Source organism: Melanotaenia boesemani, chromosome 18 (assembly GCF_017639745.1).
Source record: "Melanotaenia boesemani isolate fMelBoe1 chromosome 18, fMelBoe1.pri, whole genome shotgun sequence".
Taxonomy (NCBI): domain Eukaryota; kingdom Metazoa; phylum Chordata; class Actinopteri; order Atheriniformes; family Melanotaeniidae; genus Melanotaenia; species Melanotaenia boesemani.
In genome coordinates, this window is record NC_055699.1 from 32,845,085 (window position 1) to 32,917,173 (window position 72,089).

The 72,089-nt window shown below is 42.7% G+C and overlaps 1 protein-coding gene and 2 long non-coding RNA genes across 3 annotated transcripts; all 3 read left to right on the forward strand.

Annotated features, from left to right (window-relative positions):
* The first annotated feature begins 2,539 nt into the window (after positions 1-2,539).
* Positions 2,540-6,761, forward strand: LOC121629126. Its single transcript, XR_006008337.1, has 3 exons — positions 2,540-2,568; positions 6,264-6,391; positions 6,673-6,761. It is a non-coding gene; the product is annotated as an uncharacterized LOC121629126 (long non-coding RNA).
* Positions 6,762-24,350: 17,589 nt separating this feature from the next.
* LOC121628521 lies at positions 24,351-24,742 on the forward strand. Its single transcript, XR_006008190.1, has 3 exons — positions 24,351-24,385; positions 24,471-24,518; positions 24,604-24,742. It is a non-coding gene; the product is annotated as an uncharacterized LOC121628521 (long non-coding RNA).
* Positions 24,743-27,193: 2,451 nt separating this feature from the next.
* LOC121628437 lies at positions 27,194-32,317 on the forward strand. Its single transcript, XM_041967456.1, has 5 exons — positions 27,194-27,316; positions 27,404-27,514; positions 27,987-28,006; positions 31,416-31,672; positions 31,836-32,317. The coding sequence occupies exons 1-5, from the start codon at positions 27,282-27,284 to the stop codon at positions 32,025-32,027; spliced, it is 615 nt and encodes a 204-aa protein (XP_041823390.1). The 5' UTR covers positions 27,194-27,281; the 3' UTR covers positions 32,028-32,317.
* Positions 32,318-72,089: the final 39,772 nt, after the last annotated feature.

The window sequence follows — 72,089 nt, forward strand, 5'->3', positions numbered from 1 at the left end:
TTGTGAATGAGTTGTGTCGTGGATCAGGTGTGCTGTGGACCAGGTGTGATGTGGATCAGGTGTGATGTAAATCAGGTGGGATGTGGATCAGATGTGATGTGGACCAGCTGTGATGTGAATCAGGTGTGATGTGGCTCAGGTGTGATATGAATCAGGTGTTATCTGGCTCAGGTGTGACGTGGATCAAGTATGATTTGGATCAGGTGTGATGTGAATCAGTTATGATGTGAATCAGGTGTAATGTGAATCAGTTGTGATGTGAATCAGTCATGATGTGAATCAGGTGTGATGTGTATCAGGTGTGATGTGAATACGGAGTGATGTGAATCAGGTATGATGTGGATCAGGTGTATTGTCGCTGAGGTGTGTCGTGGATCATGTGTGATGTGGATCAGGTGTGATATGGATCAGGTGTGATGTGGATCAGGTGTGTTGTGGATCAGGTGTGATGTGGATCAGGTGTGACGTGGATCACATGTGATGTGGATCAGTTGGAGAATCAGGTGTGTCATGGATCAGGTGTGATGTGGATCAGGTGTGTCGTGTATCAGGTGTGATGTGGATCAGGTGTGTTGTGAATGAGTTGTGTCATGGATCATGTGTGATGTGGATCAGGTGTGATATGAAGCAGGTGTGATGTGGATCAGGTGTGTCGTGTATCAGGTGTGATGTGGATCAGGTGTGTTGTGGATGAGGTGTGTCGTGGATCAGGTGTGATGTGGATCAGGTGTGATGTGGTTCAGGTGTGTTGTGGATCAGGTGTGATGTGGATCAGGTGTGTTGTGGATCAGGTGTGATGTGGATCAGGTGTGATGTGCATCAGGTGTGTTGTGGATCAGGTGTGATGTGGATCAGGTGGCATGTGGCTGAGGTCTGATGTGTATCAGGTGTGATGTGAATCAGGTGTGTCATGGATCAGTTATGTCGTGTATCAGGTGTGATGTGGATCAGGTGTGTTGTGGATGAGGTGTGTCGTGGATCATGTGTGATGTGGATCAGGTGTAATATGGATCATATGTGATGTGGATCAGGTGTGTCGTGTGTCAGATGTGATGTGGATGAGGTGTGTTGTGGATGAGGTGTGTCGTGGATCATGTATGATGTGGATCAGGTGTGATGTGGATCAGGTGTGTTGTGGATCAGTTGTCATGTGGATCAGGTGTGATGTGGATCAGATGTGATGTGGATCAGCTGTGTTGTGAATGAGTTGTGTCGTGGATCAGGTGTGTTGTGGACCAGGTGTGATGTGGATCATGTGTGATGTGGACCAGGTGCAATGTAAATCAGGTGTGATGTGGTTCAGATGTGATGTGGACCATGTGTGATGTGATTCAGGCATGATGTGGCTCAGGTGTGATGTGGATCAGGTGTGAAGTAAATAAGGTGTGATGTGGCTCAGGTGTGATGTGAATCACGTGTGTCGTGAATCAGGTGTGATGTGAATCAAGTGTTATGTGAATCAGTTATGATGTGGATCAGGTGTGATGTGAATCAGGTGTGATGTGGCTGAGGTGTGATGTGAAACAGGTGTGATGTGGATCAGGTGTGATCTGAATCAGATGTGATGTGGACCAGGTGTGATGTGAATCAGTCATGATGTGAATCAGGTGTGATGTGTATCAGGTGTGATGTGAATCAGGAGTGATGTGAATCAGTTGTGATGTGGCTCAGGTGTGATGTGAATCAGGTGTATCGTGGATCAGGTGTGATGTGAATCAGATGTGATGTGGACCAGGTGTGATGTGAATCAGTCATCATGTGGCTCAGGTGTGATGTGGATCAGGTGTGATGTGATCAGATATGGTGTGGATCAGGTGGATCAGGTGTGTCGTGGATCAGGTGGATCAGGTGTGATTTGGATCAGGTGTAATATGAATCAGGTGTTATGTGACTCAGGTGTGACGTGGATCAGGTGTGATGTGAATCAGTTATAATGTGGATGAAGGGTGATGTGAATCAGGTGTGATGTGAATCAGGTGTGATGTGAATCAGGTGTGATGTGGATCACGTGTGATGTGGATCAGGTCTGATGTGAATCAGGTGTGATGTGGCTGAGGTGTGATGTGAATCAGGTGTGATGTGAATCAGGTGTGATGTGAATCGGTTATGATGTGGATCAGGTGTGATGTGAATTAGGTGTGATGTGGCTGAGATCTGATGTGACTCAGGTCTGATGTGAAACAGGTGTGATGTGGATCAGGTGTGAAGAGAATCACGTGTGTTGTGGACCAGGTGTGTCGTGGATCAGGTGTGTCGTGGATCAGGTGGATCAGGTGTGATTTGGATCAGGTGTAATATGAATCAGGTGTTATGTGACTCAGGTGTGACGTGGATCAGGTGTGATGTGAATCAGTTATAATGTGGATGAAGGGTGATGTGAATCAGGTGTGATGTGAATCATGTCTGATGTGAATCAGGTGTGATGTGACTCAGGTGTGATGTGAATCAGGTGTGTCGTGGATCAAATGTGATCTGAATGAAGTGTGATGTAAATCAGGCGTGATTTGGATCAAGTGTTATGTGAATCAGTTATGATGTGGATCAGGTGTGATGTGAATCAGGTGTGATGTGGCTGAGGTGTGATGTGAAACAGGTGTGATGTGGATCAGGTGTGATCTGAATCAGATGTGATGTGGACCAGGTGTGATGTGAATCAGTCATGATGTGAATCAGGTGTGATGTGTATCAGGTGTGATGTGAATCAGGAGTGATGTGAATCAGTTGTGATGTGGCTCAGGTGTGATGTGAATCAGGTGTATCGTGGATCAGGTGTGATGTGAATCAGATGTGATGTGGACCAGGTGTGATGTGAATCAGTCATCATGTGGCTCAGGTGTGATGTGGATCAGGTGTGATGTGAATCAGGAGTGATCTGAATCAGGTGATATGTGGCTCAGGTGTGACGTGGCTCAGGTGTGATATGGCTGAGGTGTGATGTGAATCAGGTGTGATATGGCTGAGGTGTGATGTGAATCAGGTGTGATGTGAATAAGGTGTGATGTGGTCAGATCTGGTGTGGATCAGGTGGATCAGGTGTGTCGTGGATCAGGTGGATCAGGTGTGATTTGATTCAGCTATAATGTGGATCAGGGGTGATGTGAATTACATGTGATGCGGCTGAGGTGTGATATGAATCAGGTGTTATGTGAATCAGGTGTGATGTGGATAAGGTGTGATGTGGATCAGGTTTGATGTGAATCAGGAGTGATGTTAATCAGGTGTGATGTGGCTCAGGTGTGATGTGGATCAGGTGTGATGTGGCTGAGGTGGGATGTGAATCAGGTGTGATGTGGATCAGGTGTGATGTGTATCAGGTGTGTCGTGTATTAGGTGTGATGTGGATCAGGTGTGTTTTGAATCAGCAGTGATGTGAATCAGGTGTGATGTGACTCAGGTGTGATGTAAATCAGGTGTGTCGTGCATCACGTGTGATGTGAATCAATTGTGATGTAAATCAAGTGTGATTTGGATCAGGTGAGATGTGAATCAGTTATGATGTAGATCAGGTGTGATATGAATCAGGTGTGATGTGGCTGAGGTGTGATATGGATCTTGTGTGATCTGAATCAGGAGTTATGTGAATCAGGTGTGATGTGACTCAGGTGTGATGTAAATCAGGTGTGTCGTGGATCACGTGTGATGTGAATCAATTGTGATGTAAATCAAGTGTGATTTGGATCAGGTGAGATGTGAATCAGTTATGATGTGGATCAGGTGTGATGTGAATCAGAATCAGAATCAGAAATCAGAAAGACTTCATTGTCATTGTAAACCAGAGCATACAATGAGATTAGGGGGTGCTACTCTTTATGGTGTTTGCATCAAATAAAAGAATATTCAAAATGTTAAAAATGAAGGCAAGTGAGGAAATAAATAGAAATAAAATACTTAAACTAAATATAAATATGGTAAGTACTGAAAAGCAGATATATACATATATTTACAATTGAATGTATTGCACTTAGAGTACTCATATTGCACAACGCAGAGCTACGAGCCGCCGCACTACTGCTCGCCGCCATCTTTAGTTTCAGGTGTGATGTGGCTGAGGTGTGATGTGAATCAGGTGTGATGTGAATCAGGTGTGATGTGAATCAGATGTGATGTGGATCATGTGTGATGTGAAACAGGTGTGATGTGGATCAGGTGTGAAGTGAATCATGTGTGATGTAAATCAGATGTGATGTGGATCAGGTGTTGTGGATGAGGTGTGTCGTGGATCATATGTGATGTAGATCAGGTGTAATATGGATCAGGTGTGATGTGGATCAGGTGTGTCGTGTATCAGGTGTGATGTGGATCAGGTGTGTTGTGGATGAGGTGTGTCGTGGATCATGTGTGATGTGGATCAGGTGTGATATGGATCAGGTGTGATGTGGATCAGGTGTGATGTGGATCAGGTTTGTCGTGTATCAGGTGTTATGTGGATCAGGTGTGTTGTGGATGAGGTGTGTCGTGGATGAGGTGTGATGGGCTCAAGTGTGATGTGAATCAGGTGTAATGTGGATCAGGTGTGTTGTGGATCAGGTGTGATGTGGATCACGTGTGGTTTTGTGATGTGGATCAGATGTGATGTGGATCATGTGTGATGTGAAACAGGTGTGATGTGGATCAGATGTGAAGTGAATCATGTGTGTAGTGGACCAGGTGTGGTGTGGATCAGGTGTGATGGGGCTCAGTTGTGATGTGGATCAGTTGTGATGTGACTCAGGTGTGATGTGAATCAGGTGTGATGTGGCTCAGGTGTGATGTGAATCAGGTGTAAAGTAGTTCAGATGTAATGTTGTCAGATATGGTGTGGATCAGGTGGATCAGGTGTGTCGTGGATCAGCTTTGTCGTGTATCAGGTGTTATGTGGATGAGGTGTGTTGTGGATGAGGTGTGTCGTGGATCAGGTGTGATGTGGCTCAAGTGTGATGTGAATCAGGTGTAATGTGGATCAGGTGTGTTGTGGATCAGGTGTGATGTGGATCAGGTGTATTTTGAATCAGGAGTGATGTGAATCAGGTGTGATGTGACTCAGGTGTGATGTGAATCAGGTGTGTTGTGGATCACGTGTGATGTGAATCAAGTGTGATGTAAATCAGGTGTGATTTCGATCAGGTGAGATGTGAATCAGTTATGATGTGGATCAGGTGTGATGTGAATCAGGTGTGTTGTGGCTGTGGTGTGATATGGATCTTGTGTGATGTGAATCATGTTTGATGTGGATCAGGTTTGATGTGAATCAGGAGTGATGTTAATCAGGTCTGTTGTGGCTCAGGTGTGATTTGGATCATGTCTGATGTGAATCAGTTATGATGTCGATCAGGTGTGATGTGAATCAGGTGTGATGTGGATCAGGTGTGATATGAATCAGCTGTGATGTGAATCAGGTGTGATGTGGCTGAGGTCTGATGTGAATCATGTGTGGTGTGAATCAGATGTGATGTGCATCATGTGTGATGTGAAACAGGTGTGATGTCGCTCAGGTGTGAAGTGAATCAGGTGTGTAGTGGACCAGGTGTGGTGTGTATCAGGTGTGATGTGGCTCAGGTGTGATGTGGATTGGATGTCATGTGAATCAGGAGTGATGTAAATCAGGTGTGATGTTGCTCAGGTGTGCTGTTAATCAGGTGTAAAGTAGACCAGATGTAATATGATCAGATGTGGTGTGGATCACGTGGATCAGGCGTGTCGTGGATCAGGTGTGATGTGGATCAGGTGTGATGTGGATCAGGTGTGATGTGGATCAGTTGTGTTGTGAATCAGGTGTGCCGTGGATCAGGTGTGATGTGGATCAGATGTAATGTGTTCAGATGTGGTGTGGATCAGGTGGATCAGATGTAATGTAGATAAGATGTGATGTGGACCAGGTGTGATGTGGATCAGTTGTGATGTGGATCAGGTGCGATTTCAATCAGGTGTGTTGTGGTTCAGGTGTGATGTGAATCAGGTAGGATGTAAATAAGGTGTGATGTGGCTCAGGTGTGATGTGTATCAGGCGTGATGTGAATCATGAGTGATGCGAATCCGGTGTGATTTGAATCAGGTGTGTCATGGATCACGTGTGATGTGAATCAAGTGTGATGTAAATCAGGTGTGATTTGGATCAGGTGAGATGTGATTCAGTTATGATGTGGATCAGGTGTGATGTGAATCAGGTGTGATGTGGCTGAGGTTTGATGTAGATCATGTTTGATGTGAATCATTTGTGATGTGAATCAGGTGTGATGTGATCAGATATGGTGTGGATCAGGTGGATCAGGTGTGTCGTGGATCAGGTGGATCAGGTGTGATTTGGATCAGGTGTAATATGAATCAGGTGTTATGTGACTCAGGTGTGACGTGGATCAGGTGTGATGTGAATCAGTTATAATGTGGATGAAGGGTGATGTGAATCAGGTGTGATGTGAATCAGGTGTGATGTGGATCACGTGTGATGTGGATCAGGTCTGATGTGAATCAGGTGTGATGTGGCTGAGGTGTGATGTGAATCAGGTGTGATGTGAATCAGGTGTGATGTGAATCGGTTATGATGTGGATCAGGTGTGATGTGAATTAGGTGTGATGTGGCTGAGATCTGATGTGACTCAGGTCTGATGTGAAACAGGTGTGATGTGGATCAGGTGTGAAGAGAATCACGTGTGTTGTGGACCAGGTGTGTCGTGGATCAGGTGTGTCGTGGATCAGGTGGATCAGGTGTGATTTGGATCAGGTGTAATATGAATCAGGTGTTATGTGACTCAGGTGTGACGTGGATCAGGTGTGATGTGAATCAGTTATAACGTGGATGAAGGGTGATGTGAATCAGGTGTGATGTGGCTGAGGTGTGATGTGAATCAGGTGTGATGTGAATCAGGTGTGATGTGAATCGGTTATGATGTGGATCAGGTGTGATGTGAATTAGGTGTGATGTGGCTGAGATCTGATGTGACTCAGGTCTGATGTGAAACAGGTGTGATGTGGATCAGGTGTGAAGAGAATCACGTGTGTTGTGGACCAGGTGTGTCGTGGATCAGGTGTGTCGTGGATCAGGTGGATCAGGTGTGATTTGGATCAGGTGTAATATGAATCAGGTGTTATGTGACTCAGGTGTGACGTGGATCAGGTGTGATGTGAATCAGTTATAATGTGGATGAAGGTTGATGTGAATCAGGTGTGATGTGAATCATGTCTGATGTGAATCAGGTGTGATGTGACTCAGGTGTGATGTGAATCAGGTGTGTCGTGGATCAAATGTGATCTGAATGAAGTGTGATGTAAATCAGGCGTGATTTGGATCAGGTGAGATGTGAATCAGTTATGACGTGGATCAGGTGTGATGTGAATGAGGTGTGATGTGGCTGAGGTGTGATTTGAGACAGGTGTGATGTGGGTCAGGTGTGAAGTGAATCATGTGTGATGTGGATCAGGAGTGTTGTGGACCAGGTGTGATGTGAATCAGGCATGATGTGGCTCAGGTGTGAAGTAAATCAGGTGTGATGTGTTTCAGGTGTGATGTGGCTCAGGTGTGATGTGAATCAGGTGTGACGTGGATGGGGTGTGACGTGAACCAGTTATAATGTGGATCAGGTGTGATGTGAATCAGGTGTAATGTGGCTGAGGTGTGATTTGGATCAGGTGTGATGTGGATAAGGTGTGATGTGAATCAGATGTGATGTGGACCAGGTGTGATGTGAATCAGTCATGATGTGGCTCAGGTGTGATGTGAATCAGGTGTGATGTGGCTCAGGTGTGATTTGGATCAGGTGAGATGTGATTCAGTTATGATGCGCACATCACACCTGATCCATATCTCACCTGATCCACATCACACATGATCCATGACACACCTGATTCACCACCTGATCCACATCACATCTGATCCACATCACACCTGATCCACATCACTCCTGATCCACAACCAACCTGATCCACATCACAACTGATTCACATCACACCTGAGCCACATCACACCTGATCCACGACACACATCATCCACAACACACCTGAGCCATGACACACCTGATTTTCCACCTGTTTCACATCACACCTGATCCACATCACACCTGATTCACATCACACCTGATCCACATTATAACTGATTCACGTCACACCCGATCCAAGTCACACCTGATTCACATCACATCAGCGTGGAGCTGGCACAAGGGAAAAGAGGTTAAAATTTTTAATCGTTTGTAAGAAATGAAAGCAGATATAATATTACTCCAAGAGACTCATTTATCAAACTCAACAATAGATCTTCTCTCAACAACCCAGTTTCCACACGTGTATTCAGCTTGTTATAATTCTAGGCAGAGAGGAGTAGCAACTCTTATTAATAGAAGGTTAAATTTTGATATAGATAATACAATCATAGATCCAGAAGGCAGATTTATAATAGTTACATTATCTATTAAAAATGTTAAGTTATGTATCGCAAATATATCTGGTCCAAATGTAGATGATCCTCCTTCTTTCACTCCCTCTTCGCCTCTATGGTCACTCAGATAACACATTAATTATAGGAGGTGATTTTAACATTATACTGGACAAACAAAGTACCACAGGAGCTCATTGAGTCTGGAAATCCTCAGAAACTGTAAAACATGAAGGATTTTGGTCTCTGTGATGCTTGGCGCTCTCACCATCCCACACTAAGAGAATACACCTTCTTCTCTTCAGTTCACCATTCCTATTCTAGATTAGATTATTTCTTAACTAGCAGCTCGCTGATGAATGACATGTCAGAAATCAGAATCCATCCATTAGCATTAGTGATCACGCACCAGTATCATTCACTCTGAGAAGTAAGAGCAATAAACCAGCAACTAGAAACTGGAGATTTAATACGTCATTACTCAAAGATCCTGAGTTTATCAGCTACTTTAAAAGAGAATGGTCCTTATATCTAGAAAATAACGACTTGCCAGAAACTTCAGCGTGTGTTCTTTGGGAAGCAGGAAAAGCAGTAATGAGAGGAAAATAATTTCCTTTTCTTCTCATAAGAAAAAGAAGGAAACTTTGAGAATTTCAGAGTTAGAACTCAGAATTAAATCCTTAGAGGAGCTTACCATGTCTCCCCAGAAGAACACACACTAAATGCTATAAGGAAAGCTAAACTTGAACTTAATGAAATAATAGATAAAAAGACGCAATTCTTGGTCTGCTTCTCGACCCTGACAAGATAAATAACACTTTAGTCGGCGAACTCCAAGAAGCTCTCCAGCATATGCCCAACAATAAAGCTCCAGGTCCAGATGGTTACCCAGCAGAATTCTACAAAGAATTCTGGACAATGCTGGCACCCACTTTCTACAATATGATATTAGAAATAAGGGAAAAACAAAAAATACCTTCAAATATGAACCTAGCCAATATTACTCTACTATTAAAACCAGGTAAAGACCCGACATTTCCATCCAGTTACCGTCCAATTTCATTAATAAATGTAGATCTCAAAATAATTAGCAAAGCTTTGGCCAGAAGAATAGAAAAAATAACCCCTCTAATAATACATCCTGACCAAACAGGCTTTATTAAAGGTAGATATTCCTCTACTAACATGCGTAGATTAATTAACATCATAGATTATTCTACTCTACATAATCTGGAATCTACAGTCATTTCTTTAGATGCAGAAAAAGCAAAGCATCTAAATTTTTATGGAAAAACAAGCCATCACGTATCAGTCTAAAAACTTTACAACAGACTAAAGATAGAGGCGGATTGGAGCTGCCCAACTTTAATCATGTTTTCTTAGCTAACAAGCTGCAGTATATCTCCAAATGGCTTAAACCTAGCGGTCTGGATGAATCATGGTTAGATGTAGAGCAAGCATTGTGTGAGGATCTGGTTATCTCTGACCTGCCATTCATCAGCTCAACCATCAGTGTGGTCTATGATTAACTGATAGGCTGTTGTTGCTTCATATGTGCAAAATGGAAGCTATGTCGTTTCTGGGACTTGCATGAACTATGGGCAAAGTTTTTTTTTCTCTCTCTCTCTCTCTGTAATAAAAACACCTGTGCGGTATCTTTACCTGGAAACAGGTGGTTCTCAGTAGGATTGGACTCCAATTACTGGTTAGTGACAGCCAGGTGGGAGCAATCGGAACACGAGGGGTGGCATTGCATGGATCCTATAAGAAAAAAGGCAGCAGGGCTGAGCCAGGAGATTTCCAGACGGGGAAAAGGCTGATGGCGGCGGGCTCCAGGACTGGATAATCCGGCGCGCTCTAAGTATATCTTGAAGGAATGTATGTTCGCCTAGCGGCGTCGATGTGTGGATGTTATCTCGCTTTGCTGTGCCTTATGCACACTGTACCTGTTTTTGTCTGACAGCTGCTGTGGGCCACTTGGAATCTACGGGAGATGTTTTGGGGAGGACATTGATCAACGTGGGAGATCCGTGGGTTCTTTGCTTCACTGACAGTGGGGCAGAACCGGTTACTGTGCGCCGTGTGGAAGCTTCTGTAGGCTCCGACGTTACGGTTGGTCTGAAGCCTGAGCACCGCAGGTCGCGGGGAATCCCCTGTGGGGTCTGACTTCACGCCGGGATCCCCCTTCTGGAATAAAGAAGGAACTAAGGAAGGGCCAAGTCACAAAAGCCCATCCTAAAAACTGAGTCCAGAACCGTGGTCTGACTGGGCTAGCTCCCGCCTACCGTTCAGAGCTTCGCTCTGTTCATGTTCCAAGCGAGGCAACGAGGTCAGCATATCAAATGTTAGACGTCCCGAGATCACGGCTGAAAACTGGAGGTGACCAAACTTTTGTAAGTTGCTGTTCTTGGGGTCAAGAGCTCTCAGTATCGTTAAGAAAACTGCACGAATCCCTTCAGGCAAGCGCTGGAAACGGTGGTAAGACCACCATGTGTTCTAACTGGCTGTGCTAAGGACACATTGGTTGGTTCTATCAGCAATGACAGATCAGTAGGGGAAATTTCTGACAAATGTCCTAGAATCTATAGAAACATTCATATTTCCATGGAAACATGGCTGAAGCGTTGTGGCATCAGCCTCATATCGCTGGGTTTCTTTGGGCTTCCACTCACTTCGTTGAAATACTCATCTCTGATAAGAGCAATCTGAATCTTTCTCCTTGTTTTTTAACTGAAGTGCTTTGTCTTTTAGTCACGAAACAACCGTTCTGTTTTAATTACAGCAGTGTTGTGTGCTTTTATTCCGGCGTGTGGTGCAGCATACTAATAATCTGCTGCAGTCCTGCTGTTACAGCAGTTAGCAGAGTGTACAGCAGCTAATGTGAGGAAAGGATTCAAAGACAAACACAAACAGGTGTCCACATATTACATTAATGTCATGTATGTACACATATACTGAAAGGCCTTCACACACCTCCTTCCTGTCCTCACACCATCAGCCTTTCTCACTTCGACCGTTTTCTTTTTTGTTTCAATTTGAACAAAATTGGTTTTAATAAATTCTGCAATGAATAACCAAGCAAGAAATTATTTTCCAATATCCTCTCATGATATTCCATTCTCCCTCTGCATTAGTGGGATTAATTCTTGGAGCGTGCTGGAGGTGCTGCATCAGGTGATGCAGGATTTGATTAGAGTTTAGAGTTCCCAGCAAATCAGGTGTTGTGGCACAATCATGCTTTCTTTTCATTTTTTAATCCAGGAAAAAAATCCCTCCAGCAGCGAACAGGAATACTAAATCACCAGAATCTGGTTTGCTGTCTTCTCTCCTGTCTCGCAGCTCTGAGGGCAACAGTCCATCGATGAGGGGAGGGGGGACGTCTAACAATTCTAATGAAAGTAGTTCCATTTTATAAGAAATAATATTTGGTGAATTTTGCTAACTGATTTTTCATTACTCTGGATGTGTTTTCCTCAGAAGACCAACTGCAGAAAAAGAACCTCGAGCCTCAGATATTTGAGCTTTTTTACCCTTAACAAAAGGACAAAATATAATCTTTATGTCATGGTTCTTGGTTTCTGTTCTTGGTTGAGTTTTATTTTTTTCTTTTTAGTTTAATCTTAGTTTCTTGTATTTAGGGTCATGTTCTGTGTTTTTTGAGTTCTGCTAATTAGTCCTGGTCTGATTCTCGCCTGGGTCTCGTTAGTTCCTCAGGGTATTTAGGTTTCTTGGTTTCAGTGTCTCCTTTGCCAGTTCATCGCTTTCTGTTTGTCACTTCCGTTGCCACAGATGCGTTTCATGTCATGCCAGAGTTTTTGCCACCGGAGTCTTTTTGTAAGTTTAGTTTTGATTATTAAAACCCTTTAACTGCACCGGTCTGCTTGCACTTGGGTCCTCACACCCACGGTTCTCCTGACAGAACGAACTGGCCACACATGGACCCAGCAGGCCACCCCTACATCACCTCTGCAGAGTTGCGTGCCTTTCTTACAGATGATTCACCTGAGACGTCACCATTCTGGGGATCCAGACTAGCGATCTGGACACCTCCTGGCAGACCCACGGATCTGCACAGCAGGGGCCAGAAGGATGGAAAAATCCAGACAACCTTGCCTCACACTGTCGCCACCTGCTCCACGCCTCATGTCTCAGTTGTCACCACCAGCTCTTCAGCGCCCCATGCACACCCAGGTCTTTTCCAGTGCTTCATCCCGGGATGGGACGCTCCTCATCCTGTTCAAGTCCAGGTTCCAGAGGAGGTCTCAGGATGAGTCTCTCATTATCCTGCTCGAGTTTATGTTCTTAAGGTGGTCCCAAGTCAGGATGTTCCTCTTTCGCTTCTGGTTCCTGTTCCTGAGGGGGTCCCAAGTCTGTCTCCTGTGGTTCCTGCCTCCGAGGAGGTTGCACTTCTGCCACCTTTAACACCAGGACCTGTCTTGGAACAGATTCTGATGGATTCACCAGAGGTTCATGTGCTGTCTGCACGGCCAGCTCTTGTCTGCGTGGCCTCCTGGCCACCCTCCAGGACAAGTCTGCTGTCATCTCTTTTCACCTGTCCATTGATAACTAGCTGGATGCTCCCTCTCCTCTTTAGTCTGCAGGACACGCCGTCCATGCTTTCCACAAACTAGTTCACATCTTCATCCAGGTTTCCACTTTGCCTCAGAACATTTTAAATGAGCTTTGGTCCAGAGAAGACTGTGGAAGAAATTTAACTTATTATGCCTTATTACTTCATATATTCACTTCATTAAGGGTTCATTTATCCCATTATCTTTTTCATTTATTCATTGTTACCATATTACACTTCTTACATTGTACATTTTACTCATCATGCTTTTATTTTTCACTTTTCTTCTCTTCATATACATGCTCTGTTAAAAGTTCACTACGAGGGTAAGATGACCTTTATCTGGTCCTTCTTCAGACCCTTAGACTGGTTCTGGTGGAGAAGCAACTATGTGAGGTTGTTTTAACGCCAGCTCTTGGAGTTGTGTGTCCACCCAACGTCTTCAGGAAGGAGGATTCTTTCTACAGAAATGTAGAACTATTGTTTTTCCTCTTGCCTCCCCAGAGTCTCTCTCGAGCGAGTCGGGACGACCACTCTCAATACTTGCAAGAAGAGAAAACAGAGCAAAACTACAAAATAATCCAATATTTTTTTAAAGTAAATTAACCAGGTTCAGTCATTTATTTGAATTCATGGCATTGATAAGTCTGCTCTACACAAGAGGCGTGTGCAGAGAACTGACTTTGAGAAGATTTTCTTTTCTTCCATTTCTCATCCTTCATTAGAAAATGTAAAATAATCTGATCCGTCTGAGGAAATGTTTTGCTCTGCTTCACACTGCTCAGTACATGCACAAGGACACACTTCTAGCAAAGAACAAAACTTTTGCATACACACACACACACACACACATCTGAAGATTTATTTTTAGCACTCTCAAATCTCTGGGAGAAAGCACTTGCAACTTCCCTCAGACACATACACACTCTGTAGGATAAATATTAACCCTGTTTTCCTTTTTCTCCTCCTCGCTCCCTCTCTCCTCTTCCCCTCCCTTCACATTCTCTGCTTTGCATGCTGACGGCTCTCTACCTCCTCCTGACCTGCATGAGGATGTGTAACCAGACAAGGTTGAACCTCAGTCCATTTCAGGTTCTCTCTCTAGCAGGCCTCCTGGTCTTGGAATTGAGCCGGCACCTTGGCCTTCAGATAACTATGGGAGTATGAATGCAGATGTTGTGGAGCAATACTGCCTCATTCTTTTCTTCTTCACATGGAGGCTGACAGCCACAGGAGCTCAATCCCCCCCCCAGCTGCGACCCGAATCCCCCCCGCTGCAATTCGACCAAGAGAAACTCATCCATGTATTCATCTCCAGTAGGCTGGATTACAGTAATGGTCTTTTAGCAGGACTTCCTAAAAAGAGCATTAAACATCTGCAGCTCATCCAGATGCTGCTAGAGTTTTAACCAGGACTAAGAGATCTGAACACATCACACCAGTTTTGAAATCTTTACACTGGCTTCCAGTCAGTCACAGAATAGATTTTAAAACCCTTCTGATCATTTACAAATCCCAGAATGTGTCATGCTCCGTGGTACAGAGCCCGGTTTTCCCAGCTACCCTGAAGTCATCTTCCCTGCACTCTGGCTTGATTGCTGATGCGCTCCACCTGCGCTGAGTGCTTTATATACCTGCCGGTTTCATCTCTTAGTCGCCAGATCGTCTCGGTTTATCCCTGCACGTATCCAGCCTCTGTATTCTGCCTGTTTACCAGTTTACCCGTCTGCCTGCCTGCCTACCTGCCATTGACCCTGTGTTCCGAACCTGGACTTCTGCCTCCGCCCGCTCTCTGTCTGGTAACTCTGTTTTGTCTTTTATTTGGATTCTGCCGGTACCCTGACCCTTGGACTGTTTGTCGGACTGGTTGTTGGATTTGGATATTGGATCTTGATATTGAATTGGATTTTGAATTCGGACTCTGATATTGGATAACGGATTTAACCCATTTGCCTTTAAGGAGAATTACGAAAGCTCTGCCCGCAGTCCCCCATACACGACTCCTCAGTTCTCTGTTTGTGGCTTCCTCACTTACGGTTCTCTGTTCAGTAGTTCTCTCCCTTCTGCCAGTGGTCATCCTTCAGACCGGTTCCGGAGCTCTCATAGAGTCAGACACGGACTACTACAGTTGGTACATGATCTGCATTCGTTCTGTAACACCACCTCATTCATCCTGCCTCCTAACTCTTGTTCTCGTGTGTCCGCAGACTACTGACCGAGTGAGAGACCAGATCGCACATCTCATATATCCGCATTGTACAATAAAGATCCTTGTACCTATCCCTGGGATTCTGATTATTTTATGAGTCCACATTCCTGGTACTTGACAGAATGGTTTAGGCCCAGAAGACATCTGTGATATGTTCAGAGAATATAAACCTAGCAGAGCTCTTAGATCCAAAGACTCTGGTCAACTAGTCCAGACCAGAGTCCAGACCAGAGTCCAAACCAGAGTCCAGACTAAACATGGAGAAGCAGCATTTAGCTGTTATGCTGCAAACAAGTGGAACAAACTGCCAGTGGAGATAAAACTTTCACCAAATGTAGACATTTTTAAATCCAGGTTAAAACATTTCTTTTCTCATGTCTATGCATGAAATCTGCACGGTAACTTTTTAACTTATCTTGCTTTAATCATTTTAATGTAATTTATTATTTTATTGTCTTTCCCCACACTGAAATTGTATTTCTTGCATTTTATCTGTTTTATTTCATTAATTGCATTTCTTTTAATCTTTTTTTTTTCTTTCTTTATTATTGCTTTCTGCACCCTGCTGAAATGTTTTATGTAAAGCACTTTGAATTGTCTTGTACATGAAATGTGCTATACAAATAAATTTGCCTTGCCTTGCCTTGCCTTCCAACCTGAATCCCTCCCGCTGTGACCTGAGTTTCCCCCCCCGGCTGCGACCTGAATCCCTCCCGCTGCGATTTTAACGTTTGTGGACTCTGACCGCTGCTTGTTGGGCCTTTGCAGGACGACAAAATGTTGCTCCATTCTCATCTCTCCTGGACTGATTGAGCCCAGTAATCCTGCAAACTGCTTTCACAGCGATTTGCCGTCACAAACATGATCTGGCGTGTCTGTTGCCCGGCGACTGAGTTTCTGTTGCCATGGTTACAAACTACCGTTTAGTCAGCGCAATAATTTACAACAATAAGTCTATTTGGCCGAACTTCTTTCATAGGTGTCCATTATCACTTTTTAATGGACACCCTCCAGCCAATCAGAATCAAGTCTTCACCCAGGCCATGGTGTTTGTTTATTTATTTATTTTAACTCTTGGATGGTGCTCAGACTTTTACAAAACTGGATCTCAGAAATGGCTACCATCTTGTCCACATTTGTAAAAGTGGTGAATGAAAGACTTAAAAACTACAGCTGCATTGCTGCACCACTTAATAGACTGATGTCAACTAAGGTCCCTTCTCATGGAGTAAGGAGGTGGAAGGAGCTTTTGTGGAGTTAAAGCAACATTTTGGTTCAGCACCCATACTTGCACAATCTGATCCGACCAGACAGTTAATTGTCGAGCAAGATGTTGGGTGTAGGAGCTGTGTTTTCTCAACAAGTTTTGTTTGTTTCCTGGATTCAGCTACCAGATATTCTGCATTTTGGGAGACCTCCAGCCCCTCTGTATCACCACAGCTTTTTCAGGACTTGACCAATTCCCAGATTTTGCTGATGTTGCTATTAAACCACTTTTTACTTTCATCATCACTGTCATGGTTCCTGTGTTTTGGTCTGTTCTTTGGTTTGTGTTAGGTTTTGATCATGGTTTAGGGCTTTGGTTTGTCATGGTTAGTTCTGTTTTGATCTTGGTTTCTAGTTCTGGTTTTTGTATTTAGTTTTCTGTTTAGATTATCATTTGTGTCATGTTTTACTTTTTGTCTTGATTTTTGGTTTATAGTTCTGGGTTTTGTCATGTTCAGTTCAGTTTTCCTGTTTTCCTGTTTTCCCTCTTGTCTTCCTGTGGTTTCCGTTTCTGGCTCATTAGTTCACCTGGTCTGATCACTCATTCACTTCACCTGTTCCTTATTACGCCCTCTGTGCATATATAACCCCATGGTTTTCAGTTTGCCCAGGTCCTTATGGTTTCATCCCTGTAATGTGTGGTTCCCTGTCCCTGAGTTATGGGGAAATAAAGGCTTTTGCCTGCACCATTTCTGCCTCCTGCCTGATTCTGCCTGTGTGCTTGGGTCCTCACCCCCACCAACACATAACAATCTCTTAGTTTCTGTGAGGTTCCTGCCATCCACCTTTATCCATAATACAGCCACAGCAGTCCATAGCAGCAGGACCAGACATGGAGGAAGAGGCCTGGACTGCAGCCTAAGCATGTGGTTTCTCTGGGTCCAGAGCCAGTAGCAAGAAGTTAGGAGAAAAAAAAACTGTGTTTCACATAATTTCAGCAGCCTTCAGCATGCAAGTTTTTACAAACTCACCCTCACAGTATGGCTTGGATGCTATTTCGTAGCAATAAGATAGCTGGCTTTCACTGCTACTGGTGTAGTGGTCCCTCCAGAAGTGGGTATACTCTTAATTTTTTGCCCTTTTTTTAGTAGCACAGAAAAACACCTTTTACCTAAAAGTATTTGCTTCTTGTCTCATGACTTCTGTTGCTCAGGGAGGAGGGGTTATGAAATTGCAAAACCAATACTGGCCCAGAGAGACAATAATGAATGGACATTAAACTATTCCTTTTTATTTTTTTATTTTTTTTTTAACAATATCTCTATTGTTTTTCCTTGTACATGTTAACCAGTCAGCATTCATTTATACATTGTTATTTTAAGAAAAAACATTTATAACCCCACTCCTTTCCCACATAACATAGACAGAACACAACAATGTTTCACTCTCTCATTCTCATAGTATTAAAAGAAATAAATGAAAAAATAGATCAGACAGATATTAACGATTCAGTAATTAAATACAAATATGTGTGATACCACAAAATGTACAATTTGGTATTATACAATACATAAACAGCATTCTCAAGTAACAATGATACTTGAAATAATAACACAATACTACGGTAAATGCAGCCTACTGTATTTGATCTACACCTCCTGTAATAGCTGTCCGATATCCGCCTTCTCAATGAATTTTCCAAAGGGCTTCCAAATACTTTCATAAATTTCCACTTGGTTTTTAAGAATATATGTTATTTTCTCCAAGGCCATACAGTGTACCATAGCATTAAACCAAGCACCAACTGTGGGTGGGTCTACCTTTTTCCAACACAAAGCTATCATCCTTTTGGCCTGTAGTATTGCAAAGTCTATGAATCTACGCTGTCATAATTTCAATTTAGAATTCAATGGATACAAGTGTAGTATAATTAGCTTGGCATCAAATGGGATATTCAAGGATAAAATAATCTTGGTGTAGTTAATTACTTCTTTCCAAAATGCTTTGATTTTATCACATTCCCAAATACAGTGTATAAATGACCCCCGGGCCTCTCTACATTTGAAACAAGTATCAGGAATATTGACATTAAATTTATTTAATTTTACAGGGGTAATGTATGTCTGCATCACCCAGTTATATTGGAGTAGCTTTAAACTAACGTTTGCCAATAGCCTCTGGGAGTCCCCACAGGTTTGTTTCCATTCACCTTCAGCTATTTCCCTATTTAAATTAGCTCTCCATAATTCTAAATTGGGTAACGAAGATTCAGTAGAGCCAGAAGTAAGCCAGTTGTAAAATACCGATACTAATCCTTTATCATTAGGTTTTTTGATAAGTAGTTCCTCTAGAGAAGAAATACCTGGTATATTCACAGAGTGGTCTTGCATTGAGGAAATGAAGCTTCTTTGTTGTAGAAATTTAAAGAAATGTTTTCTTGGGATACCATACCGCATACAAGTCGCCTATTTTGTTTAACCCCTTGTTTGCCCATAGTTGAAAACCTGCATCCAACCTGCCTGGTTTTAATAGAGCATTACCCCAAATTGGGCTGAACTGTGAGATGGAATCAGCAATTTTCATATACGCCTTAACAGTGTACCACACAGTAATCATATTATTTACGATAGGATGATTATTTTTAATTGTTTGTATGTATCCGAATAAAGGTGCAACTTTAGTGGTAAGACACTGGAGCATGCTTCCATATTCACCCAGGATGGATTGTTTTCAGAAGAAAAGTAGAACATAATAGTTCTTAATTGAGATGCTAAGTAGTACCAGTACAGGTTAGGACATTTCAACCCTCCACCGTCATACGGAAGTTACAACAAAGATAGGCGGACTCTAGGGTGTTTCTTGTTCCATATGAATTTTCTGATTAATGAAGTGGCTCTCCTAAACACACCAGTTGGTGGTGCCAAAGGGATATTTTGAAACAAGTAAATGAATTTTGGCAGAATGGACATCTTTAGTACATTTATTCTTCCAATTGTAGAAATTGGTAAATGCATCCATCTTTCAAGATCCTTGGACGTTGACTCTATTATAGCATTGTAATTATTTGAAGTGATAATCTCTAATTGAGGCACTATTTTGATGCCCAAATATGTAAATCCAGGTGTTATTCTGAAAGTGTATAGATTTTGGTCCAGGTTCTGGCTGTTCTCCCTGTTCAGCATCATGAGAGATGATTTTGATGTATTTATTTTATAACCAGAAAATTTGCCAAATCGACCAATCAAATCTAATAATGTTGGCAATGAAGTGTTTAGTTGTTTTAAGAATAAAATTACATCGTCAGCGAATAGAGCTATTCTGTGCTCTTTACTGCCTATTGTAATTCCTTGTAACTGCCTATTGGATCTTATTGCTATTGCTAGAGGCTTGATAGCTAGGATGAACAATAGCGGTGATAGAGGTGAACCTTGGGGGCATCCCCTTGTGATGTTAAAGGGCACGGAGATCGTCTCGCTGGTCAGAACCTCAGCTGTAGGGTTAGAATGCAATAATTTAATCCACTGAAGGAAGGAATTCCCAAAACCAAATCTACCAATAACATCAAAGAGGTAAGACCACTCTATTCTATTAAAAGCTTTCTCCGCATCAAGCGAGAGAAGCGCAGTATCCGTTTTTTCTTTTTGGTCATGTAAGATATTTAGAACTCGTCTGACATTATGGAATCCCTGTCTGCCTTTAATGAATCCGTTCTGGTCGTCATCCACAATGCCTGGGAGTACATCCTCTAACCTTTTTGCCAAGATTTTACACAGGATTTTAGTATCAGTATTTATTAAACTTACTGGACGCAGGTTTTCACATTTTGTGTTAGGTTTTCCCAGTTTGGGAAGTAAAATTATCAAAGTCTCTTTCATTGACGTGGCAAGGCATTTGTTATTGTAACATTCTTTATACATATCGTACAGGGGTTTAACTAATTTATCCTTGAAGTGTTTGTATAGATCAATGGGAAGGCCATCGGGGCCTGCTGTTTTACCTGCCTTTAATGCGTCTATAGCCTTTATAATTTCATCAGTGCTGAGTTGTTTGTCTATATTCCTCCTTATTTCCTCAGAAACACCAATTTCCAAGCTTCCAAAGTCTTAAGTTTCTCCTGGGTATTCTTTGTTTTCCTACTTGTATAGCCTATAATTTGTCCGCGTATAAAGGCCTTGAAGGCTTCCCATCTAACTGTAGCTGATGTTTGAGTGGTATTGTGTTCAAAGTACAAATCGATTTGTCCTTCCAGAAATTCTAGAAATTTGTTGTCTAGCATCCATTTAATTGGGAGCCTCCATTTAGGGCGGCTTTGGATCAGTTCTGACTCATATGTTATAGAAATAGCAGCATGATCTGATATGACTATGGCACTGTACTGACAATTTTTGATCTGCGAAATAAGTTCGGCTGATATCAGAATGTAATCTATTCTAGAGAAACCTTTGGAGGTGCCTGACCAGCAAGAGTACTCCCTTTTTAATGGTTTTCGAAGCCTCCAAATATCTACTAAGTTTATTTCTTTCATAAAGTAATGTATTGTTTTCCTAGTCCTTATATGGGTGTTATCTGAGCCTGTTGATCTAACTTTACTTGGATCAATAACGCAGTTTAAATCCCCTGCTATAATATATTTTCTGGCAATGTAGAGATTTTTATTATATTATATTATTATATTAATTTTTGTTATAAAATTCTGCATTGTCATCATTTGGTCCATACACATTAATCAGATTAATTCGAGTGGATATTTCCCTGTACAATGAGATATCTACCATTTGGATCTTCTGTTATTTTATCTATACGCAATGGGATAGATTTATGTATCAATATCATAACACCCCTAGAATTCGAGGAATAGGGAGCTGATAAGATTTGTCCAGGCCATCTATGTTTTATCTTAATTGTTTCATGGGCTAACAGGTGGATTTCCTGTAGAAATACAACCTTTGCTTTTAATTGTTTTATCCTATTCATAACCTGCTTTATTTTGGTTAGTTTACGTAGGCCTCTACAATTCCAAGAGATGCATTCAATCAAAACGTCTGTCATCTATCCAACTATTCCTTATTTTTGATAGAATAATGAATTACTGGAATGACTACTCTCTCACCTGATCAGAAACAGGTTGTACTACAAATAAAACGACTGTATCCACAGCTGTGATCGTGGTCCATTTATCCCACATCCAGAACATCCAGATGGACACACCCACACAATCAGACAACATTTCTCTGTGTCCACTGTTTCAGAAGTCACCCAAACCAGCAATCTATCAAAACTTAGCTAGTTTTTGTTTTGGATTCCAACCAGGTGTTCCTGGATTTAAAATCTTTCTGTTAGACAGTTCACAGGTCTGGGCAGCCAGTTGATGTCTACAGAAAAACAACAAATGACTAAATTACAGGCTGTAAATGTGATGAGAGAAACAATGACAACCCAGTCTCCCTGTAAAGTTGTCATCTATTTTATTTTACTATTTTTCACCCTAAACAGTCATTTACACACAACGTAACTTTAGCTACTGTAAATCCATGACTGTCGACTCCTTTTTTAACAGCATTTAGCAAAAAAAAGGGGGTCCACTCACCGTTTTTAACTTCTTCATCTTTGATGTTGGCGAAGAGGCAGCGACTGCTTCCCTGCCTGCGAGCATCCCTACCGGGGTGGGGGAAATAGTGGGCGTGGGTGTTGGGCTAATGTTTACATAGCTGCTGGCTAACTCCACCCGTATAGCATTGCTAACATTAGCCAAGCTAATGGTTGATGTACATTCACATGGATGTTTATAACTGTGAAAGCTAATTTTAGTTCATCAGGTATTCCAAAGTTGAAATTTTAAAGTAAACTTGTAAACGCTTCACAGAGTTTTCCTCTGCTAAAGTTGACCAATTAAATCAGTAAAGCAGTGAGTTCTAGCCAATTGGAGGCATAGTAGGGTGGGTCAAGACCCAAGTATCTCTGGTATAACTGAATGGTTAGCATCACTGGCGTTTAGAAGTGGGAAAATGCAATGCTGAGAGAAAAAAAAGTGGGTAAATGCCGTATACCCGTGTATACCCTGGACTACACTGCTCATGGTTCCAGGTATAAACAGACTGCTATGTCCTCAGACCTGCTAACTTCATTTATCTTCTCTAGTCCTTGGAAACTTTGTTCTTTTTGTTGTGATCAGTCTCATAGTGGTGCTGAATGTTTTATTTGCCCTGCAGCTTGCTGCATACGTACCAATCATGCAGGTTTCCCTTTCACCTCGGTGAATAAATAGGAAGTTGTCCATTTATCTTGGAAAATTCTACATTCTGCATCCACTTTTCCCCTTTTTGACACACATGTTCTGCGGTATGGGGTTGCCACACAAAGTGCCGATGTCTGCAAGAAAAGCTAACAAACCTGTCATTTATGAAAGCAGTGGTGCTCTGCTGCCATCTGCTGCTCAGTTGGAGTCTCAGGTGATTGAAAGGTCACTGGAGGAAGACAGAAAGATCTGCCTAGACCTGCATGAATCACCAGTATCACTGCACCAGTTTAAGTAAATATTAAGGTTTTCCTGATTATTCATCCTGGCTACATATTTCTAGACGAGATTTGGTCCCTGTGGAGGTACAAATACTAATGTTATGTAAGGCTGTTATACTGATGTTAGCATAAAGCTATGTAGCAATGCTAATCTAGCTATATGCTAACACTAGTTAGCTTTAAGCCAATTTTGGAAAACCTATTTAATTTTCAGTGAGTTCAGTTCATCAAGATTTTAACACTGGAGCTGAAAATAAACTATAAAGATGCTCAAAGAGTGCAGTGAAGAGAAAGATTGGTGATAAGCATAGACAATTCCAGCAAAGGTGGGAGATGCAGTATTTCTTTGTTGAGCACAGGGGTATGGAGTTATTTTTGTGTTTTTATTAAATGCAAAAACAATAGTGATCTGAGAGTGAAAAAGTTATCTGAAAGGAAAAAAATATATTTGATATAAAAAATTTTCACACTGATAGCAAAAGATAATAATATTTGAAACTAAAAGAAAGTTTTGAGATAAAGTATCTTGTTACAGCACATTTAAAAAATAATTTGACATTTAAAAAATAATTTCCTAGAAAAAAACCTCTCTCAAAAGCCTTTCTTTACTCTCAAATATATATATATTTTTGCTATCTGAGTGAAAACTTTTACTCTCCCAATTTTTTCTCTCTCTCAAAGCTTTTTTCTTCTTTCTCTCAAAACCGAAGTCTTTGCTATCGTTTCAAGATTTTGCTATCGATGTGAAAATTGTGTCATAGGCGGGTCCATGTTACTAATGGTCATTCTCAACCGAACTGACAGCTGGGTGGCATCATTTCTCCATACTGATTACGCCTTTCTCATTAATATTCATGACTAACTCCTGCTGTCCCTGCGCTGTGATCCACCATTGATTCACTGGGAGGTGCAGACATAGTGAATATGCATTGATCTGTTGTTTTTGGCGGCGGAGACTCCGATATTTGGGTAAGATTATGACACGGCACACACAACTGGATGAGCAAGTTGGTTATCAAAATCAAAGACGAAATAAAAAGAATTATTATAATAATAATCGTTTTTCTCATATAAATTTAAAAAATAATGTTTTTTAAACTGTTAACTGTAGACTTTGACGTTAACCAACGCGTGTATAAATAACGTGAACCCCATGTTTTTATCATCATTATTAAGCCAGCTAATGTTATGCCAACGTGCTATTGAAGGCACTATAATGAGTGCTAGCTTAATTTATGTTATACCTGTAACTTTTGATAACGTTATGTGTGTAACTGTTAGCCTAGTCTTGTGTTGCTCGCGTATCAAATAGCAATGTTGTTTAGCTAACAGTAGCTACACGTGTCACAGCAATGACAAACACTTTCGAGTTCCAACGATGTTTATTTTTTATCAAACACTTCTTTAATTCTTGGGTTAATTATTTTTTATGTAATCCCAAATCTGACATCTCGAATGGACAGCTGTCATTGAAATGCGCATTCTTGTATCTTTTTTTTTTTTTTACAGCTTGGAAAACCACAGTGACCGCACACAATGTCCGGTAAGCCAGTGCAAAGTTAGTTGCAGTGCTGTTGCTACACAAAATGTTTTTTTTTAAGTTTCCTTAAATGCACATTCTGTTTCAGTCTGATGCTCATGAAACTGAGAATGTGCAACACCTTCCTCAAGTTCCGGTAAGAGGTCAAAACGTAGAATTTCTGTAGTCTATCTGCACTTTCTCCTTGTTGACATTTTTTCTTCTATTTTTCCTTTTTGCAGGAAGTGGCAACTATTGAGAAGGACCAGAGATAGGCTAGCTGCTGTCATCAATAGGGAGCCCATTGATTTAACATATCTAAACTTCATCACCTGCCAGGAACTGCAGCTTTTACGGGCAGGAACAGCTGATGTGGATATTCCTCCATGTGTTAGAGTTGGCTTAGAGCAGCTAGTGAGGTCATCAAGGCTCAGCTTACCAACAGTCCTGTCACCCCATTAGTCGACAGTGTAGCTGTAGTGGAGTGGAATGGAAGTGAGGGGCAACCAAGATTGAATATCAGGGGAGATGTAATTGAAAATCTTTTAAGCAGCAACCTACCAATGACCACTCTGGCAAATGCTAACGGCGTTTCAAGATCCACCCTGTATAAGAGGATGAGAGAGTATGGTCTCTCAGTCAGAGGCCGCTACTCTGACATTACAGATCATATCCTTGATATGAAGGCAAGTATGACAGTTAATTCATAATGCTTTAAAAAATAAAAACACTCTTTTTCATGAATTAGGCCAGATATATGTTTACTTTTAAGATGGTTAAATTAGCAACCAGAACTTTTGCCACACTATTTCCTGAATTGGCATGTTATAATAATAAGGAAATGGCAAAAGTCCAGGACCCTCATCTATCAGTCGTTTGTAGAAACTCTCCTAAATTCCATCCCTAACCCTAACCCTACGAATGATATTTAGATGGTCAGTTGGCCAGTTGTATTCACGATAGTAAGTAATAAGCTGCTGATAAATCCCACGTTTTTTAGATCACCTGTTCATGCCCGTTCATGGTCATTTGCATTAAGAAACACTCTCATTTAACCATTTATAGAGACAACACACCCCTTCAGAAGTCAGACGGAAATCACCTGTGTTCCTCCTGGAGTGATGGAAAGAAAGAAAGAGAATTTTCAGTTAACATTTATTTTTAAAAAATACACGTGAAGCTCACTTGCAAAAGTTTTAGTGCAGGAGGCAAATATAATTTAACAATCTTCTTAAACCATTTAGTGACTGCATAAAGTCTTACTAAAAGAAAAAAAAACGCTGCAGAGAGAAATGAAAGCAGTAAATGATTTGGGATCAAGGAGAGATCTCTGACTTCTTTTTTTTTTTTAGAGATAGAGAGTCTGTAAAAAGCCTGGTTTTCAAATTGTTAATAAAAAAAAGAAAATGTAAGGGGGGAAAAAGCATTGCAGCATCAATGGAGGAAAGACCCAGCACAACCTCCACCTCCAGATGTATTTTCATCCTGTGAAACTCTTTGGTTAACATGGTTGGTTTTACATGGTCTGTAAAGATGAATGTTACTTGATTTGATGTTACCTGCATCTAGCATCATTGCAGAACTTTGATTTGATTTAAAGTGTTCAAAAGAAATGAATATAAATATGAATATAAAAGATGCATCCAGCACAGGGGGTGTAATGCAGCTCAGTGACGGTAAGGGAACGTCCCACCAAAACCGCCTGCATATTCACTGGAATCTTAGATGATATAACTCCTCAGAAATGATGTCAGCGATCAGATCAGCTGATCGTCTGATGACGCTCACAGCAGAGTGTAAGTTTGAAGTATTATTTGATAGCATCAGATCAATGATGATGAGTTTTCACCTGTCTGTCACAGGTGTCTTTTGTAAGTTTTGAAACTAAGTTTTTGAAACATCTTACTGTTTTTCTTCTAAAAGATTAACTAAGTAATTATTATTTCCACCACTGCATATGCTTAGATCACTGTGACACCTGCAGAAATAATGCATTTTCCATTTTCTACCACTAGATTCTGTGCATACGTATGTTGGAGCTGTTCTTACATTTAAGAACATTTCTAAATATAAGTAGTACAAGATGCTAAATTCCACACTTCGCGTGAAAATGTACTCACACAAAATGACTGCAATTGTGCATATAAGCGGTTGATAAATGAGGGCCCAGGTTTGTGAGAGTATGTGACATGAGAATTTGGATTTGGGCTGCCTTGTCTTTGCTTAAGCCCCACTAGAATCTGTGATGGTGTTTATCTGCTGAGCCTCCCCTGTCTGACTGTATTTTGTTAATGAATCTGGTTTTCAACAGCTCTGTGGGGTTGGGATGGAGGATAGAATTGGATAAACCAATCACAGAGTGACCATATGTGAATTAATCTTTTAAACTTGATCTTTAAGGTGAGATCCATAAAGGCCAGAATGCCTGATGCTGGATATAGGCTGGTGAAAGGGGGTCTGCTGGCCCTGGGACACCGTGTCACAGAGTCAAGTCATCCTTGCAGCATGTTGATGGAGCAGGCATTGTCTCAAGAATGATCCAGTTGACATGCATTGCCAGACGGACGTACTCTGTCCCGGGTCCATTGTCTCTTGTCCACATTGATACCAATCACAAGTTGATCAGGAAATATATATATATATATATATATATATATATATATATATATATATATAAAACTCTATAACAGGCAACCAATCTGATCATTTTAGGTACAACATAGTGGTGTTTGGAGGTATCGATGGGTTTTCCCGGAAGGTATAGATGGCTTTACCATTTTTAAATTGAACTACTGCTTTACTTCTTGTTTACATTTTCTGTTTTGCTTGGAATATAACATTTTTAATTCCTATTCACAATTAGGTTTTGTACCTCAGTGCACTTGGGAATAATAAGGCAGACACTGGTTTGAGATTTTTTATGGAGAGTGTGCAAAAACATGGGTGGCCATCAACGTAAGCAGGCCTAAGGACTTTCTCCCTCCTTCCAGTTTCAAATATTATCATTTTCAAATTAATCTCACAATCTACTTTTTTATTCAGAGTACGCGGTGACCAAGGGGTAGAGAATGTGGAGATTGCAAGTTCCATGTTCACTGTACGAGGAACCGGTCGCGGCAGCTTTATAGCTGGAAAAAGCGTACACAACCAAAGGTGAAGAAGGTCTTTTATTACCTTCCTCTCAATCTAGGGTTAAAATTGCGTCTTACCTACAATTAGCTACATCCATCCCTACACTAAGCCTGAATATGCTTGACCCTTGATAGTAACCTCATTACAAGATCCCAAAACTAACCAATCTCTCCTGGTGAAATTGATTTTGGTTAAGGTATTACCTGAATTAGACTGATTAATTAGCAAAATAGACACAAAGCCGCAGGATACATGGCTGAAGCTAGTTCAGGTTACCTGTTTGACAAAACCATTACTTCAGCACTTGGTGTCGATTGGCTAATCATTACCATTCATTGTGCTAATTAATGTATTAAAATTCAGAGTAGAGAAGACACTTTTCCTCTAACACTAGAATGACAGGCAACTTGATTCTAACTTAGGAGTCATGCTAATGGCATTATGTACACACTTTTTTTTTATTGCAACTAAATACCATATAACTTATTTGCAGAGTGGAACGACTGTGGAGAGATCAATCAATCAATCAATCAATCTTTATTTATAGAGCACTTTTCATACATGAATGCAGCACAAAGTGCTTTCCATGGTTAAAACAATCAAGAGGGAGCATATACAAATTAAAAAGAACAGGGCCTAAAACTGACCCTTGGGGCACACCACATGTCATTTTATGGATCTTAGAGGAGCATGTATCCAAACTTACCATGTAAGTTCTGTCTGTGAGATAGGAAGTGAACCAGTTGTGAACAGCACCAGAGAGGCCCACCAGGTGTTTTAGTCTGTTTAAAAGAATAGTGTGGTCTACTGTGTCAAATGCTGCGCTAAGATCCAGTAGCACCAAGACTGAGAGGTTCTGTGAGTCACTGTTAATCCTAAAATCATTTAAAACGCCCATCTGAAGAGAGCAATTTATCATGCATAAAAGCTTGTCTTTAAAAAATCCATAAAATGATTTAAAAAGTGAAGTGGGAATTGGGTCTAAAAGACATGTGGTGGGTTTTACTGTGGAGAAAACTTTATCAAGGATCTCAGCATTAACCAGGACAAAACTGTCCAGTGTCTCCTCAGGTAAAACCAAGCACTCAGATGTGTTCGTGTTCTGGTTGGATAAAATACCACATCTGATGGCACTGATTTTACCTCTGAAGTGGTCTGCAAACTGCTCACAGAGAGAGTCCGTGGGGGTTCGCTGGGAGCTGTTAAAATCAGGGTTACATAGGTGATCGATGGTGGAAAAAAGAACCTTGGGATTATTTTTATTGTTACTGATTATTTTTGCGAAGTACATGTTTCTTGAGTTCCTTAGTGCGTTATTGTAAATTTTAAGTTGCTCACAAAATATCTGATAATTTATTGTCATTTTATTTTTCCTCCATCTCCTTTCTGCAGCCCTGCAATTTCTTTTGAGTTTTTTAACCTCCTCATTCCTCCAGGGAGATATAAGTTTTGGGTATATCTTTTTTGTAGTGAGTGGAGCAACAGAGTCGAGGCTTGTCTTCAGTTTACTGTTAAAGTGTTCAGCAATAAAATCACAGGGTGCAGGTAAAATCACAGGAGGACATTTATCTAAAACCTTGATAAAATTTGCAGCCACTTCAGAGGTTAGATAGCGCTTCCTCACAGTTCGCACCGAGGTCTCCCGCTGAATAAAACCGGTGATGTTAAAAAACACACAGTAGTGGTCAGAGACAGCCAAGTCAACAACAGAGGACACACTGGCAGAAAGGCCATAGGTAATGACCAAGTCCAGTGTGTGTCCTCTGTTGTGAGTCGGCTGCGTGACATGTTGCGTAAAATCCATATAGTTAAGAATGTTTAAAAACTCTTTTGAAACAGGGTCTAAAGGATTATTTATGTGCAGGTTAAAATCACCGGTTAAAATTATCATGTTGTATGTTGTGTGTATGATTGATAAAAATTCTGGAAACTCATTAATAAAAGCAGCACATTTTTGGGGTGGTCTATAAACGGTGACACATAAAATTGGAGGGCTGCTAAAAACAATGGCGTGATATTCAAAAGTGGTAAAACTATCGAATAAAATCTATTTGGTGGTGAGAGTGTTATTGGTTAAAGATGCTGTGCCACCACCTTTCCTACCAGTTCTTATAGAAAAAGAATAGTTAAAATTTGGCGGGGAGGCCTCAGTTAGAACAACAGGTGCATCCACACCCAACCATGTTTCAGTTAAAAACAAACAGTCTAGTTTGTTGTCTAAAATCAGGTCGTTGACAATAAAAGACTTGTTTAACAGAGAGCGCATATTTAAAAGTGCCATGTTGAGTGTGACTGGTGACATTTGAACTGAAGAGGCAGGTACTGGTTGACATTTTGGAAGAGGCCTCAGATTATTGATGTTTACAGTATGATATGGTTTGTGGTGGTGTGGTTGCTCTCTGAATGTGATAATGACACGAATTGATGAACTGTGTGGAGGAATGTTAGGTCCAAGTCCAGTATTGCGAACTTTGCTGTTAAAAGTGGAACTGAGTAAGTAGGAGCTGGGACCAGGGGGACATCAATCCGTGACGGACAGGTCAGCAGGTGCAGTGGGTTTGGTGTAATGAGTGGGCTGGGAGCAGGAGTGCTGTACACCAAATGCCAAATTGGCGGACAGAAGACGGCAGCCCCGTGTGTTGAGGTGCAGCCCGTCAGCCCCAAAAAGATGCCTCCGCTCCCAGAAAGCATCAAAGTTGTTAATAAAACCCAGGCTGTGGGAACTACAGGCGGAAGAGAGCCAGGTGTTGAGGCTGAGCAACCTGCTGAAGCAGCCTATCCCTCTGCCGCGAGTGGGGGTGGGGCCAGAGATAAAAACATTTACCTGATATTGTCCAAGCAACGTGAAAAGATGGAGGAAATCCAGCTTTAACAGCTCAGACTGCTGTTTACGGATATCGTTGGTGCCGACGTGGATTATGATCCTGTTGGCCTGCGGCTGGGACCTCAGGATGCCCGGGATTCTGTCGGCGATGTCCATAACAGTGGCTCCCGGGAACGACAGGGTGACGCCCCCCTCATCCGCACGTTCCTCACGATGGAATCCCCGATAATGAGCGTGGAGTGAGGAGGATCCGCCGGGGGACAAGGGGGGCCGGTGGTTCGCCCACCCATGACATCCACATCGAGGCGCCGGTGGTGTGATCTGGACGGCGATGAAACAGCCGAATCGCGGGGGCGGTTGTCTGGCAGGTGGGAGCTGGTCCGCGGCTGCTCCATGGGCCTGCTTCTCCATGGAGCCGGAGTAAAGTGCAGCTCCCTGCGGCGAGTTCTGACAGCAGCGTGGGACTGCCTGTCACGGCTCCGGGAGCAGGATGGTAGCGACCCCGGTGACACAGCAGGATGGCAAGGGCCAGCGGCCAGAGGAGGAAAATCCACAAGATCCAGGACGTTGAACTTGTTCTCCAGGGGTACGCCGTCAGTGAGGGGAGAGCATGAAAGACGGCTCGCCCAGTCCCTTCTGCAGCCGTTGCGGGTCCCGACCTCGGTCCACGGCTCCGGCTGGAGTGGAGTGGAGCTGACCGGAACTCTGGGTCTAGAGCCAAGTTGGAACCAGCGGTTCTCGCTAATGGCAGGAACACCAGCAACGCAGGCATCTATTGTGTTTGTGTGCCTGGATGGACTATTGGTGGGAGCCCGTGACACATCACCTGGATAGGTCGCTGTGTCGGCTAGCTGAGCACTAGTAGCCGCAGCTTTAGTTTGGCAGAGGAGGATTGTATCCAGTTCGTGTTCAGCCTCCTGGATCTGGTAAAGAGTGGAAATTCTCTGTTCCAGCTCGATCACCTTCTGGCTCAGGTTGATGCAGCTTTCACAACTGGATGTCGAGGTAAGTGGAGCCATGACTCACCGGTAGCCAGGAAGCTTCCCTGTTGTGTGTTGGTGGCGGTGAGGACCCAGTTGCAGGCGGATCAGCGATCAGATGTGTGGACATCTGTAACATCTCAGTACTACAATGTGCTTCACACCTTGGAGGAAGAGCGGTTTGTAGACCTGTCTAATGCTGTTCACCTCTTCTGCCTTGGGTACATTTTCATTCCACGTCTACAAGCAGACGTTCAAAACTTTGTGGAGACATGGAATTGTCATCCCTTGAGGACCGAGGGAAACATGAGCCCTAATCAGCTTTGGACAATTGGGAGGCTGCAAGTACCAGAGCAAGAGCCAGATCTGTCTGAGGTTTGTCTCAAACACTGCAGCAAGCACATTAAATTTTAAAACAGGTTATACATACATGAAGTATCTAAATAATTACAACCCAGCATGGCATAAATAATTGATCTCACAGTATGTTGGTAGACAGTTGTTAAGCTATTATTTTGTTTGACTTGTTTGATTGAAGATTGAACTCTTGCATGACCATGAAGCTTGTGGTGCTGATCCAGAACGTGGAGTCGTAGTACCAGAAACTGCATGCCCCTTGTCAGCTGAGGCTCTTGCTGCCTTACAAGTTATAAATCCCACCACAGATTCCTCTTCTCTTGGGCGGTATCTCTATATACATGCCCTTCAATTGGTGTCATTCTTTGAGTAGGTGCTATAAGCAGCTTACAAAAGATATAATTTTTATTGTAGTTCTCCAATAAATATCTCCATGCTTCTTAGAATGTTTAGTTTGTGCTTGTACCAGCATGTCAGTCTGGAGCTAGGAGGCTCCAACTCACAAGACTTGTGTCTTATCTGTGACATTTTCCTTTGTTCTGGTAATAAACTGACAGTCATTGATGGAGATCTGGAGAAACTAGTTGTTTTTAATGCCCACTGGGTTATGGGGTGTAATGATACGCCAGATTCACAGTTCGGTTAAAGTCTTTGCTCGGTACTTTTTCGGTACAGTAAGAGAATAAATGTAAAACATAAAATTGTTTAACTTTGGTGTAAATATGAACACATTTAATGGCACTTAGGATAACACCAGAAACGTAAAATGGCTCGGAGAAAATTACACTGTAAATGATTCTTAAAATGTCATGTAACAGATACGTCCCCTCTATTTTAACGGACAGTATCTGCACATATAAGGGAGGGGATGTTTCAAGAGGAAAATAAAGATTATTAATTCAAATTTGTACAAATATTAATTTAATCCACAGTTAAATGTTTTCTTTTAAAATTAAAACTTGTATAGTTACAAAATGCTGTTTGCTTAATGAAACAAGCACATTTTTAGATTAAGTCTGTATTCAAAGTAAATACTATTCAACCATTTTGCGTCATGCTTTCTGTGTTGATTTCTGGGTCCAGCATTTTATCCTGAACAGGTGTTCAGCTAAAGCGTGCTGTCCGCTTTAGGCAGGGTTCTTAGGTAACCATTTTTAGTTGTCTTAAAAAAAAAATTAAATGAATAAGACTGAGCTGAATAATTTTAAATGCTTCTTGTCGCTTTAAAATGGTCTCAGCATGTGACTTAACAGAACAAAAGTTAAGCATACAGGTGTATATTTCATATGGGAGCTCAGAAAGTGTTTGAACGCCGCCCACTGCACACACCCTGGTGACCACTCCACCGACCACTACGACACTGCCACACTCCATTCCCACTCTGGCGCCAGGGGAGTACCACAAATTGCTACCTGGTCTGTGGGGAAAACTCATGTTAATCATTTAATAGACTAGTTCATTTCAGTAAAGACAAGAAAAGCTTAATGTAGAAATGTAAGTTTTATTTATCAAAACACTAGGTAGTCTTTAATAAAAAAGACTTCCCAAAATGAACGCAAGTACATGAACTGGAAATTACAGATGCATCATGCTCTGCTAAATCCTGCACCATATTTTTTGGCATATATTTAATGGCTGTTGTCATGACATTTTTGAATGACTCATAGTCTGACATGTGTGCAACAGGAAATGTTATGGTGTCCGTGCAAGCACTGACTGTTGGATAGCAAATAGTGTGATGAGGCATGTTGTAACAGTCATGCTCAAACTTCACTGTGATCTTAAAGTTCTGGCGGTCAGAAAGAAGAAGAGTGTGCTTGACCTGTAATCCACTGCATCACTGAAGGCACACTTGGGTCGTCTTCAGACGTGGCATCTGGTTCAGCAACTTGGAAAAAAAAATCTCCAGTCACAATATATAGTGTCATACATATAATGTGATGCGTGATGCTCATAAAGTTATACTTAAATAGTAGTGATTTTTTGTTTTCCAATTTACTCCCTTTTTTTCCTAATAGGGTATCCCATTATACCCAACCATCATACTATTGTCCCATGAATATTTAGGATTTGCCAAAACCTTGTGGTTGGCGATGCAAGAAGCACAGCTAGCTACTCTTTCAAGCTTAGCATCATGCCAAAATGACAATAACCACCCTCTGGAGTGGCAGCCCAAATATGACTTCCCCGTGGAATCGCACATATTTGTGATCTGAAGAGAAGGTAAATCCTGTTCTCTGGAGGCGAGGTGCATCTGACACCTGATACTATACCAGTGCAGACCTCTACAGTGGTAATCCTGAATCACAATCGACATTGAGGAATTGTAGACATACCTTCCAGCTCGTGTAGGAAGTCCTGAAAGTGTTCCAGAATCTGGATCTCCTTGCAGTGCTTGTTGCAGCCCCTTTCACTCATCTCTGGCGCCAGATGGGAAGTGATGTAATGAGGGTCTACCTGTGATCCAGACATATGGAAACTCATTATATTCTTCTAAAAGTTTCCAACAAAGATGTAAAAAGGAAGAAAAGACATGCCATGGTATAATAAAGATGGTCCAAGGTAGCGTAGCGTTTTAAGAAAGTATATAAGGCTTTCATTTTTGGTAGCTTATATCATAAATCATCAACATGTTTCACCCTGACGTCGGCTTTCATGAGGATGCAAGCTGCTTGAAATAAAGGCATCTTAAACATTCATGAAGATCTGCCTTGGACCATATCTTTCTTATTCACCTTGGATAATTCCTCTTGTGTAATGAGCACCCTCACGTTCTTTAATAGCTTACATTTACCCAAGGAAGTAATGCAGCCTCCTTTTGTTTTTTTCCCCAATAGAGGAAATACTATGACTTATAACTATGCTAAAGCAGCATTATTGGACAGCATACCAACTCATCGTCTCCAGCGACAAACAGACCGCGGCACTGTTCTGTCTTTGCCTGAATAATTTGTCCAAGCCCTCACGGAGTTGCTGAAGCATGGGTATTCTTTTAGTCATGACATGCAGACCAATTGCTCTGAATATAAAGAAATACAAATAATCTTTCATCTTCAGGGTAATTCAAACTTTTCCTTTGTCATACAGGTATATCCATATAAATATTTTTAGTGTGCCTACCTTAGAATGTTCTCTTTGTGTTCCATGTCGATCTTAACAGTATAACCACAATCCAGAATGTCTGCAACGTAGTCAGTCATGTCGGACGCCTCTGCAACCTTGAATACAAATTAAGAAAAAAAATTTAAAAAGTGCTGATTCTACTGAAATTATGGAGAAAAGTTGTACTTTAATTGTGTAATAAATAATCAACACTTATAAAACTGTTATATAAATTAGTCGGTCTTAAAATTTAACATACTGTGGTTATTAGCGGTGATAGAGTCGGATCCAGGACATGATCAGATGAAAGCTTGCCAGTTGTTAGAAAGTCGTAGCACCATGGCTGGAGGAAACGTGGTGCAGGCCCACCTTGGGCAATGCTGGTAGCAAAGATCTCACCAGCAATCCTATAAAAAAGAATGGATAAAGAAAAAAAACTTTTTAATTGCTAGGCTAAAGATTTTAACAAAAGGCTACAAATTCATGAAAAGAAACCACCGAAAATACCTGAAGAGCTCTGCATCAAAGTCGTTCATCGAATATTTGGGCATTTTGGACTTCCCGCCTTCAAAAAGACGTTGCTCAATCCCAGATACCATAGCTTGGAATCCACAAAAAACAATTAAAGCAATTCAACAGCACAACACAACTGTTATACTGTATAATGCCAAATTGGTTTTTTAACGTAGCTCCCCCTTTTAAAATTAACTAATAAATGGCCACTACTCACTGGTCAGAAAGTCCTTTCTAAGGGCCCCTGTGTCGATCCCTGCTTCTCCGAGGAATTCCATCCTTAAGGGATTTAGTGGTGTACCCTTTTGTGTACACTTCCACATCTTGAAACCTCTTTTGAGCATATTATCTCGAGACACACACAGCTCAAAGGTCTTGCTGGAATCAACTTTTGCTTTCAGCCACATGATCACATCTTCTTCACTGTAAAAAAAAAAAAATAATCGGAATTGTATACAAATACAGCAAGGTTGTGGTCTCACCAAAATGAAAATACAACAGTAATCTAGTCACCCATGTGTCAATGGAGGTTAAGGCAGCTCTATGTATGAGAGTATTTCCACTTTGGGTTGAACAATCCCTTAAAAACTACATGGATAATAACTCTGACTTACCAGGAGATGTCATCCATTGCAGTATGGAGCTCCCTCTCGGGTGAGGTTGTGTCCTCAGTTCTATATGAATAAAGGCGTTAATATTTAAACAAATTCAGTCCATATCAGCTCTCCCCATATCGTTTAACAAAAATAAATAATTAAAGCAATACATATGACATCGTAAATACACATAGCAAGACAACAACACCACCCACTCCCCACCCAGCAGAAGAGGACAGAGCATGAAGAAATAGCTAACCAATACCTTTGGCTACAATGGCTGGCATGTCCTTCAATAAGAAGGGCAGGGAAGATATTGCCACATATAGGGCACTGGACATCCTCTTCCTGGCTGAATGGACAGATAGAAACTGTATTTATCTCTGTGAAGAAATGCTGGTGTCTTGTGACTCTCAATCATATGACAGTTCAGTGATGAAGTACAATACATTAACATCTCTTACATAGGAGACACCTTCTCAGATATGGTTAGATATTTTACAGTTATTCCACCTGCTGAGGTCAGTGGTCCTCTTCAGTCTGTACTGGAGTTTTCAGAACTTCAGGAAATTTGTCATCATCATTATCATCATCCTCATCATCATCAGATATCATCTAAAAGATGAAAGTACATGTCAGGGTTTAGGACATTCATATACAGTTAATTTTAGAAACCCTAAACCAAGTCTAAAAAAATTCACCTGGCTAGCACATTTTCGGTCATGTAGAGCCAGGATTTGGAGCGGCATCTCTCCACAACAGTCTTTGCAACTGGCCTTTGGCATTAAAGCAAATTCTGGGGCATTTGCTGGGAGTGGTGAGAGGTCCAACTCATCCTGAAGAGGTACTATGTAAAGGGTGCATTTCCCACCACCTGAAACGTTCCAAAGCACCAGTGTAGCCCTCAGCCTCCAAGGCAACTGCAGACATCTTTCTCCTCCCATTTCCACCTGGTAGAATTAAACACGATCAAGAAAGAAAAAAAAAATTACAAAACACAAAATAACAAACAACATAGCACTTATACAGTGATTTCCCACCAAAAAGAAGTGGAGGGGGGCACATAAACATAACAAATGTGTGTCTGGATGATGCAAAGGCAGCAGCTAACGCAAACTAAGTTCATCACACATTAGCTAGGGACGATGTGAAGGAGAGTTGAGAGCCAATATGTATGGTTACAATTAACATTAAGCACAATACCTCCTGCTTTGTAAAGCAGCCACCGGTCCTGCAGCTCCACCATTTTGGGGTAAGTGGCCTGCAATAACTTTGACAACTAAATTGTAATAAAAACATTATTTAGACAGCATTTGAATTTTGTTAAACAATGAGAAAATTTTCAGTGTAACCCTGAGGAAAGTGTCCATATGAAAGGGAAAAAAATCATATTTTCTAGAACACAACTACAACATGAAAGCTTTTGCACACCTTTAACTTTGAGCTACATGAAAGGTGCTATACAAATTAAAGAAATAAAAATAAATACCTCCACATGTGTCACATCGCTGTGAAGGGAAACCGTCCTCTTCCCCAATCCAGCCTGCATGAAGGCCAGTTCATCAGATGGAAGCGGCGTAAGTTATTCATTCGAAGACAGTAAAAAAAAACTTATATCAAAAGGTTTCCATTTTTTGTGGCACTTTGACGCAAAACTATTTAATCCACTTGTTGATGGCCATTTTCGACCACCCCGGAAAAATCCAGGAAAGGACCTGCATCATTGAAAAAAATAATATTTAAAATATACATCACATAAATATATATTATGGATGTTGCCAGGTTTAATGTTACCAGCAGGTGTAGTTATCTGAAAATCACTGCCACATAGAACTACCTACAAGGCCTAAAGCTAGAGAGCTACAAAAAGTATGTGGTTGACCAGACCTATCCTATTCTATTAGATCCCTGCATCACTGATTCTGCATTTAGCATCCAAGACAATAATTATAAGACACATGAAATGTAGGAAATGAAGGACAATCCTTATTTTAAAAGCTAGAGGAACCATTAGGTCAACAACGAATATCTATCATGGGTGCAGACCTCTACCTGGACATTTCACTCTGGACGGAGGGGATGGTGGGCCTAGAGCAACTGGCCATTTCTCTGCTCTGTGTCTGTCCCTGTTCTTGTGGAATAACTGAGGAAATCAGGGCAAGTAGCTGCCTTGCCCTGTCCTGTGTCTCAGCTACATTTAACTGGAAAGGGATGTTAGATTAGATGCACAAACATACAGTATATGAAATAATCTTGTGGCCATGCTCAACAAAAAATATTTTTTCAATGGCTTACCTGTTGTCGATTTTCCATGCTGGGATTAAAAAGTAAAACAAATTACCAACAGTACAAGCAAAGGTACTGGCACACATATTCACGGGCTGCTAATGTAGCCCTAGACCTGCAATTTAACTTGTCAGTTCTTGACCTCGGTCAGCCGGTGCGCCACAAAAAATAAATAAATAAATAAATAAAAAGACCCCGTGGAGCTGCGTTCTTGAACTACACATCTAGTGAGATTTAAAGTGTAACGTTAGTACAACAACTAGACACAAAACGAGGTGGGACACCTTCAAGCGGTAGACATCCTTGAATGCGCTTACTGTATACAGACTTGTCAAAGCACCGGCATTATTAAAGTACCGTTAATACCTAAGTATAAAGTAATAACCTAAAAATGTGACTTGAATGTTCTGCCTATTGTGATTTAATTTGGCGGTTCTAAATATTCTACCTAAATATCTCTTTTAAAGACTTGTCTGTTTATCGTACTGTATTGGCGGGTAGTGCTAAGTACGCTCTGAGTTATATTTGATTGTATGAGAGGCACCATAAAACAAATGGAGCAATTTCTTTTGAGTTTTTAATGTTTTTTTTTTACAGCTTAAAGCGTTTTTTTAGAATGTTACACAAAATAGTTCTAATAATTGTTATTTCCAAACATGTTCAAGGCAAACATGAGCTTGTGCTCGGTGAATCACCGGGTTTAGCTAGCTAAGTTAACGCTAGCTTGTTATTATAGTTACAAAGGATCTCGGTAAAAACAACTTATATAAAAAGGGGGATTATGATTATAGAAATGATTTTTATAATCAACTTACCCAAATATCGGAGTCTCCGTCGCCGAAAACAACAGATCAATGCATATTCACCATGTCTGCACCTCCCAGTGAATCAATGGTGGATCACAGCGCAGGGACAGCAGGAGTTAGTCATGAATATTAATGAGAAAGGCGTAATCAGTATGGAGAAATGATGCCACCCAGCTGTCAATTCGGTTGAGAATGACCAATAGTAACATGGACCCGCCTATGACACAATTTTCACATCGATAGCAAAATCTTCGGTTTTGAGAGAGAGAAAAAACTGGGAGAGTAAAAGTTTTCACTCTGATAGCAAAAAATATATATTTGAGAGTAAAGAAAGGCTTTTGAGAGAGGTTTTTTTTCTAAGAAATTATTTTTTTAAATGTCAAATTATTTTTTAAATGTGCTGTAACAAGATACTTTAGCTCAAAACTTTTTTTTAGTCTCAAATATTATTATCTTTTGCTATCAGTGTGAAAAATATTTATATCAAATATATTTTTTTCCTTTCAGATAATTTTTCCACTCTCAGATCACTATTGTTTTTGCATTTATTAAAAACACAAAAATAACTCCATAAGGGGCATCCCGACTTGTCTTATTTGCCCAGAGAAAGCTGCAGTGCACAAGGAATACAACCTGAAACATCATTATTCAACTAAACATGCAGAAGAATGTGCAAAATACCAGGGAGATGAGAGAGCCAACTGGGTTGCCAGTCTCAAAACATGTCCACTGAGGCAACAAGATTTCTTCAACAAAGCAACCAAAAAGAATGCTGCAGCAGTGGTCAGTGAGATGAGTGCTAAGGCGGGAAAACCATTCACAGAAGGCGAGTTTGTCAAAAAATGCATATTACAGGCTGCAAGTATTGTCTGTCCAGAGAAGAAAAGTGAGTTTAGCAACACCAGCCTTTCTCCCAACACCGTGGCTGAGCGCATTTCTGACCTGTCAAGTGACATTTATCATCAACTGTGTGAGAAAGCAAGATGTTTTGATGCATATTCAGTCACTCTTGACGAGAGCACAGACATAACTGACACTGCCCAGCTCACAATTTATGTCCGTGGTGTTGATAGCAATTTTGAAGTGACGGAGGAGTTGCTTACAGTAATTCCAATGCATGGCCAGACCACCGCTCACGAGATATTTCGCAAGCTGTGTGATGCCATTGAGAATGCTGGTTTGCCATGGAACAGGTTTGTTGGAATAACAACTGACGGAGAACCATCGATGGCAGGGAGGAAAAATGGACTGGTGGCACTTACTCAAAGAAAATTGGAGGAGGAGGGTGTAGAGGAGGCCATTGCTTTACATTGCATTATCCATCAGCAGGCCCTTTGCAGCAAATGCCTGAAGTGTGACAATGTGATGTCTGTTGTTGTGAAATACATCAACCAAATCAGATCCAGGGGTTTAAAGCACAGGAGGTTCCGTGCTTTCTTAGAGGAAATGGAGTCAGAATATGAAGATGTGTTCTATTTCACTGAGGTACGCTGGCTCAGCAAGGGGAATGTCTTGAAAAGATTTTTTGAGTTGAGAGAAGAAGTGAAAACCTTCATGGAGAAGGATGGAATGGCCGTTCCTGAGTTGAATGATCAGAAATGGCTCATGGACTTAGCTTTTCTTGTCGACATCACATATGAGCTGAATGTACTGAACAAGAAGTTACAAGGCCAGGGGCAGCTTGTCAGTGCTGCCTCTGACAATTTGAGAGCATTCTCCACAAAACTTGTATTATGGAAAGCCCAGCTCTCTCAGACAAACCTTTGCCATTTTCCAGCTTGCAAGGCACTTGTGGATGCCGGCACACCATTCAGTGGTGAGAAGTATGTTGATGCCATTTTGAAGCTACAGAAGGAATTTGATCACAGATTTGCAGACTTCAAGACGCACAGAGCCACATTTCAAATTTTTGCAGACCCCTTTGCCTTTGATGTGCAAGATGCCCCTCCTCTGCTTCAAATGGAGCTCATTGACCTGCAATGCAGCTCTGACCTCAAAGCCAAATTCAGGAAGGTGAGTGGAAAAGCAGACAAATATGGGCAATTTTTGAGAGAATTGCCCCCCAGCTTCCCTGAACTTTCCAGAATGTTCAAGCGGACCATGTGCCTTTTTGGAAGCACATATTTGTGTGAAAAATTCTTCTCCATCTTGAACTTCAATAAGTCCAAGTACAGGTCGAGACTTACTGATGATCATCTTCAAGCCATACTGAGGGTCTCAACTGCTTCCTCTCTCAAACCAAATGTGGCTCAGATATGTGACAAGAAGCTCTGTCAAGTCTCTGGCAAGAGAAGCCATGTTCACAAGAACCGTTCATGATCTTCATTCAGTGTTCCATTCATGTTCAGGACACTTCATGTTCAAGAGAAATCATTAAAACTGTTAATAAAGACAGCCTCACCCAGACTCTGCCTCCAGCGGCCCCCAGATAAAAATTGAGTTTACATTATCCAGTTTCATTTAAACAAGAGGCTAGCAAGGCTGCTAGTTGGTTTTAAAGTAGCTACAGCATGAAAATGGAGAAATACATCCTGGAAGCAGTCTGGTTTACTAGAGAAAGATATAAGAATGAAGAGGAAGGAGATATTTCTGACTTAGTAAAGAGGAAGGACACAGATCAGATGGGGACTGACCCCAGACCCAGTACCAGCAGCCCCACAGCTCCCATTGTGAAGCTATCCACACCAGGATCCGGTCTACCACCACCACCTGTAGACCAGAACCGATCCAGATTACTAATGTAAAGATGTTTTATTCTCACATCTCTGATGTGAGCACTGTTGATGGAGCATGAACACATTATTAATAGTTGATAAAGTATAAAACTCCAGCTAAAGCACTCTATGGAATGGATAAACACATGGCCCATATGTGTGTGTGTGTCTGTGTGTGTGTGTGTGTATGTATATATATAAGTATATAAGTATGTACATGTATGTATATACCACTATCTTAAACAAAAATGCAGCAACAAAGGTAGAAATATTTCATCCTGCATCTAACAGCAATTAAATGCCAGAAACGTGTTTGTGATGCTAAAAAAAACAAACTAACAATGTGATTATGAGCAGAAGAGCAAAGACATGTTTTTGCTAGCTGGAGCTGAGAATCACGATGAATGCCACCATGACAAATCAAAGCCAGCTACCTCGGCAGCTTTAATACCTTGCTGTGTTTGATGTGACGCACTGAGGAAAGATCTGATTTAATCACCCTGAAATGAGATTGAGCTTCTTTCTTGGGCTTTACTTTTTGCAGAGCATCAAGGAAACAAGACTAAAATATTTTCCTTCTGTTTTTGTCCAGTCCCTGTAAGACATCAGACTTATTGTGATTCCACAGTTTTAGTTTTATTCTAATATCTGAGTCGGCTGAGGGCTGAGCCTGCATCAGCATCACATGCAGCTGCTCCTTCATTCGCTTTCATTCCACTCTGTCTGGCATTTAGAAAGTTAAATCACTGCAGCAACCTGATCGTTATTTCAATATTGATAATGTTCTTGGTCTCTGTTTGACAGCAGCATGGATGTTAACACACCTCTTCACCTGTAGAACAAACATCCATCAGACTGGTAAGCACTCACACACAGATGCACCTACCCAAGTCAGCGCATCATCCCTGCAAACAAAGAAGCAGGTGGCTGGAGTTACCTCTCCACCTCCTCCTGAGTGCTCCATTCCCTGCTTCTCCACCTAATCAAGGATGTAATTAGAGCCTTCCAGACAAGTGGTTTGTGCTTGAACAGAAACAATAGCTAACGCTGATGTGAATGGAAGTTGGTTGAATACTCCTCTCATCATGCATAGCTACAGAATGGGGGTCAGAGCGACAACAAATTGGAATAATATGAAGAAAAATGAAGCATATCAGTGAGTAATGCAGCAGATATGCAGCCTGGCCTTTCCTTCACCGCTGTACTGAACATTTCTGTCTCATTGCTGCAGCTATGAGAGGAGCTACTCACCCAGGAGTCAACTGCACTTGTTTGAAGATATTTGCTGATTTTTCATTGTTCATGTGGCATGAAAAGATGGATGATTATACTCCATGTAATTTTAAAGTAAGAGGCCACCCACCAAACACCAGACGTCCACAGACTTTTTATGGCTAAATCTGGTCAGTCCATCGAAGCCTTAAAATCTGGTCCGGGTTTAGACGTCCTACTCGGTCCAGATTTTTACTGAAGTGAACCTGAGTTGGGCCCAGTTAATGACTTTGGGACAGAACCTGATCAATGATCCTTGAATACTGTGTCCTGCAGGTACCACACCAACTATTCATTATGACCTCATACAACCCGACTTAGATAAAAAATGAATTATTACTTTAATAATTCAGCCTCCTCTAGGAAGATCAGACCATAATCTGGTCTCCTGCAAGCCCATCATTCATCAGTAACTATCGTAGACGCCTGAATCCAGAAGTTAGATTTTCTCTAATAGAGATAACCCAGGGTTAACGCAGGGTTTTCCACCTATACGAAAAGTAGAAGTTTTCATGGGATAGACTGTGCTGCATTTGAAGCGGAGTGCAGAGAACTGCTCAGTCAGTGTGTGAGATGGAGCAGAAATAATCACCTTAATGTATTTATTTAATAGGGGGCAAAATACTGATCGGACGATAATCTTTTAAGCAATCCTTCTTCCCAGAAATAAACACTGGAGTAACTGTGGCAACTTTCCACGTTGTTGGAATAATTTGACAGATTTGACAGATTAATCATCAATCGTTACTTCCTCCAGGACACCAAATGTACTCAGTCCTTCTTTGAATCTGAAAAGTAAAAAAAAAAAAGTGAAACCAGAGTACCTCTACTGTTACTCTAAAACTGTCCTGGTGTAATTCAATTTTATAATTAAAGCTTCAAGCAGCGTTGAGGGGCCTTCGCACATCTGTCCAGCATCACAACCAGGAACATGGTAAGATTCCTGGCAGGCTGGGATGGTTGTTGGGCTGCGAGGCCGGGCAGAAAAATAATTCACTCACTCATAGAAGATGGCACTTATCACTGTGAACAGGTAGGTGATGTAACCAGCAGCTGTTGACATGGTTCCTTCTACCTGTTGTAATTCTGCAAAATGAATATAGGTGCAATAATGTATCTGCAGAGTCTGTCCATTTGTCCTCCATCTGCCACGGTCATGTAAATCTCATAAGGCGTACTACTTGTTTCCAGTAGTTGGTGCTATGACTGTGACTATGGAAATCGTGTAACACATTTGAGAAAGTCCCACAAGTATTGAGAAAGTCCCACAAGTATAGAACACCAAGGGTTACGTAAACGTGTTTTACTGCTTTTGTTGTCAAATCTTTTCTGCTTGTAATACAAGCACAGATGACTTACTGTTGCAGGGCTGAATGTATCCCCCCTCACAGTAAAAATGGAGCACAGCCTCCATCAGCTCCGTCCTGTGCTCCAAGGACCGAAGGTGGCGTAGAGCTCCCATCAGAGCCAACTCTTCTGCAGCTTCATTGACGGCCTGTCTGGCATCGGCAAGTGTTTCTGCTTATCTGAAATGATATCAGACCTCCGTGACTCAGTCAGTGATAGGCAGTCAGGTTTGTTGTGTTGGCCCCACTATTTCAAAACAAAAGATGACACCAAGTTAGAAGCATATAATGGTTTCTAAACTTGCCGTCTCCAATTTGGTCCTTAGACCATGGTCCACCACTTTATCAATGGTTGCTGGGCCAGAGGGTAGACCAAAGACTTGGCTGAAAAGCCTTTTTGAGAAAAGTTGGGTGACATCCCCCCGGATCAGGCAGACAGATAACATTTGCCCCACGATCCTATAAATGTTGTTATGAAGGGCTGAAAAGGAAAAGAAAAAATTATATTGGACAATTGATTCAAATAAAGCTGTGTTATACATGCATACATGACACAACCTTCTTTTTGTGACATTGTTTAAACAAATAATTGATTTGTTTTTTAAAAAAAAGAATAACATGTCTATGCTCTATGTCAAATTATGTTGATGTTCCTTGTGTTTAAACATACAAACACTGTCGAGGGCCAGGGTCCGTTCTTCGAGAGGCCCTTCAAATATTTGGTGCCCCTGGTAGGCCCGCCATCATCTACGGCCCCTTCTCCCCGACCATCCTCATCAATAAAAACAACATCCAGTTTTGCCTCAGGGTTGAAAGCTGGACGTCTGAAGGCTCTTAATGCGCAATCAAATTCTTCATTCCAAACAACATTTATTTGACTGGCTGTGGGAGAAAGATGCTGAAGCTTTGACTTCAGAGTCCTGAGAATAGCGGAAATATCAACTGGTCTTTATAGAGAGAGAAAAAAGGGGCAGAAATAGCATTTCTTTATTAAGTTGTGCACAAACCCAAATTTAAGTTCTGCAATGTCAACTTATTACACACGCTATTGTAGCTGTACTGTTCCAAAGTCTGGAGCAGAAGGTGGCGAGTCGGTCGCCATGTTGGTTGCATCCTCGTAAAGGACTGTGCATCATCTTTGCTGCGTTATAATCTTTGATAAAATGGGAGTCTCGTGTTTTGTGAAAGACCGCCACACTAAGCCACACGATAAAAAAGGTAGAAAAGTAGACATGACGTTAGATTTGTTCGGTGTCCCCTTGTAAACGAGGCTGTGGACAGCAGGTTGAGGATGTAACAGAGGCGTTGGATGGCCTGGTCGCAGCGGTGAGACGGATCATTTTCACCACCATCTCCCTTCTTGCTGTTTGCTGTCGGCATTTTCATAAAGGCAAGTAGGAGAGTTTTTACTGTTGTTTTTATTGTGTAAGAAATGTTAATTAATATACTTTATTTGGCTTTTTAAAGTCGCTGTATTCACACTGGCTTCACTTCTAAACTAGAGACAAAGATGGAGGGAAATAGAAATGAGTTCATCTGTTTGTGTTTGATCAGAGTTTATTTTATTTAATCATCTTTTTATAAAAACATAACAGAGAGAATTATTTTAAAGATGCAGGGAAATACCAAGAGTTCTCTGAGACCTGATGGATGTTAACTGGTTGGATGAAGTGGTTCAGATTGTGGAACTAATGGAAGCATCCAGTGTTAACTAGTTTTTAATAACTAACGTGGTTGCAGGTCAACCAGCTTAAGAAATGATGGAGGCTCAGACTGGACACCATCCCTGCTTCTAGGACACATCAGTTCCACCCACAAACGCTGCAGGTCTGCAGGACGAAGAAGACGATCAGCTGAGGAAAGAGACGCTGCAGCAGCAGAGACGGAGTCCACCAGGATGCAGACCCTGGAGATCTACAGACCATGAAGTCCACCAGGATGCAGACCCTGGAGATCTACAGACCATGAAGTCCACCAGGATGCAGACCCTGGAGATCTACAGACCATGAAGTCCACCAGGATGCAGACCCTGGAGATCTACAGACCATGAAGAGTCCACCAGGATGCAGACCCTGGAGATCTACAGACCATGAAGAGGACACCAGGATGCAGACCCTGGAGATCTACAGACCATGAAGAGTCCACCAGGATGCAGACCCTGGAGATCTACAGACCATGAAGAGGACACCAGGATGCAGACCCTGGAGATCTACAGACCATGAAGAGGACACCAGGATGCAGACCCTGGAGATCTACAGACCATGGAGAGGACACCAGGATGCAGACCCTGGAGATGTACAGACCATGAAGAGGACACCTGATGCTGGAGAAGAAAGCTTCAGATACAGACCAGAGAGGCTGGAGAAGATGGAGATCAGCTGATCAGAGGACGAGACACATGATGAAGATGATGAAGATGATGTGTGTGTACAGTCAGACAGCTGGAAGTTTTTTTTTTTAATAATATTTGTGCAGCAAAAATGAGCATTTTTTGTTTTTGTCCATGATTTAAACATGAATAATAAAGTGTGTTAAAGGTATTTTTAAAGTCTTTTTGACTCTTCGTTGCTTCTTAAGAACATAAATAACCAGCGTCAGTTTAAGGAAAATTACATTAAATTTAATTACATTAAAAATCTGGTGGAGATAAACACTGAATAGAAACATGATTGTTAACCAGATAGGAAAGCTGGACAGTTTTACTTTTTCATAAAAGTTTTTATTGAAATTCTCAGAATAAACAGCAGCAGCACAACGTTAAACAGATAAAACTTCAATAAAATAAAATACAGAATATGAACACGTGATAAATAAAACACTGAAGTTGTGTCAAAATATCTTCATGTGATGTAGAGAAAGAATTTTACATGTTTGATGGAAATTTCAACACAAACAATATAACGAGCAATTGTGGTAAAAACTGCAAACTATGTTTAAATGAGTCACCAAGAGGACCAATGAGAGCAGATCCAGAAGTCTTCGTTATCTGCTGCAGGCCGTAGACCTCCATGAAGCAGGTCCAGAAGTCTTCTTTATCCGCTGCAGGCCGTAGACCTCCATGAAGCAGATCCAGAAGTCTTCGTTATCTGCTGCAGGCCGTAGACCTCCATGAAGCAGGTCCAGAAGTCTTCTTTATCTGCTGCAGCCCGTAGACCTCCATGAAGCAGATCCAGAAGTCTTCTTTATTTGCTGCAGCCCGTAGACCTCCATGAAGCAGATCCAGAAGTCTTCTTTATCTGCTGCAGGCTGTAGACCTCCATGAGGCAGATCCAGAAGTCTTCTTTATCTGCTGCAGGCTGTAGACCTCCATGAAGCAGATCCAGAAGACTTCTTTTTCATCTGCTGCAGGCTGTAGACCTCCATGATGACCAGAGCTTCAATGGAGAGCCAGTCAGGTGCTGGGAGGACCTGTAGACACACTGGCAGACAAACAACAACCGTTTACACCCGTTTGCTTTATTTAGCTTCATTTATAAGGACGTTTATATTATTACAGTTTCTGGTTTACAGGCTGATGCAAGACTGACGTGTTAGCTTCAGTAATTATGTTGTATGAACATGTGGTAGGATTATTAGAGCATTTCAACTTTTTCTGAGTTATGTAATATAAATATGCAGTTGTTTCTATTACATTTAATGCACATGAATCATTTATGCTCAAAGTTTAAATAAGTAAAGAAATCAGACAAAACCAGTAAAGTAACCCTAACCAGCATCATACCTTCACTAGCAGCAGGTGAGCTTACCTTTGCAGTGAGACTGTTGTCAGTCCTGCGGTGGAAGTGTGAACAGATCTGCACCCAGACATTCCTGAAATGTTCGTGAGCTTCCAGAGATTTGTAGTTTGTGAACTGTTCATACGTGTAAACACTGATACCATAAACGAGGTAGCTTATGTACAGCGATGAGGTTGGAGGTAGTAATCTAGCATCGAAGCTACATTCCTTAGCCCTGCGCTCCTGGGCCCGGGCCCTCTGTCCCGGGCAGCCAATGCCCGGGGGGGTTGGGGACTGCTGGCCTCGGCCCGCCGGGGCCGGTGCCCTGTGTCCGCGGGGCGGCTCCTGCTGGGGTCTCCTGCTGCTGCCTTCCTGGGCGGGCGAGTGGTCGTCTCTGTGGACCGGTCGGGATCTGTTGCCTGCGGGAGGGCTGGTGGCCTGGGTCTCGGGACCGCTGGCCTGACTCTGGCCTCTGTTCAAGTGAGGTGGCATCTGCATGATCACTCTGCATGGTCACTCCTTCCTGAACGTCTCCACACAGTCTTTGCGTCGCCGTGTGGCCGAGTTCTCCAACACATCCACACAGGTTTCTCTGCGCGTGTTCTTGAATACAGCAGTTTCACTTATATCTATTATCATATTTTTTTTTCTTTTTTTTATTATTTCTGTTCTTATTATTATTATTACTCTTACTCTTATTATTATTATTGTTACTATTATCAACTAGTTGTGTAATGACCTACTGGCTAGGATGATCTTAGCTATATATGTTGTAAGTAGTATGGATTACATGGTCTTCTGTATGATGTTTCAAGTCCCCACCCGCACTCCCCAAACCCATTCTGTCCCTCTCTCTCCCCTCCCTCTTCTCTCTACTTTCTTGTCTCTCTCTCTCTCTCTGTCCCCTCCGGTCGAGTCCAGCATTAAGAGTCTGATTTAATAAAGTTTCTCATGTCATCAAGAGGGACTTTATACATGTAGTATAAATCCCTGCTTGATAGAGTAAAATTGCCCAGCACCAGACGGCAGCCAGACAATCATTCTGTTTGCAATGATGCTGGACAAGACAGGTTAAAAAAAAAAAAAAAAAAAAAGGATCTATGCAACTGATTGTTGACAATTTGGCAAAATACAGATCCCGGGCCTCCCAGATAAGTTTCTCTCTGTACGGTATCCTCTCATCATTCTTCTTTTTATCCATATTGACGACCGAGTAAAATGGTAAAATGTTAACTGCAATACCGCAGCGTCATCTAGTGGTGTTTGTAAAAAAAAAAAAAAAAAAAACATCAATTTATTATTTGGAGGGATTGTATGTAGGAATTCCCCTCAGAAATTGATGAAGTGGTAGCACCCAAATTTTAAAGTCTTAAGACATTAATTTTGTACGTCTTAACACGTAAAAAATGTACATCTGGGACGAAGGGAGGGGTAGGGGGAAGGGGGGCGGCGGGGGTCCTGGTGGCCAGTTGGGGGGATTAGGTCTCATGGGGGTGGAGTCTGCTCTCCTTCTCGCTGTCTCCCCTCCCACCGGGGGCTCCTTCGGGGTGGATGGGGGCACTGTGCCTTGGGCCCGACCAGGATAAGTGTGTGCAACCTGGGGCTCTCTGCTCCCCTGGTGTGGTGGCATGGGCTGCCGGGGGTGGGTGGGCGTCCGGGGCACTGATGCGTTGGGCTTTTGGCTGGGCCGGGCCTTTGCCCCTCTTCCCTCGGGTGGTCTTGGGGAGGCGGGGGCGCCTACAGCAGCCAGCTGAGGAGTTGGCTGCCTGGGAGAGAGATCTCTCTCCCAGTTGTGCCCCTCCCTGAGCCCCTCTCCTCCCCCACCACCCCATATCATACACACCACACATAGGGCACTATGGGGCGGGTGGAGGCGGTGGGTTTGGCTGAGGGGTCCCCATTGCGGGATCCCCCGGTGGACCCCTGCGACTGCCTGCCCCACTGGATTTTAATCACCACCTAGACATCAATGTACATTTAGGGCCTCGGGGGGATGGGTGCATGGGCTGTGGGTGGGCGGACAGGTGCCACCGAGGTGGCCCTTCCTCCATCCCCTCCCTTTGTGACCTCTCTCCCCCAATTTTATTTACACGTTAGACACTACCACATTTAACAGTACTGCACTACACACATAACACACACTCACACACGCTGAGGGAGTCCTGAGGGGGTCCTGCTGCCTGGCAGCAGTGGGACCCACCACCATCTCATGGCTCCTTCCAGTTTTTAATTGCATTATAAATAGCCCATACTCATGCACACACAACTCAGGCAGGGGGGCGGGGGTCTTCCTACGCCCTCGTGTCCCGGGATGCACTCGGGGCTGCGGGGGGTGGAGGTTCGGTGCCTGCCTGGAGTCCAGTGCGGGGTGCTGCTGGGCGCCGTTTGCCCTGGGGGCTGCCCTCGGTGCCGCATCGGGGGGCTGGTGAGACCTCAGGGAGAATGTATGTGGTTGTGTGAGTGTGTGTATGTGGAGAGGGTCTGGGGTGGGGGGTGAATAGGGTTGGGGTAAAGAGGGCTTTTTTTTTTTTAAGGGGGGGGGGGGGGGGGGGGGGGAGGGCCCTGCGGACATGTTCTTGTCCCTGGGGTGCCTAGCCTTGGTGTTGGGTTGGCGTGGCCCACGATGGTTTTGCCTGGGGCGGTTGGGCCCCGTCGGGTTCCTGGGTGGGGCCCTGCTGGGGGGATTGGGTGGCCCGTGCAAATGCAGCTTGCAGGCTTATTGAGCTCCGTCAGTCCAGGAGAGACGAGAATGGAGCAACATTTTGTCGTCCTGCAACGTCCCAACCAGCAGCGGTCAGAGTCCACAGACGTTAAACCAGCAGCGGTCAGAGTCCACAGACGTTAAACCAGCAGCGGTCAGAGTCCACAGATGTTAAACCAACAGCGGTCAGAGTCCACAAATGTTAAACCAGCAGCGGTCAGAGTCCACAGACGTTAAACCAGCAGCGGTCAGGATCCACAAACGTTAAACCAGCAGTGGTCAGGGTCCACAAACGTTAAACCAGCAGCGGTCAGAGTCCACAGACGTTAAACCAGCAGTGGTCAGGATCCACAAACGTTAAACCAGCAGCGGTCAGGATCCACAAACGTTAAACCAGCAGCGGTCAGAGTCCACAAACGATAAACCAGCAGCGGTCAAAGTCCACAAACATTAAACCAGCAGCGGTCAGAGTCCACAGACGTTAAACCAGCAGCGGTCAGAGTCCACAAACGTTAAACCGGCAGCGGTCAGAGTCCACAGACGTTAAACCAGCAGCGGTCCAGGATCCACAAACGTTAAACCAGCAGCGGTCAGAGTCCACAGACGTTAAACCAGCAGCGGTCAGGATCCACAAACGTTAAACCAGCAGCGGTCAGGATCCACAAACGTTAAACCAGCAGCGGTCAGAGTCCACAAACGTTAAACCAGCAGCGGTCAGAGTCCACAGACGTTAAACCAGCAGCGGTCAGGATCCACAAACGTTAAACCAGCAGTGGTCAGGGTCCACAAACGTTAAACCAGCAGCGGTCAGAGTCCACAGACGTTAAACCAGCAGTGGTCAGGATCCACAAACGTTAAACCAGCAGCGGTCAGGATCCACAAACGTTAAACCAGCAGCGGTCAGAGTCCACAAACGATAAACCAGCAGCGGTCAAAGTCCACAAACATTAAACCAGCAGCGGTCCAGGATCCACAGACGTTAAACCAGCAGCGGTCAGAGTCCACAAACGTTAAACCGGCAGCGGTCAGAGTCCACAGACGTTAAACCAGCAGCGGTCCAGGATCCACAAACGTTAAACCAGCAGCGGTCAGAGTCCACAGACGTTAAACCAGCAGCGGTCAGGATCCACAAACGTTAAACCAGCAGCGGTCAGGATCCACAAACGTTAAACCAGCAGCGGTCAGAGTCCACAAACGTTAAACCAGCAGCGGTCAGAGTCCACAGACGTTAAACCAGCAGCGGTCAGAGTCCACAGACGTTAAACCAGCAGCGGTCAGAGTCCACAGACGTTAAACCAGCAGCGGTCAGAGTCCACAGATGTTAAACCAACAGCGGTCAGAGTCCACAAATGTTAAACCAGCAGCGGTCAGAGTCCACAGACGTTAAACCATCAGCGGTCAGGATCCACAAACGTTAAACCAGCAGCGGTCAGGGTCCACAAACGTTAAACCAGCAGCGGTCAGAGTCCACAGACGTTAAACCAGCAGCGGTCAGGATCCACAAACGTTAAACCAGCAGCGGTCAGGATCCACAAACGTTAAACCAGCAGCGGTCAGAGTCCACAAACGTTAAACCAGCAGCGGTCAGAGTCCACAAACATTAAACCAGCAGCGGTCAGAGTCCACAGACGTTAAACCAGCAGCGGTCAGAGTCCACAGACGTTAAACCAGCAGCGGTCAGAGTCCACAGATGTTAAACCAGCAGCGGTCAGAGTCCACAGATGTTAAACCAACAGCGGTCAGAGTCCACAAATGTTAAACCAGCAGCGGTCAGAGTCCACAGACGTTAAACCAGCAGCGGTCAGGATCCACAAACGTTAAACCAGCAGCGGTCAGGGTCCACAAACGTTAAACCAGCAGCGGTCAGAGTCCACAGACGTTAAACCAGCAGCGGTCAGGATCCACAAACGTTAAACCAGCAGCGGTCAGGATCCACAAACGTTAAACCAGCAGCGGTCAGAGTCCACAGACGTTAAACCAGCAGCGGTCAGAGTCCACAGACGTTAAACCAGCAGCGGTCAGGATCCACAAACGTTAAACCAGCAGTGGTCAGGGTCCACAAACGTTAAACCAGCAGCGGTCAGAGTCCACAGACGTTAAACCAGCAGTGGTCAGGATCCACAAACGTTAAACCAGCAGCGGTCAGGATCCACAAACGTTAAACCAGCAGCGGTCAGAGTCCACAAACGATAAACCAGCAGCGGTCAAAGTCCACAAACATTAAACCAGCAGCGGTCAGAGTCCACAGACGTTAAACCAGCAGCGGTCAGAGTCCACAAACGTTAAACCGGCAGCGGTCAGAGTCCACAGACGTTAAACCAGCAGCGGTCCAGGATCCACAAACGTTAAACCAGCAGCGGTCAGAGTCCACAGACGTTAAACCAGCAGCGGTCAGGATCCACAAACGTTAAACCAGCAGCGGTCAGGATCCACAAACGTTAAACCAGCAGCGGTCAGAGTCCACAAACGTTAAACCAGCAGCGGTCAGAGTCCACAGACGTTAAACCAGCAGCGGTCAGAGTCCACAGACGTTAAACCAGCAGCGGTCAGAGTCCACAGACGTTAAACCAGCAGCGGTCAGAGTCCACAGATGTTAAACCAACAGCGGTCAGAGTCCACAAATGTTAAACCAGCAGCGGTCAGAGTCCACAGACGTTAAACCAACAGCGGTCAGGATCCACAAACGTTAAACCAGCAGCGGTCAGGGTCCACAAACGTTAAACCAGCAGCGGTCAGAGTCCACAGACGTTAAACCAGCAGCGGTCAGGATCCACAAACGTTAAACCAGCAGCGGTCAGGATCCACAAACGTTAAACCAGCAGCGGTCAGAGTCCACAAACGTTAAACCAGCAGCGGTCAGAGTCCACAAACATTAAACCAGCAGCGGTCAGAGTCCACAGACGTTAAACCAGCAGCGGTCAGAGTCCACAGACGTTAAACCAGCAGCGGTCAGAGTCCACAGATGTTAAACCAGCAGCGGTCAGAGTCCACAGATGTTAAACCAACAGCGGTCAGAGTCCACAAATGTTAAACCAGCAGCGGTCAGAGTCCACAGACGTTAAACCAGCAGCGGTCAGGATCCACAAACGTTAAACCAGCAGCGGTCAGGGTCCACAAACGTTAAACCAGCAGCGGTCAGAGTCCACAGACGTTAAACCAGCAGCGGTCAGGATCCACAAACGTTAAACCAGCAGCGGTCAGGATCCACAAACGTTAAACCAGCAGCGGTCAGAGTCCACAGACGTTAAACCAGCAGCGGTCAGGATCCACAAACGTTAAACCAGCAGCGGTCAGGATCCACAAACGTTAAACCAGCAGCGGTCAGAGTCCACAGACGTTAAACCAGCAGCGGTCAGAGTCCACAGACGTTAAACCAGCAGCGGTCAGAGTCCACAGACGTTAAACCAGCAGCGGTCAGAGTCCACAGATGTTAAACCAACAGCGGTCAGAGTCCACAAATGTTAAACCAGCAGCGGTCAGAGTCCACAGACGTTAAACCAGCAGCGGTCAGGATCCACAAACGTTAAACCAGCAGCGGTCAGGGTCCACAAACGTTAAACCAGCAGCGGTCAGAGTCCACAGACGTTAAACCAGCAGCGGTCAGGATCCACAAACGTTAAACCAGCAGCGGTCAGGATCCACAAACGTTAAACCAGCAGCGGTCAGAGTCCACAAACGTTAAACCAGCAGCGGTCAGAGTCCACAAACATTAAACCAGCAGCGGTCAGAGTCCACAGACGTTAAACCAGCAGCGGTCAGAGTCCACAGACGTTAAACCAGCAGCAGTCAGAGTCCACAGATGTTAAACCAACAGCGGTCAGAGTCCACAAATGTTAAACCAGCAGCGGTCAGAGTCCACAGATGTTAAACCAACAGCGGTCAGAGTCCACAAATGTTAAACCAGCAGCGGTCAGAGTCCACAGACGTTAAACCAGCAGCGGTCAGGATCCACAAACGTTAAACCAGCAGCGGTCAGGATCCACAAACGTTAAACCAGCAGCGGTCAGAGTCCACAAACGTTAAACCAGCAGCGGTCAGAGTCCACAAACACTAAACCAGCAGCGGTCAGAGTCCACAGACGTTAAACCAGCAGCGGTCAGAGTCCACAAACGTTAAACCAGCAGCGGTCAGAGTCCACAGACGTTAAACCAGCAGCGGTCAGGATCCACAAACGTTAAACCAGCAGCGGTCAGGATCCACAAACGTTAAACCAGTAGCGGACAGAGTCCACAAACGTTAAACCAGCAGCGGTCAGTGTCCACAAACGTTAAACCGGCAGCGGTCAGAGTCCACAGACGTTAAACCAGCAGCGGTCAGGGTCCACAAACGTTAAATCAGCAACAGTCAGAGTCCACAGACGTTTAATCTCCGTCCTTCAAACGCCACTATGGACATGCCAGTATCTCTATGAAATGTCACATCAACAGCAATGTTATATTTAATTTTAACCAGGTCGCCGCTTGTCTTTCTGTTATGATTACCTTATGTGGCGGGTGGTGTTGTGAAGGCGAAAAAAGGAATAATTTCTATACAAAAAGAAGAGGGTGACAACCCAACTGGGGAGTTAAAACCCCCAATAAACCTAAAAAGAGTAGGTTCAAATAAAATGCACCTTGGCAGGTGGATTCCCTAAAAAATTAAATTTTATTTAAACAATTTCTTTTAAAACAATTAATAACAAAACAAAAAAACTGACAATTTCACAAAAATGCATCTCTAACCTATAATACTGCTAAGAAGTTTGGTTTCACACACTTGTTTCACAGACAGCAAGCAATTAAAGTTTTTGTTGTATCAACAGCTCCACAAATCAAGGAACTCTGTGCATACTGCACTACTTCTGGATTTAATGCAGGACATGTCAGGTCCTCTGATGTTTTACAACCATGAAAAGGATGAAAACATTTGCCCAAAACCATTACTAATCACTGTTGTAGAAATATGGTGAGTAGGGTAGGCTAAGGGGACCTTCACTGTCATGGATACAATAACTGATCCATTACAGAAACATCTGGTCCTATTTTTAAACATGACCATCTGTTAGTAGGAAATATGAAGTGACCAATCCGTTCACGCTAACCAACTTCTCATTATGACTTTCTCTTGTAAAAAGATGCTAAATACACTCAAACAAGATAAACCTCTGCAGTTATCTGCCTGATTTATTGGTATGATTTTAATTCCTAAAAGAACACTCAATCTCAGAGATGACAGAGAGACTGGCTTCCGAACACAGCAGCAGCCAGGAAGACGATGCACTTAACTAAGCTGTGAGAAATGAGGGCTAAAGAAGATGGAGTGCCTCATGAAATAGGACTAGACAGAGCTGATGGAGCCCAGAGCATCATCACACATGTCCTTGGGGATGTAATCAGTCCTCCTCCAATTTGGCGCTCTCCTCTTATCACACTGCCGGGAGCCATGACCCACCGACTTTTACAGCGTGGTCAACTGGCAAATAAAGAGATGGGTCCCGTCTGTCTGCCAATATCCTCTTAATGAGCTCACCAATCAACAGCACTGGGACTGGGCCCTTCATAATTACTTCCCCATTAATCACCCCATTTCACCCTGCATACCAGATCAATTTTTACAAGAAGCAGCCTTGATGACTTACTGAGTCACTTAATCTCACGCAATACTGAGGAAGCAAACTTTTGGTGTGCTGTGTATATTATTATATATATATTATTACCTTCTGTGTGTATATATATATATATATATATATATATATATATATATATATATATATATAAAATCTTGTACTCCAGAAGGGCCTCTTGGTTTTCAATTCAAGAGATTGGGGTAGCAGACAAATAAAATCCAGGACTCTGCTTCACCTGGATCTGAGCTAATATCCAGCTGCCTCAGGGCACTTTAAGAGACTCAGGCAGAGATAGAATCTTCTGATTGTTGAGGCAACCTTTGTTGGAGAAGTGTTCATGGCCCGAAGCCATGTGCAGCATCGGGAGGTGGTAGGGGTCTGAGGACCCTGCTGGGTACATAAAGGACAACCATCTGACTGAATTCTGAAATGATGTCCATTCACATATAAAGCAGAGAACTTAAAAGGACTGTACATCATTAATCAGCAGTGTGTTGGTAAAAACCTAATCATTTCCATTTCATGTCTCAGTTGTTTGTTAAAGAAATCTTACTCTATCTGGTTTGCTCCCTATAATTACTAAACATGCTTTTTCTTCAGTGGAAAACCAATTAGTCCATGAAATCCAGCTGTAATCCTTTCTCAGAGTTCAAAGTATTCTTGGGAGAACTTACCTCCCACAGAGTGTATTTTTCCTGCCTTGGTTCTTTCTTCCAGATAAGGAGGCAAGTGAAAGACAATAACCAGCTACACTCTTTTGCTTCTCATAATATTTGTGCAGCAATGTCCTCCCCAGAGTACAGACTGTTTAAGTAAAAGAATGTTTGTGACATGAGTCCTTCTGAAAGGTTGCTCAGTTCTGGGAAGGTTTCACTGATCATGAGGGTTCAACATAAACCAGACACCCCGGGCCTCATTTATCAAGCTGTACATAGCAAAGCAAACTACAGGCGGCATCTGCGGTTCAAAAAGAAAAAGCTGCATTTCTACTTTCAGATTTATCAAAGCATGCGCACGCATGTCCTCCACCTGTTTCTGTTTATAAACCAGAACCAACTCTAAAGCAGCGCACGTGAGGGACGCCTAGCCCCGCCCACATGGTGGCTATAAACGGTCAGGTGGAAGCCTGTAATACATATTCATCACATCATTTCCATGATGGCTCGGGAGGGAAAAAGAGGGAAGAAGTGGAATTTTTTAGGGTGTGAGATGGAGCACATTGGAAAAGGTAAAAATGTTTAACTGGTGGACACGGCTTGGACGTTACTGGTCTCAGAAAGACAGAATAGTGGCAGCAGGTGGAGACGCTGTCATCTAGGTGTCAGAAAGGAAGACACGCCAGAGGTATCAGAACATATGGATGGATATCTCAGTCGGTAGAACATCCGTCTGCATGCAGGAGATCGAAGTTCGAATCCCACAGAGGTGAACAGTAACACCTTCCAGTTGGGGCCTTCAGTAAGACGCTGCAGCCCACAGTAGATCGTTGTGGAGAAAAGCTGCTAGATGACAGTAATGATGCCGGTAATGTGGTCTTTGGTTTTAATGTATAAAATAAACATGTACAGATACATCTGAGACTGGTCGTTGCATCACTTCTAGACCTCCAGTCTGTCCCATGTAGGGATTTAGCGTTTTAAACATTAAAGATGTTTAATAAAATTATAAATTTTAATAATTTCAGAAATTCAGATATTCATTATTAGTCAAAATATTGATTATACTCGGGCACCACCACACTAGAGCTTTGATACCAAACAAATGGCTGTGTGGACACCATTAGAATACTAAATTAATTAATTTAATGAATTAATTAATTCAAGCTAGTTAGATCAATCAGTTATCAATCAATCAGTCTCAGGACGCTAATAACGTGAATTCTTAATTCGAAGGGACCCATAACATGACTCAAAGGAGGAATTCACAATAACCAGACGCACTTCGAATGGAAAAATGAATCAAACATTGTAAAATGCAGAATCTTATTTCTAGATAATGTAATGTGTCAGAACAAATGAAATGTATGCAAGGAATGAAACAAAAGCTAATTAACCAGTGGTCTTAACTCAACTAATGTTTAAGAAACTGGGGGAAAAAAGGATCTCTGAATCCTAAAAGAAAAGGAGGGAAAACTGAATCTCATCTGTTTAAAGCTGGAAGTTTAACTAAGATGTAGAACTACTTTACTAAGGCCAAATCTGGACGGCTTGCCAACCTTTCCTTGAGCAGCAGAGAACTGATCCGAGCAGGACTCGTCCGGTTTGTTTGGATTGAGCCGACTTACGACCGTTGTGGTGACTCTCCCGGGCACTTTAGTTAGTACAGGTGGTTTGGATCCTGAACGACTCCCAAGAAGACCAGAAGATTTGTCACATGGTGGTCCGAAGGTTTGGATCAGGCAGCTCGGCTGATGCAGACTCTCCCGCGGCTTGGCTGGTTGTATCGAGGATGATGGACAGTGAATGGCTTGTGGTGGTAGGCAGGAGATAAAAAAAGTCCAGCTTTGGATCAGTCCGAAAAGAAACTGGTTCTGAAGCGTTTGTCCACCTGTATTGACCAGTTATCCAAATTAAAGATCAAATTTAAGGATCAATATTAAAAATCCAAAGGATAAGAACCTAACTAAAAGTAAAAGGAACAAAATCAATCATGCATCTTTAATGCAGGCCCAAACTTTAGTATCTGATGATGTTTTACATCATGGCAAACTTAATTGTCTGGCATCACCTCTCCTCTCTCTCTCTGGAGAGACTTCTGTAGCAGTCCTGGCTACTCTGTCCATTCTGGGTCTGTACAGAAACCGGTCTTGCAGCGAACAAGTCAGGAGATCTCCTTGTACCCGGAAAATCATCAAAAGTTCTTCACCAGAAAACCTCTTTTCTCTCTCTTCTTTAAAATTACTCATTTCTTTGTTCTAAGTTCAAAAGTGTTAGTGTGATGACCCGCCTCACGCAAGGACGCAGGACCATTATTTTGAACAATAAGCATTCAGGACTGTGGTGGTCAGCTCAGGTAACAGACGTAGGCTGGTCTGATCATTTGATAAAGAGTATTAAATTAAACATTTGTGAATATATCTGTATGTCCAAGTTATTAAAGCCTTAAATGAAACATTATTAAAACCATCGGTCAGTCATTGAAGAGACACAATAAAAATAGTAAGCAGGTTATAACTTAAACAAACACATGTTGATAAATTTTCAGATCACAAATTAATCAAGCTTGTTGATTAAACCTTGTGTAAAATGATAATGATTATATGTATGGTATGCACTATCAAAATAAAGCATGTATATTTGAAAATTACTTTAAAATGATAAAGCCAGAATCTTTTACTCTTTCTACAAAGTTTCTGTTTTCTCTGTGGTGTGACACAGAGAAAACCTTAAATCCCTTTATTACCCTCTTGGAATGTGTAAGAAAATGGTTCTTGGTGTGTTTCCAGGTCCATTAGGAGCTGAAACCTGTAGTAAGGGGGTTTCTCTAATCAGTTGAAGAAAAACACAAGTTTAGAAAGAAACAGCTTCAAAGTGGACAATGTTCTGGGTGATGAGCTCCATCTGAAATACATAAAACATTTAGTTTGTTAAAAGGCAGATTTGTGCTGCAGAAGATTAAAGTTCAGAAACTTCCCAGATCTTTGATATAACTTCACGAAGTCCTCCCCCAGTCCAGGTTGGAGAGTTGACCTTTGTTGACCTGTGGAGCTGAAAACCAAGTTATAAATCTGAGTCCTGGATTTTTACCAGTCAGACCCCCACTTTTAGAGTGAGAGGGACTGTTTTTCCGTAAGGAGAAAAATCCTCAAATGTTTTATTCAGTCAGGATTAAACCAAAGTTCTAATCTTTATTTTCTGAGGCCGAGTCTGCTACAGCCAGTCTGCTGGATCTCAGGATAAATGACCAGAGCTTCCTTTTCACATCATCTTTTACTGACTAGTAAATGCTGGTAGCAGACTCTCCACCCCGTCATTTCCTTGATTTTATTCTGGACGTTTGGTGTCGCAGTTTCCCGTTTTCCCTTTTTCCCACTGTAATTGACTGTAATTGGTGTATTTTACTTAGGCCAGCTTTATAAATGAGGCTGTGGTCATGGTTTTTATAGGTGCCTTTCATCATTTTAAAGGACACTTTAGTTCTATAACAAGAAATTTTAAAAATCATTTAAAATGTGCAAAAACAGCAACATCCACAAATTCAGATAAGAAAAGATGAAGTTCTGTCTAAGCAGACTGGTTTTAAGAGCGGATTTAAAAGTTGGAAAGACCCAGTGGGACAAAAACCACCATTTGCCTCACGCAGTGCAACACGTCTGCTCTGCATAGAGTTTATCAGCTTGTAGATAAGTGCGTGTGATTTCAACTAAATATGTAAATTCTTTAGCATGTTTTAAAAGGAAAAAACTCCAACTTGCCAGATGATTAGCAGGGAAGAGGGTGCTTTTCAAGAAGTTCTGTTTCTATCCCTAGATATTACCATACGATTCTAGTACGTCAATAAGAACTGAGAGGGATTTTATGGGGTCGATAAATATACCAGAAAGTTATCTGTATGTAGCAAGACCTTATGTATTTCATCATGTCTTGACACTCCACTGATCCCGTCATTCATTCTTACAGCAATAGCTAAAGGTTCTATGGCCCAATCAAAAAGCAACGGAGGCAGACAGCAAAGTTAGTTCTGTTTTGTTCCTCGATGCAGCGGGAAATATTCTAAATTATTACAGTGCCCCACAATGGCCGGAATCCACCTTCAAGGCTCTCTGGCTTGTACTGATTCAGTCTTGTTTTCGTCAACGATGACGAATTTATTTCGTTGACGAACCTTTTTTTCATGATGATAACGAGACGATGACGAGCTAAAAATGGCTCTGATGACGAAAACATGATGAGACATTTGTGAGACTTCGTTGACGAGACGAGAAATGTTCAAGGGCTGATTTTCCGACATTAAAAACACGACATTACTGTCTGTTGCGAGCGCAATCTGTCAGTCAGCAACGCTGCTGCACCTTGGCCACGCCCACCACCTGATATGCAGCGCACACACAGACAAGCATTTCATTCATTCATAGATGAATCTGTCATGATCAGTCTGAGAGTTGGGATTTCCTGCAGCCCTGAATGCACCTCCTCTCCACGCTCACTGATTGCTGATGAGCTCCACCTGCGCCGAGCCCTTCATATACCTGCCAGTGGCATCTCACCCCTGCCAGATCATCTTGGTTTTTTCCTTGTACGCTTCCAGTCTTGAGATTCTGCCTGCCTACCTGTTCCTGACCCTCCACCCGTTTTGACCTGGATTACTGATTCTGCCTTCCCCCTGTCTGGTAACGTCTTTTGTTATTTGGATTCTGGATTTTGGATTGTTGATTGGATTCTGGATATTGGATACTGGATACTAGATATTGGATATTGGATTGGATAACGGACTTGCCCCTTTTTCCACTAAAGGAGAATTACAGAAGCACCGCCCGCTGCTTTCCACACCCGGCACCCTTGCTCCTTGTTTGTGACTTCCACACTAACTGTCCTTTGTTCAGCAGTTCTCCCTCATCAGCCAGTGGTCATCATTCGGTCTTTCCCCCCCATTATCTGGTCCCGGAGTTTTCATAGATTCAGACACGGACTACTGCGGCTGGTACGTTAACTTCACTCATTGTATTACGTCACCTCAATCTACCTGGTACCTAACTCCTGTTCTCATATATGCCACAGAACTCTGACAGAGAGAGAGACCGGATTGTTTATCTCACATTCTCACTTTGTACAATAAACATCCTCATACCTATCCCTGGACATCTGATTATTATTGAGTCCAACCACCAAAGTCATGACAGAATCACGATGGCAGCGTCTTTGTTGGAATAATTAATTCCATTGTTAGAAATTTACGTGGGCAATGCAGAACCCTAAGTAGATCAGAAAGTATCTGCTGTTGGTTGGAAACCTTCTAAGTCTAAAAACATTTCTTTTAATTTAGTTATTATTGATGAAAATAACCAAACAACAAGCTCACAATGTGTTGTTATATGTTGAACTTATAGATCTGATGTTTTCTTGTGTGACACGTTTGTATGATGAAGTCGGGCATCAATTCATGAAAAAAGATGAACTATAGAAATAAAAGTTTCTGTCCAGCAGCAGGTAAGTAACACGGCAGCATTTCATCCCTGCTGATGGGAAAGTCTCGGCTAAAGTTTTCAGTCTGGTAAAGGATCTGGTTATTATGTAAAAGCATTAAGGTTAACTTGTTTTATTTATTACTTGTTATAACCTGCTAACCTTTATTCCACTTTTTAATACGTATTATTGACCTAAATTACTTTATTGAAAACTAGTATTTTTTTTTTTATTTGACTAAAACTATCAAACTTAGAAACGACTAAAATGTGACTAAAATTAATAAAGATTTTCATCCTGATGACTAAAACTGAGAAGCTGCCAAAAACAACACTGTACTGTTTGGGACATTTTGGAGGGTGATCTGATTTACATTTCTGTCATTACAGTCTACATAAACTTCTACATTCGCACCAATAACAATAAAGAACAACTCCAAACCACGGATCACCCCCATATAAAACAATGCCTTAAAGAAAAACATCAAGCCTTTAAAAGATAAGACTGGGTTAGCCTGAAAATGGCAAACTGGAACATCAAAAATATTTCAGGTAAAACTGAGATATTGAAACAAACTTGAATCTGAATTTGCCAACATGAACGCTGCTGCATCCCTAAGGTGGGTCCAGGGGAAGAAGGGAGTAAGCCGACTCCCGAAGATGCCAATGAGAAGACTCTTAAATTTATGTTTCATTTAATGTTTGTATGGCAGTTAAAAGAGCCAGTAGTGTCAAACGTGCCAAGGCCAACATAACAAATAAAAACACCCCCAACTACAAGTAAAAAACTTACCTAAGAATAAACGTCTGCTTCTGAACTATGCTGGCTTCAGCAGCAGAAATCCACACCCAAGGAAAACAAACTGGCAGCTGAAAAAGTCTGGAAAACTAAAAATAATCTATTTCCTAACAACCAGACATAACCAAAAAACCTAGGCTTACACAAACGGAACAAGGGAGGAGGTCCAGAGGCTGGTGTACAGCAAACAACCTGCTGCTGAAAACCAACGAGAAGGTGATGGACTGGAGGAGGAAGAGAGAAGACCCTTCTCCACTGTGGATTAACGCTGATTGCATGGAAAGAGTCTCCGCCTTTAAATTCCTGGGGGTGCACCTGTCTGACCTCACGTGGTCCACCAATACAACAGCGATGGTCAGCAAGGCTCAGCAGAGGCTCCACCTCCGGAGGCTGCTGAGGAAACGCCAGCTGGAGACAAAGCTGCTACAGACCTTTAACCGCACCACAGTAGAGATAACCGTAGCAGGCTGCATCATAAGGCTCTTTCCGACTGTAGGAACCTTTTGTAGTTCCTATAACCTTTTCAGGAGCCAGGCCGTTTTTTCGCGCATTCCGACATATAGGAACTAGGGACCAAAGCCCACAGTTCCTAGAACCATTTTAGATGGATATTTAGATATTTTCTATGGCGTTGTGGGACAAACACCCACCAGTTTCACTGCAACAGCTGTCGCACTAACAAAGATCTTCTCAATTCTAACCCTCTATGGCATGACTTTTTATTTTTTAAGAAAAAAATATTTCACCACATTTTGTGGGAGCTTGGTGGTACCTAATAATATATATATCATAAAATCTGACCCCCCTGGCCCCCCAGGCAAGATTTGGGTTTGTTGCTTCGGGGCAACACTGCGCTATAAAGGTTCTAAAATGTAAGATTTTCTACAGCAAGTATAACAGCTGGTATATAAGTCAAACTGACATCTATTCATTAGAAAACAAGTTTATTTAGACAAAAATAACCCAGAAATGGTTCAAACCCATCAAACAAAATAAACACGGACTCCTCGTCATCACGTGGACATTTAGCTATAAAAAAGCAAACAGGAAGTGGAGTTTTGAACGTGGAGCCTTCTTCACCCACTTGCATGCACATGAACACACAAACCACACAGAGTTTATTGCCTGACCTTCACCTCCTAACGCTGTCTCAGACCTAATGTGAGGATCCAGTCTTCCTCGCGGTCTCCACTGCCCCTCTCCACACACTCAGAAAATAAAGGACCTAAATGTATCTTTAGGGGACCGAAGGCTTGTTGCTGAGGTGGAACCCTCCGAGGTAGCGCTGCTGTGCTCTCAATGATGATCAATGATAATGTACAACTATTTATACCCTTGAAGTTTGTACCCTACAAAGACCAGTATAGCTAAATTTGGGTACAAGATGGCCCACACAGGTACGTACCACCTTTGTACGACTTGTCCTATGACTTGCTCGCTGTCTAAGGGAACGAGTCGCAGGACAACAATATTCATGTTTTTTGACCTGGCATCCATGTAGCCAACTGCCTCCATTCTGAGTGTTCCCCCTACCTGTTTGTGTACGACGTTTATTATCAAAGTATTTCACCAGCGGGCACATTAGCAAACTCTTACTGGATGGAGTTGCTGAATGTGGAAAGTTTCATTTTTACTGCTGTCAACTCTGTGACCTTACATCCAATTAATTTTGTCCCTACACTCCCTCTACTAGCTGCTTTCATGATGGAATTCATAAAAAAAAACACAATTTCTGAAGACGTGCGCAAACAAGCTTAAAAAAGGCCAAACATGTGAGGCAGCCATGATGGACATGCTTACATGTAATCAGAATTATACTCTCTGCGTAAATCCTCCATCATGAACTTTCCACTTTTAAAATGTTTTAAAGTCCACCTCCTAAAAAGAAATCACTATGGTCGTTACTGTGCAACTAAACACATGTTCACTGTAGAATGACGTCTAAACAAAGTGCTCTAACTGCACAGTGTTAAAACCAGAGTTTATAATAATAATAATAATAATAAATTTTATTTCTTGGCGCCTTTCAACACCCAAGGTCACCGTACACAAAAGGAAACATAAATAAAAAGTAAAAAAAAATAAATTAAATAAGAGTGAAAAACAGATAAAGGACATTGATGTAAAAATGACACAAAACAGTCAGTTTAAATGATTTATAGGAAGTAGGCCAGTTTAAACAGGTGGGTTTTGAGTGCAGATGTAAATGATGTTCCGAATCTCGGATTGGAGTGAGTTCCAGAGCCGAGGAGCGGCTGAAGGCTCTGCTCCCCATGGTAGAGAGACGGGCCGGGGGAACAGTACGGTGCAATACAGTCCTTATATAGAAGAATGTGGCTATTGTACATGTCCTTATGAATGGTGAGTCCAGTTTTCTTGGCAAGGGGTTCAAGCCGGCGTCCTTTGGCTTTAAATTGGCGCAGGGCGGGAGTGAACCATGGAGCCGAGCGGGAATGAACCATGGAGCCGAGCGGGAATGGACCATGAAGCCGAGCGGGAATGGACCATGGAGCCGAGCGGGAGTGAACCATGGAGCCGAGCGGGAGTGAACCATGGAGCCGAGCGGGAATGGACCATGAAGCAGAACGGAGCAAAGATGTTAAGAAGGTATATATATACAAGTAATAATAAAATAAGTTTTGAAATGATCAAAAACACTTCCTTCATGCATATGAGCATATTTTTTATTTAAATTTACCACAAATATAAACATGTTGAAAAGTGATGTGTATCTGACCAAATGGGCAGTATGCACCATGAAAGGACTGCTCCACTCCCAGCTAAGAGGTCAGATGACCTTCAACCTTCAACCCCTTCAAGTGGTCAAAAAGCCCAGATGTGATCCACAGTCCCTTTATAACCCACTCCCAGGCATGGATCGGCTGGAGGAGGCCACCACTAAACAGGAGGAGGGGCACCTATAGAGTCAGCACAAAGTTCATCACAGGAATCAATCACGTTCCTGTAACACCCCCATAAGAACAAGCTCTACATAAAGTCCACTCTGGAAAGGGCATCAGCCACCACATCGTTGCTTCCTTTTTTATGCTTTATGTCAATTCTTTGACAGGGAGTATGGTTGATCCCTCATACACCTTGAAATGCTGTAGCACCAGCAGCACTTCCTTTGATGAGCGTTAAACTTTTGGCTAAAGTAACAGATGGGCTGGCTCACTCCTAAAGCATCATCCCGATGAAGAACATCTCTACATTATATTGGCAAATGATTAATAAAATTTGTTTACCTGTTTTTTGTTTTTGTTTTTTTTTTTTGTTGTTGTTGTTTTGCCTTTTTTAGTGTTCATTTTTGTTTTCTTTATTTATCTGCTTATATGTACCATTCGATACGTATTTCTTTTTATCTGTTCAAAATAAAGCACCTCATTCAATCAATCAATTTTTTAAAAAGGTTTATTCGTAGCTTACAACTCACCAATTGCTCGATGGCGCCCATGGCCAAAGCACTGAAGTCTCGTCCATTTATTAAGAGAGTTGGATGACATTAGAGCAGACAGTGGTCTGTTATAATAATAATAATAATACGTTTTATTTAAAGAGCCTTTCAGGGCACCCAAGGACGCTGTACAAACAAATAATAAAACAATAAGGGTACAGGAAAAGCACACATATACAACACAATCTAAAAACCTAAACATAAAGGGCGAGGATGTGATTGAAAATAATGTTACAGACAGTATGCTGTTCTGAAAAGATGGTTTTGAGTTTGGAAATGAAGATGAGGAGAGAGTCGGTATTGCGGAGGTCAGGAGGAAGTGCGTTCCAGAGTCGCTCTGCTCCCCATGGTGCTGAGACGGGCAGGAGGGACAGAAAGATGGATAGAAGAGGAGGAGCGAAGAAATCTGGAAGGGGTGACTATGTGGAGAAGATCTGAGAGGTAAGGGGGTGAGAGTTTATGTATGGATTTGTATGTATGGAGGAGGATCTTGTATTCTATCCTGTACTTGATGGGAAGCCAGTGGAGTTCTTGCAGGATGGGAGTGATGTGATGAAAGGAAGGAGTTCGGGTGATGATGCAGGCAGCAGTTCTGAACCATTTGGAGTTTCTGAAGGGATTTTTGTGGGAGGCCACAGAGGAGAGAGTTGCAGTAATCCAGGCGGGAGGTGACAAGGCTGTGCACCAGGTTAGAGGTGGTGTGGGGGGTGAGGGAGGGGCAAAGACGGTTGATATTGCGCAGATGGAAATAAGCTGAGCAGGTGATGTTATTGATGTGTGAGGTGAATGATAAGGTGCTGTCGAGGATGACACCCAGACTCTTGACCTGAGGGGAAACTGAGGCGCTGTTGATGGTGAGGGAGAAACTGTTAACTTTCAAAAGGGTGGATTTGGTGCCAATGAAGAGAATTTCAGTTTTATTACTGTTCAGTTTTAGGAAGTTGGTGGTGAACCAGGATTTTATTTCCAGGAGACAGACAGAGAGGGAGGTGGGTGGGAATTAGGTTTACAGGACAGGTAGAGCTGGGTGTCATCCGCGTAACAGTGGAAATAGATATTGAATTTACGGAAGATGAGACCAAGGGGGAGGAGATAGGTGATGAATAGAAGAGGCCCCAGGACAGAACCTTGGGGCAGACAGGTCCGTCTTCTTGCAGGCTCCAAGAAGCCAGAAGCAGTCTCTCCGCTATCTGTGTGGTCTTGTGGAAAAAAATTAAGTTTGCAAGCACCGACTTTACCTTTGCTGTCTATGTAGTGAATGGTCAAGGAACGGTTCCATAGTTCTGCTTGACCATCGGTCAGTCGTGGTTGCCAGAGTTGAGATCTCCCTCTCTATTCCCTCCCGACACTTTTCATACAGTGCAGGCAACGCCACTTTGGAAAAATTATTTCTTGTCCAGTGTTTTGACCATTTTTCTGAAGCCTTCGTTGCTCACTGTATTGATCAGAAACGTCTTTGGCCAAATAAAAAGATATCTGTTATATCTGTTATTTCGGCGTGTCTTTGGGAGGTAGATGGATAGGGTATTGCCCAATGCAGGGTTGCTGTAATGGTTGTCTGGGTTGCCGCTGGATACAGACGGGGATTAGCTTTGGCCTTCATGCATTCCTTGTATTTACGTTTGTGATTTTTTTCAGGTGGTTGAACAAAGTAGTTGTGTTACGCTGCGGGCCAGATGCTACTCTGTTACACTCTTTGCATATCATTTCTTCCTGTTTAATGTCACTTGCCCTGAATCCGAAACACGTCCTGACAATGGATGTCGACCCGTTTCAAGGCACAAGCTCTTGACCACAGTGCTCATCATCTCCAGATGCTGCTGTATTTCCCATTCTCGACATGACTTGCTCTCATCAGTCCAAATAGCTGCCGACTGTAAAAGGTGTGCGCGCTTCTTATTTAGGTAGCTTAATGAAGCCTTGGCCTTGCCTTCACCCCCTGGTGGTTGGCAGACTGGTTGAGAATGTGTGTGATCAGAGATGCATGCATTTTTGAATGATTAAATGATCAGGTTCATTTAATCGTGGCCACCAAAATAAAAAGATTTAATCCTTCTGACAACTGGTCATGACTGTGTCTTGCTAGGGAGAGGGGTTGAGGAGGTGCTTGGTCTGGATGACAGAGCTGGCCAGCAGGTCGCATCGCTAATCTCAGCAAACTGGGCTCTGCCTGTTACTCGTCCTCCCATTTCCCTGTGAGATGATTTACTCTTCGGCTTTGCACCAAGAGCATTCCAGGGAGGACTATCAGTGAAAGAGTCATTACCTTCTACACCGTCCTCCTGTTTCTTTCCAGCCATGTTTGTGCTAATTAGCTGTGTGTTAACAAGATTTTGTACGCTCTTTTTTATTAAAGGTAAAGTTGAATTGTTTCCATACAAACTATTCACTTCCACATTCTCCTGGAGCCGTTGGATCTTTGTTTCCAGCAAAGTGATCTTCTGTAGAAGTCTGTAATAGTCATCTGTAGAGAGGGGAGCCATCTAGCGGCTAGTTAGCTTTAGCTCCTGGGTAACTGTAGATAAGGCTTCTGTTGTTTGTAGGTCATGCTGATGTGACACTGACAAGACTGTAAGAGTCTAAATAGTAATAGTAGTAAAAGTACTATTTAACCAAATCCACCACAAAATACAGTCCCATTGATTAATGAGTATCCAGGAGCCGGTGGCCATAAATTTCTGGAGTGGAAAAATAAAAATATTGGCAGAAAAATACAAGCAGAGGAGAAAAGCAGCAAAGCGTCAGCAGGGAACAGAAGCAGGAAGTCAACCACTGACCCCAGCTTTTCCTATACATACATTTGTGTATGTAGAAGAAAAACTGGGGCTGTGAGAGAAGTTTGAGAAATTTAATAAGTTTTGGGGCCAGATTTAGTGTACAATGCCACACAGAGTGGGAAGATTCTGAAGGTGATTTCTTATTTTTCATGCCACTTAAACTCTGATTGTCTCAAAACCATAGAAAATATCAAAATGTCCTTTCACACAGCAAAAGTTTTTTCTTTCAAGACCCATTTAAACTTGAATGAAGTTTCTATGTGAAAGTATGAGGCTTCAAAGTGGGACAGACTTTTCACTCATTTTGGCAAAACTCCATTTGTTTCAATGGGACCTAAATCACAGTTCTGCAGTTTTTGTAAAAACCATAAAACTTTTCTATAGCAAAAGTCAGAGCACGCTTTTACCGATCAAGACCCATGTTTTGATATCATTTGTGTGACGGTTGAATCGAAGCAAAACGCTGAAAATCAGGATTGAAATGAAAGAATAAGCTGAATAGATGAAGACCAATATGTGCCTTTACAGCATTGGCACCCATGATAATAACTTGTCTTTGATAACTGGAGGGAATTGACAGTTCGTGGTAAAATTGTTTTTGGGTCATCATGACACAGTAAACATTGTTGCCTGAACAAATAAATTGGGTAGAAAATGATTCATGAAAACACAGTAACTGTTATCTAGTGATAAAAATGTGAGCTAGATGATTAGTTCATCGGAATCTGAAGCTTTTCCTGCATTTTTCCTGAAATTTCTGAGAGCTGACGCCCACACAAACATGTGAATGATTACACGTTAACACTTATTAGCTGATAGGGAAGTAAACATGTCTTTCAGTTCAAGCACAGGAGTGTTCTCTAACTAGATGATTCCTGATAGAGTGGACAGAGCTGGGTAAGCTGAGGTGGTGGGTGGCTGGTAGCAGTAGAAAAGTCCTACTTTGGTATGGAAATGGAACTGCAGAGAGCAGATAAGTTAAAATGTCTGACTTTCACTCAGAATGCCAGAGGCTGTTTGGACATCTGCTATGCATTGTGCAGCTATCTGGCCTCCCTGAAACACATGGGAAATCAACATGCACACATTACCTCTGGCAACATGCACATAGACTCTGTGGTGCGCCCACATATTTATGCATTTAAAGGAGAGACCCCCACCAAAACAGCATGTGATGCCTCCTGGATCAATTTTGTTCCTATTTCCACAGATAGCTGGCCAATTACAGCCAGGGGCATCATGTTGAACCACCTTGTTGCCTTCAATGTCAATGGTAAAACAATATCAGGCTGTGGTTCTTCTAACAGTTATGGAGGAGATATTCTGACATTAAATAAAATCCCTCAGCCAAATGGCAGAAACACCAACTTCTCCCATTAGAGGAGCCTTAATGAATGAGAACAGGATCCAGTAACCATAAGACATGTTGTGTTCGTCACCCTGATGGGGCTTGAGGCTCTTACTCCGTCCACCTACATGAATAACTCAGAGGAAATCAGACATTCATCATAACCATATTACCACAGGGCACGGAGCCGGTGCTTGTTTTATATTCTCTGAGGTTGCCTTACAGCATTGGAAAACAGAGAGAAAAGCACCTAACACAGGAAACGTGGTCAAATCAGGAACACTGCAGACGACTTCTGTTTTGGTCCACAACAAAAGGTGCAGTCCAACCTGTAACGTAAAGTGTGGGAATATGTTACGCTGGCCTAAGGCTGACGTAACATGCATGCACAGTTAGAATTACTCTCTTTTGGATTTCGGAATGTGTGTTTTTGTGCTCTCAGATCAGAGCAACAATCGGCATGACCCACCTTCTCGATCAGAATGAAACTTTGATCTGAATGGTTGTGATCTTCTCATTCATATGTTTCCGTGAATCATTTTAACTCCAATCAAGGATTTTAAGCATGGCTGTTGAGCAGCAGAAGGGAAGACGCTGTTCTTAAGGTTCTGATGGACCACAGCCTCCTGCAAGAGGACAGAGGGGTTAAAGTTTGTGAGAAGGATTGGCCATGATCTTCTCTGCCCCATCAGTTCTGGAGGAGTACCGGTCCAGGAGGGAGGGCAGCCAAGCGATGATACGCTGCTTCTGTCCTTGGCAGCAGTGTACAAGGTGGTGATGGAGGTGGTGAGGCATTAGCCTTTTAATGTGTCTACTGGGGTGTGTGTGTGTGTGTGTGAATGTGACATCCAGTGTAAGGCACTTTGAGCGGTTAAGCTGACTAGAAAAGCTCTATAAAAGTACAAGTCCACTTACCACTGGAAATCAATCCATTGAAGGATCTCAGCTTCCTCCAGAGGAGAGGCTGCTCTGTTCTTTCTTCTAGATGCTTCTGTGTTGCGTTTCCAGCCCAGTCTGTTGTCCAGCTGAACTCTGAGGTCCTGGTATTCCCCCACCACCTCCACCTCTTCTCCCAGTTGATTTTTCCAACATTATGCCACAAATTGACTGACCACTCCCCTATACCCTATGTCCATCACTAAAAACTGAAGAGTGACCTATGGTGTAGACTCACACCCTTCTGTGGGATAGTCTCACTATAACTTCCAGGTGAGACCTATTTTTCTGCCTCTGTCTGCAATGACCTAGCAGAATAAATTAAGTATATCTCCAGGACGGA

Bases quoted from the DNA above. Each gene is read 5' to 3' on its own strand.
- LOC121628437 (XM_041967456.1), top strand. From the start codon at position 27,282: ATGGAGAGTGTGCAAAAACATGGGTGGCCATCAAC. The intron at 27,317-27,403 runs GTAAGCAGGCCT...TTTTTTATTCAG, and splicing joins AAACATGGGTGGCCATCAAC to AGTACGCGGTGACCAAGGGG. The intron at 31,673-31,835 runs GTTTGTCTCAAA...GTTTGATTGAAG, and splicing joins AAGAGCCAGATCTGTCTGAG to ATTGAACTCTTGCATGACCA.